This window comes from Somniosus microcephalus, chromosome 21 (genome assembly GCF_052327205.1).
Source record: "Somniosus microcephalus isolate GS21.2 chromosome 21, FLI_Smic_1.0, whole genome shotgun sequence".
Taxonomy (NCBI): Eukaryota; Metazoa; Chordata; class Chondrichthyes; order Squaliformes; family Somniosidae; genus Somniosus; species Somniosus microcephalus.
This window is the reverse complement of record NC_141007.1, coordinates 23416901-23482654: the sequence shown is the minus strand read 5'-3', so window position 1 is coordinate 23482654 and position 65754 is coordinate 23416901. Positions and strand designations below refer to the sequence as shown.

The 65754-nt window shown below is 44.5% G+C and overlaps 1 protein-coding gene across 3 annotated transcripts; it reads right to left on the bottom strand.

Annotated features, from left to right (window-relative positions):
- Positions 1-22964: 22964 nt before the first annotated feature.
- Positions 22965-63698, bottom strand: LOC147102650 (uncharacterized). Of its 3 annotated transcripts, XM_085963334.1 has the most exons (7): positions 63428-63698; positions 63013-63175; positions 53029-56786; positions 37757-37850; positions 35094-35143; positions 31653-31725; positions 22965-28754 (listed from the first exon to the last, which is right to left on the bottom strand). In XM_085963334.1, exons 3-6 carry the CDS (start codon positions 56758-56760, stop codon positions 31684-31686), a joined length of 3918 nt encoding a protein of 1305 aa, XP_085819460.1. In that variant the 5' UTR covers positions 56761-56786; positions 63013-63175; positions 63428-63698; the 3' UTR covers positions 22965-28754; positions 31653-31683. The 3 variants fall into 3 exon arrangements, with proteins under 3 accessions (XP_085819460.1, XP_085819459.1, XP_085819458.1); XM_085963333.1 differs by having other exon boundaries at positions 53029-56789; positions 63013-63698; XM_085963332.1 differs by having other exon boundaries at positions 63013-63698.
- Positions 63699-65754: the final 2056 nt, after the last annotated feature.

The following is a 65754-nucleotide window of genomic DNA, read 5'->3' as shown; positions in this document are numbered from 1 at the left end:
TGAAGGACATAACTACCAGTCTGGGCCTGCAACAGGTGGTGAGAGAACCAACATGAGGGAGAAACCTACTTGACCTCGTCCTCACCAATCTACCTGCCGCAGATGCATCTGTCCATGACAGTATTGGTAGCAGTGACCACCGCACAGTCATTGTGGAGACGAAGTTCCGCCTTCACACTGAGGACACCCTTCATCGTGTTGTGTGGCACTACCACTGTGCTAAATGGGATAGATTCAGAACAGATCTAGCAGCTCAAAACTGGGCATCCATGAGGCGCTGTGGGCCATCAGCAGCAGCAGAATTGTATTCCACCACAATCTGTAACCTCATGGCCCAGCATATCCCTCACTCTACCATTACCGTCAAGCCAGGGGACCAAATCTGGTTCAATAAGGAGTGTAGAACAGCATGCCAGGAGCAGCACCAGGCGTACCTAAAAATGAGGTGCCAACCTGGGGAAGCTGCAACACAGGACTACATGCATGCTAAAAAGTGGAAGCAGCATGCTATTGACAGGGCTAAGCAATCCCACAATCAACGGATCAGATCAAAGCTCTGCAGTCCTGCCACATCCAGTCGTGAATGGTGGTGGACCATTAAAAAATTAGCAGGAGGAGGAGGCTCCATCAATATCCCCATCCTCAATGATGGTGGAGCCCAGCACGTGAGTGTAAAAGACAAGGCTGAAGCGTTTGCAACCATCTTCAGCCAGAAATGCCAAGCGGATGATCCATGTCAGCCTACTCCTGAGGTCCCCACCATCACAGAGGCCAGTCTTCAGCCAATTCGATTCACTCCACATGATATCAAGAAACAGCTGAGCGCACTGGATACAGCAAAGGCTATGGGCCCTGACAACATCCTGGTTATCATGCTGAAAACTTGTGCTCCAGAACTAGCCGCGCCTCTAGCCAAGCTGTTCCAGTACAGCTACAACACTGGCATTTATCCAACAATGTGGAAAACTGCCCAGTTATGGCCTGTCCACAAAATGCAGGACAAATCCAACCCGGCCAATTAATGCCCCATCAGCCTACTCTCAATCATCAGAAAAGTGATGGAAGGTGTCAATGAAAGTGCTATCAAGCGGCACTTACTCACCAATAACCTGCTCACTGATGCCCAGTTTGGGTTCCGCCAAGACCACTCGGCTCCCGAACACATTACAGCCTTGGTCCAAACATGGACAAAGGAGCTGAATTCCAGAGGTGAGGTGAGAGTGACTGCCCTTGACATCAAGGCAGCATTTGACCGAGTGTGGCATCAAGGAGCCCCAGTAAAACTGAAGTCAATGGGAATCAGGGGGTGAGGGGGTGAAAACGCTCCACTGGCTGGAGTCATACCGAGCACAAAAGGAAGATGGTTGTGGTGGTTGAAGGTCAATCATCACAGCCCCAGGACATCGCTGCAGGAGTTCCTCAGGGCAGTGTGCTAGGCCCAACCATCTTCAGCTGCTTCATCAATGACCTTCCCTCCAACATAATGACTGCACAGTGTTCAGCGCCATTCACAACTCCTCAGATAATGAAGCAGTCCAAGCCCGCGAGCAACAAGACCTGGACGACGTTCAGGCTTGGGCTGATAAGTGGCAGGTAACATTCGCGCCACAGAAGTGCCAGGCAATAACTATCTCCAATAAGTGAGAGTCTAACCACCGCCCCTTGACATTCAACGGTATCACCATCGCCGAATCTCCCACCATCGACATCCTGGGGGGTCAACATTGACCATAAACTTAACTGGACCAGTCACATAAATACTGTGGCAACAAGAGCAGGTCAGAGGCTAGGTATTCTGCGGCGAGTGTCTCACTTTTAGCGCCCTGAAAAAATAAGCGCCCCCACAGCCGAAATTCACTGGTAGCGCCCCAAGAGGGAAGCGGGGTGCTATTGGAAGCTTCTTAAAGGGGAGGGGCCTAGCGCAGCGTGACCCGGGGCCCAGCTGGTCCACTAGGGATTGGAGTGCCGGCAAAACAGCCCGGCACTCGAGAAGTGCCGGGCTCACGGAGCGCAGCTGGCACTCCACGGGGGGGCTGCAGAGGAGGACAGGGTCGTCAATGGGGGCAGGTGCTGGCAGGCAGCCAGCAACAAAAATGGCCGCCCGGCACCTCCCCTTTAATTTGCGCCGCCCCGGCCGCAGGTAGGCCACCCTGCCCCTGTCAGACATAGCGTCTGGCAGTAAGTCAGGGGGGCGCTACCGAAGATCGCGGCCGGGGTGCGAGCGGGGTGCTGTGCACGGCGATGGCGTCATCGGCGGCGGTGCAGCGCCGCGGGGCGCTATCAGTTACCACTGCCGCTAACCTCCCACTGAATTTCATGAGAGGTGTTGGCGGCGCCGCGCCCAGGCGCTCATTGCTTTGTGCCCCGTTTGTAATGATCAGTAACCTATCATTCTAGAATGGTACACTAGGTGGAGCTGTATGTATATAAGAGTGGATGTGGGGAGAAGGCAGGGACAGGGTACTGAATTTGGATGATCAGCCATGATCTCATTGAATGGCGGAGCAGGCTCGAAGGGCCGAATGGCCTACTCCTGCTCCTATCTTCTATGTTTCTATGTTTCTTACGTCTGCTTTTTTAATGTGTAAAAAGTGGAGGCCTTCACGCACGGGCAAACCTGTAAAAAAAAAGAAAGTTCAACACGCTCGCGCTGCCTCATACGTCGCACGCGTTTCACCTCTTAACCCCTGCTTTCAGGGGACCGGAAGTGCCGTTTTCCCACGCATGCGCTGTGCATGCAAGAAACCGGCACTTCCATCGGGTCCACGCGTGAGTACTCCGTGCGTACTCACGCGTTGGGACCCGAATTACTGGGCCAATGTGATTGAGGACACTGATTTAAGTGAGACATTTTCTGTAGGAATGGTGTCATGTGACAATATCAAAAAGGATACAGAAAATGTGCAGCCCTCAGGAATGGACAATGCTGAACATAAAGTTAATGCAGTAAAAGAGGACAAATGGATAATGTCACTGCAGGTAAATGGAGCATTAGTTACATTGAAACTAGACACTGGGGCAAAAGCAAACTTAATCAGTATGAGTGACATTAAAAACATGAAAGAAAAGCCCAAAATACAGAAAAAGTCAGTACTACTGATGAACTATAATGGACAGAAAATAGATAGCTTAGGTGTATGCAGACTTAAAGTGACAGTCAAAGACAAAGTGCATCATTTCATGTTTTCTGTTGTGGCTGAAGGACTTGATTCAATACTAGGTGACAAAGCTTGTGAGGACTTAGAACTGGTCAAGAGAGTCTACCGTATAAACTGTGCCATAAGCAGACCAGATGACTCAGTGGATTCTGTAGTGAGTAATTTCCAGGATGTGTTCAAAGGATTTGGAGTTCTACCATTCACTTACAAGATCCAGCTAAAGGAGGATGCTCACCCAGTGGTACATGCTCCACGGAGAGTTCCAGCACCCCTGTGTGACCGGCTCAAGAAAGAACTGGACAGAATGACCACACTAGGAGTCGTCAGGAAAGTCGAAGAGCCAACAGACTGGGTTAACTCCATGGTATGTGTAAAGAAAAAGAACAATGATCTAAGAATATGCATGGATCCAAAGGACTTAAATGCAAACATAAAACGTGAACACTACCAGATTCCCAAGCGAGAAGAAATCACCAGTGAAATGTCAGGTGCCAGATACTTCACAAAGCTCGATGCCTCACAAGGATTTTGGCAACTAAAACTAGATGAAGAGAGCACCAAACACTGTACCTTCAACACACCATTTGGCAGGTATTGTTTCCTCAGAATGCCTTTCGGGATAATATCTGCATCTGAAATCTTTCATAGAGCGATGGAACACATAATTGAAGGTCTGGAAGGAGTTCGGGTTTATGTTGATGACATCATCATCTGGGGCTCCACACTGAAAGAACACAATGAGAGACTGACTAAAGTGCTACAGAGCATACGCCAGAATGGACTGAAGCTCAACAAAGCCAAGTGTCAGTTTGGTGTCCAGGAAGTCACTTTCCTAGGAGATAATCTATCTGGTAAAGGAATAGAGCCAGATATGGAAAAAGTAAATGCCATACTCAACATGCCCCGACCCACTGACAAAAAAGGAGTGCTACGCATCATGGGGATGATAAACTTCATTGGAAAGTTTATTCCTAACTTGTCAGCCAAGACAGCCTGTCTGCGAGAACTGCTACATAAAACAAATGAGTTCGCATGGACAGAAAGACATGAACAAGAGTGGATGAACCTCAAAACAGTGCTGACAACCACACCTGTACTCACCTTCTTTGACCCAACAAAGAGAATCAAAGTGTCAACGGATGCATCAAAAGATGGCCTAGGTGCGGTCTTGCTACAAGCAGAGGGTGAAGATTGGAAGCCTGTTGCCTATGCCTCCAGGTCTATGACTGATTCTGAGTGTCGATACACCCAGATTGAAAAGGAATGTCTAGGCTTGGTAGTTGGACTAGAAAAGTTTCATGGTTACATATATGGACTTCCCACCTTCACAGTTGAGACAGACCACAGCCCACTGGTTGCCATCATTAAAAAAAATCATACTATGACAAGTCATCCAAAACTCTGAAACCATTGACAAGGGATGATGTTGTCAGGATTGAGGATCCAGATGCATGGAACAGGAAAGCTACAGTTCTTGAGGAAGTAGGACCAAGGTCATACACTGTTAGAACTGAGGAAGGACAGATTCTCAGGAGGAACCGCCGTTCCCTCCTAAAAACACAAGAGACTATCGAAGAGCAAATTGATGACAATGCCACAACTGAATCTTGTCACTCACCACCAGAACAATCTAACACAAACACACATACAGGCTCTCATAAAAACACATCAGACTTACCTGAAGTAAAAAAGCCTGATAGACTTAATCTTTGAGTACAAAGAAAATTATATTGAAAATGTATTGACTGTTGTGAAGATGTTTATGTCGTTATGATTGATTGATATTGATTTTGTTTAACCTCAAAGGGGGATGTAAAGATCAGTAACCTGTCATTCTAGAATGGTACACTAGGTGGAGCTGTATGTATATAAGAGTGGGCTACCCACGATGCACTAGGCTACCCAGAAGGCAGTAGTCAAGATGGATGCCGTAGAAGTCCACATGGCATGAATAAAGTGACTAGCTAGAAGCTAGCTGTTCATAATGAAAATGACTAGTTATTAATGAACATAACACCGTTAGCGCCCTTTTAGGGCGGTAACAGGAGGCGCAAAGCAACTGAAATTTTAGGCCCTAATGTCTAAGAGGAGACTTACAATAGATTTAAGGTCAGTAATACATAAGAAAGCAAAAAGGACAGAAGAGAATCAAAAGGGGAGATTAGATGAGCTGAGAGAGAAAATGTGAAAATACTAGCAGTCAACATGAGGGTTTTGGCAAAGAATGTTATAAGTTCATCAAAATGAAAAGGATAGTTAAAGAAAGGATGAGGTGACTAAGGTACGATGAAGGCAATCTTATTGTAGAGGACAAGAGAATGACAGAGATGCCCAACAAATGTTTAGATTTTGTACTTACACTGGACAGTGAAAGAAGATTGCAGGAAATTAGGTCAAAATTATTGAAATTTTGACAACCGAGATCGGCAGATTTTTATTAGGTAAGGGATATGGATTCAAAGCCGGTTAAGTGGAGTTGAGATACAGATCAGCCATTATGTAATTGAATGGTGGAACAGGCTCGAGGGGCTGAATGGCCTACTCCCCTTGCAGGAGTACAAGAGGAAGACGTGGATATGTAAATATTGATAAGGAAATAATATTAGAAAGGTTAAGGGGACTTAAAGCCAATAAATCATCAGGCCCAGCTGTCTAACCTTAGCTGCTTCTCCCACTGTTTGGCCTCATTCATGCTCCATCTTGCTGTCTCTCATTTTGAAGCTGTTTTGCTCATCTTTTGTCTCTTTTGTGCCTTTTTCACAGTCTAAGATATTCTCTGTACAGCAACCAACACATTTCACCCCTTTCCAGCTTTTTATGAAGAATCTATTCACAGGCTATTTAATTCCATTGAATGTTTCTGTACACTGGTATTTACTATATTCAGCTGGTTGCCTGAAGCTGCTGTTCTCCTGCCTTCCCCTCTCCTCCTTCCTTTGGTCAGTCCTATAAAGAGACTCGCCTACCTTCCTTTTCAGTTCCAGTGAAAGGTCTCTACCTGAAATATTAACTCATTTGTTTCTCTTGTTAGACACTGATTGACATGTATTTCCAGTGTCTTTATTCCAGATTTCCAAAATTTGCAGTGTTTTTTCTATTCTTTGACCCTGTCCATCTGTGCCTTCGGATGTGAAGACCCATTTTTGACAGTCCATCAGCTCCAATAAATGGTTTCCAAACAGGCTGTTAATATCCTGTAACAACTTGCTGCGTAAAAAAATGTTGCTGCTATCACTCCTCCTATGCCCATGTTCGGATCATTTACATATTTGGGAAACAAGAGGCCCCAACACATTGCAGGTGCACACAATGAACAGTATTTTGTCAACTGAAAAATACCAATTTACTTCCACTGTCTGCTTTTGGTCCCTCTCTATCCATTCCACTACTTTACCTTTAATTCCATGGGTTCTAATCTCGGATAAAAGGCACATTACAAATAGTTTTTGGAAGTTCAAACATACCATACGAATTGCATTCTCTATGTCATACACTCAGTAATTTCATTTAAGAATTCAAATAAAGTAGTCAAGCATCACCTGCCCATTACAGTGCCGAGTTGAATCCATGATAACTTCTATCTTTCTAAGTGTTCATTAATGCTACCCCTCATTATGGCATCTACAGTTTACCTACTGCTATTGTGAGGCTAAGGTCTCTGTAGATACCTGGGTCTAACCCTTCCCTCTATTTTTGAAGAGAAGGGAATTCCGTTTGTGATGCCGGAGTGGAATAACTCCTCAGGTATAGAAATTAAATCAATTGTCTGCTTGTCTTCGATCAGTTGTTAACATTAAAGGATTTAGCCAGGTGGCATACCAGATCTGATCAGATTTTGCTGGGTTGGTGCTCTGCTTTCCCCGCCCCCCCCAATATGCTCATTTACTTTTGAACATATTTGACTTCACTTGTCTTCAAGCCTCGGGGGGTTAATGTTACCAGTAGCGGAGCCGAGCTCGTGTTCCCCAGCATGTGAGCACCAGCTAAGGAATCGGGTCATGCTCCAAAGGGCTGTTGACAGCAGAAAAAAGCAAGCCAGCGAGAGAAACTGCGGCTGAACTGTTCAGAGAGACTGTCACGTGGGAGTGGATTGCCCAACTGGTTGTGTAACGATTAAAATTAATTGCTGTTTCCTGCGTTTAGTGTACCACAGTAATAGATGAAAGGAAGCTGTTATAGTGCAGGAGCTGGAAGACTATCAATGGAGAGCAGGATTTGGGGAAGTAAAAGAGTATATTTTATTGATGGGACCAATTAAAAAACACAAGAAAAAGACCAGATGACAAAAGGCCTTTTTACCCATTGAGCTCGACTCTTTAATACTCCCAACTCCCCCAGCCTACTAGTACGATAGCAAAAAACCCGAAACGTCAACTCAAATTTCTCTCCACGGATGTTGCCTGACTTGCTGAGTTTTTCCAGCATTTTCTGTTGTTATTCCCCCAGCCTACTGTTCAACTGCTTTTTGAATGCCCCAGTGTCTTTTACTTTACCATCTTGCATGGGCGATTATACCAAATGTTTTATCACCCTTTGCTTTTTCTATTTTAAGTGTATGTGCTCAGGTCCTGCTGCCTGATTTACCTTGAAGTGATCTCAGGGTTCACCTCATCTGTAACATTTAATACTTGATATATCTAAATCAACCCCAACCTTAATCTTCTTTCGAGACACGAAGGTCTGTAAGATACCCTCACAGCTTGTCTTCTTTTTCCTTGGGATTATTTTTACTTTTCCCTGCTTACTCTCCAAAACTTATACGTCCCTTTTCAAGCTCAATGCCCAAACTTGTAGGTAGCGCTCCAAGTTAATTTGAACCAATCCATTCTAAAGGTTCAGCATAATTTACGTAGGACATTCATAACTGTTCTGGTTATAGATCCCAACATTCTATTCTTTTTTAAATTGTGCCTTTCAACACTGAAAATAGTAACTTTCAAAGTCTCCTCTTTTAATTTCATTCACTTCATTGTGTACCTAGTGTTCATTTATTTGCCCGGTGTGAACTACTTCACATTTATCAATGTTAAATGTAATTTGCCATTTGTCTACCCCAATTGCAGAACTGATCCAAATGCTTGTGAAAAATCATTAAAGCAAAGAAACAACTTGCATTTGACATCCCCAGGATGTCCCAAAGCACTTCACAACCAATTAACTTTATTGCTTTGTAAGCAAACTCCTTTAAGTTATTTGCTTACAAAGTGGCCTGAGCTTTAAGTGGCCCGAGGGTGCGCCGCTTCTTCCTTGAACAGAGGCCCAAACAGGCCCCATCCAACACCACTCTCCTCCGCCTGGCTGAACTTGTTCTCACATTGAACAACTTCTCCCTTGACTCCACTCACTTCCTCCAAATTAAAGGTGTTGCTATGGGAACCCACATGGGTCCCAGCTATGCCTGCCTTTTCGTGAGATATGTGGAACACTCTTTGTTCCAGTCCTACTCAGGTCCCCTCCCTCACCTCTTTTTCCGGTACATTGATGACTGTATCAGTGCTGTTTCCTGCTCTCGCCTTGAACTAGAAAATTTCATTCAACTTTGCTTCCAATTTCCACCCTTCCCTCACCTTCACATGGTCCATCTCCGACTCTTCCCATAGATACATAGAAGATAGGAGCAGGAGTAGGCCATTCAGTCCCTCGAGCCTGCTCCGCCATTCAATGAGATCATGGCTGATCATCCAAATTCAGTACCCTGTCCCTGCTTTCTCCCCAAATCCCTTGATCCCTTTATCCTTAAGAAATATATCTAATTCCTTCTTGAATATATTTAATGAATTGGCCTCTACTGCCTTCTGTGGTAGAGAATTCCACAGGTTCACCACTCTCTGGGTGAAGAAATTCCTCCTCATCTCTGTCCTAAATGGCTTACCCCTTATCCTTAGACTGTGACCCCCTGGTTCTGGACTCCCCGGCCATCGGGAACATCCTTCCTGCATCTAGTCTGTCTAGTCCTGTTAGAATTTTATAAGTTTCAATGAGATCCCCTCTCATTTTTCTAAACTCCAGCGAGTATAAACCCAATCGACACAATCTCTCCTCATACGTCATTCCCGCCATCCCAGGTATCAGTCTGGTGAATCTTCGCTGCAATCCCTCCATGACAAGAACATCCTTCCTCAGATAAGGCGACCAAAACTGCACACAATACTCAAGATGTGGTCTCACCAAGGCCCTGTACAACTGCAGCAAGACATCCTTGTTCCTGTACTCGAACCCTCTCGCTATGAAGGCCAACATACCATTTGCCTTCTTAACCGCCTGCTGCACCTGCATGCTTACCTTCAGCGACTGGTGCACAAGGACACCCAGGTCTCGTTGCACTTCCCCTTCTCCCAATCTATTGCCATTCAGATAATAATCTGCCTTCCTGTTTTTGACACCAAGTGTGGATAACCTCACATTTATCCACGTTATATTGTATCTGCCATGCTTCTGCCCAATCACCAAACCTGTCCAAATCATACTGGAGTTTCTCGGCATCCTCCTCACAGCACACACGCCCACCCAGCTTAGTGTCGTCTGCAAATTTGGAGATATTACATCTAGTTCCCTCGTCTAGATCATTAATATATATTGTGAATAGCTGGGGTCCTAGGACCGATCCCTGCGGTACCCCACTGGTCACTGCCTGCCACTCGGAAAAAGACCCGTTTACTCCAACTCTTTGCTTCCTGTCTGCCAACCAGTCCTCTATCCAAGTCAATACCTTGCCCCCAATCCCATGTGCCTTAACTTTACACACTAATCTCTTATGCGGGACCTTATCGAAAGCCTTCTGAAAGTCCAAATACACCACATCCACTGGTTCTCCCTTATCTATTTTACCAGTTACATCCTCAAAAAATTCCAGTAGATTAGACAATCACAATTTACCTTTTGTAAATCCATGTTGACTTTGTCCAATCCTGTCACTGTTTTCCAAGTGCTCTGCTATTACATCTTTTATAATGGACTCTAGCATTTTCCCCACTACCGATGTCAGGCTTACCGGTCTATAATTCCCTGTTTTCTCTCTGCCACCTTTTTTGAATAGTGGGGTAACATTAGCTACCCTCCAATCCATGGGTACTGTTCCAGAGTCTACCGAATTTTGGAAGATGACCAGCAATGCATCTACTATTTCTAGGGCCACTTCCTTAAGTACCCTAGGATGTAGATTATCAGGCCCTGGGGATTTATCGGCCTTCAATCCCGTCAATTTCCCCAACACCATTTCCCTACAAATACTGATTTCTTTCAGTTCCTCCCTCTCATTAGACCCTATGTTCCCTGACATATCTGGGAGGTTATTTGTGTCCTCCTTTGTGAAGACAGAACCAAAGTATGTATTTAATTGGTCTGCCATTTCTTTGTTCCCCATTATAAATTCCCCTGATTCTGACTGCAAGGGACCTACGCTTGACTTCACCAATCTTTTTCTCTTCACATATCTATAAAAGCTTTTACAGTCAGTTTTTATGTTCCCAGCAAGCTTACTCTCATACTCTATTTCCCCCTCCTTAATTAATCCCTTTGTCCTCCTTTGTTGAATCCTAAACAGCTCCCAATCCTCAGGTTTACTGCTTTTTCTGGCCAATTTATATGTCCTCTCCTTGGATCTTATGCTATCCCTAATTTCCCTTGTTAGTCATGGTTGAGTCACCTTTTTTGTTTTATTTTTATGCCAAACTGGGATGAACAAATTCTGTAGTTCATCCATGCGATCTTTGAATGTTTGCCATTGCCTATCCACCGTCAACCCTTTGAGTGACATTCCCCAATCAATCCTACCCAACTCGCGCCTCATACCATCGCAGAACAAACGGGAAACTGTTCAACCTCCGTCGCCTCCAGTCCAGATCCAAGGTCGTCCCATCCTCCGTCATCGAATTACAGTATGCAGATGATGCTTGCATCTGCGCTCACTCGGAGGTCGAACTCCAAACCATCGTAAATACCTTCACCGAAGCATACGAGAGCATGGGCCTTACACTAAATATCTGAAAGACAAAGGTCCTCTACCAACCTGCCCCCGCCACACAGTGCTGCCCCCCCGATTATCAAAATCCACGACAAGGCCTTGGACAACGTGGACCACTTTCCATATCTCGGGAGCCTACTGTCAACAAGGGCAGACTTCGACGACGAAGTCCAGCACTGCCTTCAGTGTGCCAGTGCAGCCTTCGGTCGCCTGAGGAAGAGAGTGTTTGAAGACCAGGACCTCAAACCCGGCACTAAGCTCATGGTCTACAGGGCAGCAGTGATACCTGCCCTGCTGTATGCCTCAGAGACATGGACCATGTACAGCAGGCACCTTAAAACACTGGAGAGGTACCGCCAACGCTGCCTCCGCAAGATCCTGCAAATCCATTGGCAGGATAGGCGCACCAACGTCAGTGTTCTTGCTCAGGCCAACATCCCCAGCATCGAAGCTCTGACCACGCTCAATCAGCTCCGATGGACGGGTCACATTGTCCGCATGCCCAATACGAGACTTCCAAAACAAGCGCTCTATTCGGAGCTCCGGCACGGCAAGAGAGCTCCAAGTGGGCAGAGGAAACGCTTCAAGGATACCCTCAAAGCCTCCTTGAAAAAGTGTAACATCCCCACCGACACCTGGGAATCCCTGGCCCAAGACCGCACAAAGTGGAGGAGAAGCATCTGGGAAGGCGCCGAACACCTCGAGTCTCTTCGCCGGGAGCAAGCGGAAGCCAAACGCAGGCAGCGCAAGGAGCGCACGTCAACCCAAGCACCCCACCCAACTGCCCCTTCAACCACCATCTGCCCCACCTGTGACAGAGACTGTAGGTCCCGCATTGGAATCAGTCACCTGCAAACTCATTTTTAATGTGGAAGCAAGTCATCCTCAGTTCCAAGGGACTGCCTAAGAAGAAGAGTTTCCTTTATTTAAATTCAGGACCCTAGTCCCTTCCCTTCCTTGACTTCTCTGTCTCCATCTCTGGGGATAGGCTATTGACAAACATTCACTACAAGACCACTGACTCCCACAGCTATCTGGACTACACTTCCTCCCACCCCGCTTCCTGTAAGGACTTTATTCCATTCTTCCAGTTTCTCCGTCTCCGCCGCATCTGCTCCGACGATGCCACCTTCCATACTAGTGCTTCCGACATGTCTTCCTTTTTCCTCAACCGAGGATTCCCCTCTACCGTGGTTGATGCGGCCCTTGACCATGTCCATTCTATTTCCCACACTTCTACTCTCACTCCTTCCCCTCCCTCCCGGAACCACGATAGGGTTCCCCTTATCCTCACCTTTCACCCCACCAGCCTCCACATTCAATGGGTCATCCTCCGCCATTTCCGCCACCTCCAGCGTGATCCCACCACCAAACACATCTTCCCCTCACCTCCCCTTTCAGCATTCCGAAGGGACCGCTCCCTCCACGACACCCTGGTCTACTCCTCTATCACCCCCAACACCTCTTCCCCTTCGCCCGGCACCTTCCTGTGCAAGCACAGGAGATGCAACATATGCCCTTTTACCTCCTCCCTTCCCACTGTCCAGGGCCCCAAACACTCCTTCCAAGTGAAACAATGGTTTACTTGAACTTTAATTTAGTATACTGCATTCGCTGCTCATGATGCGGTCTCCTCTACACTGGGGAGACCAAACACAGATTGGGTGACCGTTTTGCGGAACACCTCCGTTCAGTCCGTAAGGGTGGCCCCGAGCTTCCGGTCGCCTGTCACTTTAATTCTCCACTCCACTCCCACTTAGACCTCACCATCCTTGGCCTCTTACACTGCTAATGAAGCTCAATGTAAGCTCGACGAACAGCACCTCATCTTTCGATTAGGCATTTTACAGCCTTCTGGACTCAACATAGAGTTCAACAATTTCAGACCATAACCTCTGCCCCTAGTCTTTTTTTTCCTCTCTCCCACATGGCAGCTGTCTTTCATTCTGCCAGCGCCATTTACACTTCATCTAGAGCCATCTTTTGTTTAACTTGTCCCGTTACCATCTCCTTTTGCCTTGCACCATCATCCCTTTTGTCTCTTAATCTCTCCTGCCTTCCATCCTATCACAGACCTTCCCTTTTGTTCTTTCCTCCCCTCCTCCCTTTCCCTGCCCCTACACTTGCTTAAAAACCTGTTCCATCTCCAGCTTTTTCCAGTTCTGACGAAGGGTCATTGACCTGAAACGTTAACTCTGTTTCTCTCTCCACAGATGCTGCCTGACCTGCTGAGTATTTCCAGCATTTTCTGTTTTTATTTCTGCTTAAAGTACATCCTTTGTCTGTTACTCTGTTTGTAGTGTTGTCTACAAAATAACAAGCTTGGAATTGGTTTCTGCACCAGGGCATTTATGGTAATGATAAACTACAGGGACCCAAGCACTGATTCCTTCGATATTCCACTCAGCACCGCCCCTCCCCAATTACACACTCCACCTCTCTCGTGCCATCTGTTTCCTATTTTTAAATCCAACTTCTTACCCAGTTCCATGTTTTACCCTGGGTTCTCATTGATTTTTAAACTATTAGGAATGTTTCATGTGTATTTGCTTCTATACTCTGTCTCACAATACACCAGGAGTTAAAAACCAGCTCAACTCACATAAAAGAAAATGTTCAATCTTATTTTGATACAATCAGTTGAAGAGGGGCTTATCAATTCAAATACAAACATCTTATGGGACAGATTTGAACATACATTTCTTTTGGACTTTAGCTGTTTTAATTTACAATTTGCTTGGTCCCAGTTGTTTTTGCAAAGTATTTCTTAGTTTGTCAAATTGAGAAATTTGAGAAATCAATATGAAGCTTTTGGAGAGATAATCCAGAGAACCTGTGTGATGGTGAGAAAGGGGGAAAAAATCCCCCACATCAGAATATTATGTATAGTTATAGTGACTAATTCTTATTTACTTACTTAAATTAAGCTTAATATCAACAATATGTAATTGCTACTTATATTTTTACTGTTTAGTAAATTTGTTTGGCAGTTAAAGTCTAAGTCACAGTCTAGTGTAGTGTTACTCTGCTGCCTAGTGAACTCAAAGAAGGTCACGAGGGCATGTGATAAAACTAGTAAACCGAAATATAGTGGTGTGTGATCCCTGGGCACACAACAAATCTATCTGTTTATCCTGAGATGTGAAAGTACTTTTTTGGGACATAGGGAGTGAAGGGATCGGAATTCCCTCCCCCCCCGCCCAAAAAAAGTAACTGAGGCCAGACTTTTGCTCATTTTTGGGTGTTCTTGGGGCATAAAATGAAGGTAGCAGGAGTGGGGAGGGTGAATCCCCACCCCAAACAACTGCTTGAAACTGGGCTGGCTCATGGTGGTGTAATATTAATTAATCATTAATCCTACTACTTTTCCTTCTTCAATTATTTTACCTTTTTTAAAAAATTCTTCAGAGTTCTAACTTCCTCCCTAATGACTCTCTTGCTGTTATGAACTGAAAGTGGTTTTATTATTTGGTTAACATTTTTCACAATGTTGCTCTCTACTCTTCTCTGCACTTTTTTTTAGTCCAGTTAACATATTTCTTCTACACACCTCAAAATTATCTGTAGGCTCTGCATAGATTGTTTTTCTTTCTTATTTCCATTTTAATTGATCGATTCATTCATTAAATCGATACGATAATCACATACTTAACTAAAATGATAATTATGCTACGTTAAGTGGAGCGAGCTACAAATTAGCTTTAAAGTAACTGATTTAACCTCCATTTTCAGCCTCCAGTAATGTTAGGCTTAAGCTATCTATTCGAGCAGACGGTGGGTTCTCTTTCCAACTCCCTGGTGGCCCAGTCTGGCCGGGGGGGGGCGATCTGCGAATATGAAGACAATGCCTTCTGCTCTCGGCACAGCAGACTGACGCCACCAATCTTATCCGGGTATGGTCAGGCCACAAGGCAACTTATTGTGTAAGTTTCCACATCCTGCCACTCAATCTCATTCCTTCTGATGCAATAGAGAAAACCATTTCACAGTTGCATCAATGCCCAAGAGTAACAAAAAAATTAGTAAAGTTATAGAATGAACAGGATACATTAGAAAATGGTTAAAAGTAATATTAAAATAAAGGTATAAGAAACAAGGGGAAAGAAACCAAAGGGCGAAATTTTAATTTGATTCACTTTCTGATTAGTTGATGGAACTCCAGTGACACAGTTACAGAGCTGCACCATTAATCCCCCAGTACTGATAGTGTTTGAGGTGTCAGTCCACGGGCTCTACCAGTCCACCAGTACCTCAACATTATTGATGTGTGACCACAGACAGTGTCTTGGAGAGGGCATCACCCAATCCTAGCCTCAGCGGAGGTCCATAAACACTTCCCAGCAAGCGTCATTGAAATGGGAATGCCTGCCGATTTTTTCCCCTCCCCGGCCCAGGAGCTTCTATTTACAGTGTGAGTGCTTTATTACGTCTCAGAAACATCTGAAAACATTTTCCATACAATTAATTATTTTGAAGCACAGTGACTGTTCTGTAGGCAAATGAGGTAGTCCATTGTGCACAGCAAGATCCCACATACAGTTACAAGATGAATGAGTAGTTAAGCTGTTTTTGGTGGAATTACTCGAGGTAGGAATTTTATCCAAGACAGCAGCTGCTCTTCGAATAGTGTAATGGGATCTTTAATGTTCCTCTAAACCACCAGAACAGGCAAAAGGGGCATCGGTTTACTGTCTCATCAGAAGTCCATAATTCTGAAATGGGCATAACTTTTAAGTATTGGTACATACAACACAGATGAAAGTTTTATTTGTGAAACATCCTTGTTTCTTGTACATGCGCCAGCTTATCAATAACAATAAAACAACAGTGTATGGACAGTAGCAAGCACTAAAGCACAGGACTGTACAAGTAGAGGCCATTGCTTTTGTAACAAAAAAAATGAAGTCTCTCAGTTTGTGAGATGCAAGTGTGTCCTGTAACCTAAATCCTTTCATTCACAAAACAAATTGATCATAAACAGTTCTTCAACCATAATGCCGAGGCAGGGGGAAACAGAAGATAATATGCCACATGGTGAGTGTCAGATCTGAGCGCATGATTTGGCACAGCTGCCAGATACTGCTCCACCAGGGAAAGATTCACTGGCGTTACAAAACCACTGAAGAGGAGCATGAAACACAAGGTCTTTCTTCCCGGGCAGCCTCTGGCCAGTATGAAACACAAAGTAAAAATGGTAAAGGTGCAGATCACTTCCGTTATAACACTTAGGAGCATGTGACAATATAACCCAATAACTTCTCTGCTAACCAAGGATCCTAATTTACCAATTGGTTAGAAAATAGTTCAAATCTGAATACATCTCATGTGTAGGCAGACACTTTAAAAAAAACCAAGAACACCATTTAATTTGAATAAGTTGATTCAGGAATTGTCCCCTTGGATTGGAAAATTGCCAACATCACTCCAGTATTTAAGAAGGGCAGGAGAGATAAATTAGAAAATTACAGGCCCATTAGTCTAACATCTGTTGTGGGGAAGTCATTAGAATCTGTTATTAGGAACAGAATGACTAAGCACTTGGATAAATGTGAACTGATGAGAGAGAGCGCCAGCATAGATTTGTAAAGGGCAAGTCATGTCTAACAAACCTAGTTTAGTTTTTTGAGGATGTAACTAACGTGGTGTGGCAAAACCACTAAGAGACTCTTATAGTGACTTACATAATTGTCTGTAACCAATGTTATTACCTCTAGCATTAATTGTCTGTAACCAATGTTATTACCTCTAGCATTAATTGTCTGTAACCAATGTTATTACCTTTCAAGTTGGCTCTGGTTAAACAGAGCTAGATCGACAACATCGCGATCTGACGCGATGACGTCATCACGTGGGTCACGTGACGTCTCCTTCGGCGGGAAACATGATGATGTCAGAGGTAGAGGGCGGGGCCAGCCTGTCCTCATGTGGATTGAAAGAGAAAAGACCTGTTTTGAGCTTCTCCTGTAGTTTCTTGTTTTGTAAAGTTCTTAGACAATAAATTCAGTTTGTTAACTTCCAGTAAGTTATAGATTCTTTGTTAGGAGTGCAGAGACTCCTACATTGGTGACCCTGATTCCTCGCGATCGTTTTTTGCGGTGAACGCCGAACACAGGACAGTGATGGAGGCCAATGCAGTGGCCTTGAAGCTCCCCCAATTCTGGGAACAACAGGCAGCCTCTTGGTTTGTGCAAGCCGAGGCGCAATTTGAGCTCCGCAACATCGTTCAGGATCAGACCAGATATCTCCACGTGGTCTCCGCCCTCGAGAGCTCGACGGCGTCGAAAATCATCAGCCTGCTAGAGAGTCCTCCGACTGCTGACAAGTATGTCGCCATCAAGACACGATTGCTGCAGGTATTTGGTCTCACCAAAGCGGAGCGCGCTCGCCGTTTACTGGCTCTACCAGGGTTAGGAGACTCCAAACCCTCGGAAATGATGAGTCATATGCTGACTCTCCTGGGGTCCGAGCCCCAGTGCTTTCTGTTTCGCGAACTGTTCCTTACTCAACTTCCTGAGCAAGTACAGGCGTCCCTCGCCCGAGCAGAAACCGCAGACTGCGTCGCGCTCGCCGAAGAGGCGGATAAGATTTACGCGGTCCGGCAACAATACTGCGCCCTCGCGCAACGCCCCGCCACGAAGAGCCCGGCCCCGACAAAGGCGCCTCCGACGACCGGTTTCTCCTACTACCACGCCCGTTTCGGCCCGAAGGCCCGCTGCTGCCGCTCGCCGTGCAGTTTCATTACCAGACCGTCGAATAGACCGCCGCGAGTCAAGCACGCCGGTCCCAGTACTTCCCCCGCGGCCGCGATGGCGATCGGTGCTTCCGGGAATCTCACCTACGTAACCGACTCCATCTCCGGCCGTCGTTTTCTATGCGACACGGGGGCGCAATGCAGCATACTGCCCGCCTCGGTCATAGACCTTCGCTCCGGCAGCCGTGGTCCCCCTATGCAAGCGGCCAACAGGGGTTCGATCCGCACTTGCGGGAAGCGCCTCGTCCGAGTATGTTTCGGTGGACAGTTTTTCAGCTGGAATTTCATCACCGCTCAAATCTCACAGGCCCTGTTGGGTGCTGACTTTTTAGGCGCCAACGGCCTGTTGGTGGACGTGAAAAATCGACGCCTCGTTCGCGCCGCCACGCTCGACGATATTTCGGGGGCGCGCAGCACGGCTGCGTCACACACGCTTTCATGTGCGCGGCCGCAGCCCGACGATTTCGCCCATCTCCTCGAGGATTTCCCCGAGCTGACGAAGCCCAACTTTTCGGCTCCGACCATCAAGCATAGGGTGGAGCACCATATTTTGACTACCGGCTCGCCCGTTTACGCCAGGGCGCGACGTTTAGAGCCCAGCAAGCTAGCGGCAGCAAAGGCGGAGTTCACGTGATGGAAAAAATGGGGATCATCCGTCGGTCCAGTAGCCCCGGTCCTCCCCTCTCCACATCGTCCCCAAGCCTGGCGGGGGATGGCGGCCCAGTGGGGATTATCGCCGCCTCAATGACATAACGACGCCCGACCGCTACCCAATTCCCCATATACAGGACTTCTCAGCACATTTGGCGGGGACGTCCATCTTCTCCAAAATTGACCTCGTCCGTGGTTATCATCAGGTGCCGGTGCACCCTCAGGATGTCGAAAAGACAGCGGTAATTGCCCCCTTTGGACTCTTTGAATTCCTGCGAATGCCCTTTGGGCTTAAGAACGCGGCACAGGCGTTTCAGCGCCTCATGGATTCAGTCCTGCGGGACCTTGACTTTCTGTTTGTTTATTTGGACGATATTCTGGTTGCCAGCACCTCCAAGGAGGAACACCTCAAGCACCTTCGGGTCCTTTTCAGACGGCTTCAGCAGCATGGCCTCATCGTTAACTCGGACAAATGCCGTTTCGGCCTATCGCAACTGGATTTCCTGGGCCACCGCATAACCCCCACGGGGGCAACGCCACTTTGGGTCAAGGTGGAAGCAATTGCGGCGTTCCCGAAACCGAAATCCGTGAAAGCTTTACAGGAGTTCCTGGGGATGGTTAACTTCTATCATCGTTTCATCCCCAGGGCTGCACAGCTCATGCGTCCTCTATATGAGGCCCTCAGAGGCTCGACGGGAAAGGACCCTGTGGTATGGTCACAGGACATGGATCGTGTTTTCGAGGAGACGAAAGCCGCACTCGCCAATGCGACCATGTTAGCACACCCCCGGGAGCCACCATCGCTCTCACGACGGACGCGTCAGACTACGCGGTGGGGGCCGTCCAGGAGCAGTGGGTCGACGGCGCGTGGCAACCCCTGGCCTTTTTTAGCCGCCAGCTACAACGGCATGAACGCCGGTACAGTACTTTCGGTTGAGAGCTGTTGGCTTTGTTTTTGGCCATCCGCCATTTCCGTTTCCTCCTCGAAGGACGACGCTTCATCGCGTTTGTCGACCACAAGCCATTGCTGTTTGCAATGGCCAAGTCTGCGGAACCATGGTCGGCTCGGCAGCAACGGCAGCTGACGTACATATCGAAGTTCACCACCGACATCCGACATGTGGCCGGTAAGGACAACGTCGTCGCCGATTGCCTATCCCGCGCCGCCGTCCAGGCCGTCCAATTGGGCATTGACTACGCACAGATGGCGGTTGACCAAGCGGACGACCCGGAGACCCAAGGTTTTCGTTCGGTTCCAAACAGCCTCCAGCCGAGGGATGTGCCTTTCCATTCCGCAGGTACCACTCTGCTCTGCGACGTTCGCTGGGTGCACCCCGTCCGATCGTCCCGTCTAAATGGCGTCGTACGATTTTCGATGCCTTACATGGCCTATCACACCCTGGAGTGCGGGCATCGCAAAAACTGCTGGTCTCCAAATTCGTATGGAGGGGAATACGCAAAGACGTCAGGGACTGGGCGAACACTTGTGTTGTTTGCCAATGGTCCAAGGTGCAGCGCCATGTCAGAGCCCCGCTCGCCACCTTCGAGGTCCCAGAATGGCGATTTGATGATATTCACATCGACTTAGTGGGACCACTCCCACCTTCCCGGGGCTTTACGTACCTTTTGACGATGGTGGATCGCACCATGAGGTGGCCGGAGGCAGTTCCCCTGACGTCCACCACATCTGCGGACGTTGCTCGAGCTTTCGTTTCATCCTGGGTAGCCCGTTTTGGTGTCCCTGCGGATATTTCGTCGGATCGGGGGCCGCAATTTTCGTCCGAACTGTGGAACGAGGTGATTTCCGTGTTGGGCGTTAAACTCCACCGCACTACGGCCCATCACCCCCAAGCGAACGGCTTGTGCGAGCGGTTCCACCGCTCCTCGAAGGCGTCGCTCAGGGCCAGCCTACTGGATGCATCCTGGGTCGACAAACTACCGTGGGTAATGTTAGGACTCCGCACGGCGCCGAAGGAGGATCTCCAGTCGTCGGCGGCGGAGATGGTTTACGGGCAACCGCTTCGAGTCCCAGGTGAATTCCTGCCATTACCTACGCGACCATGGTCCGCGGCCACACAAAAAGAGACCCTCCGGGCTGCGGCCCGCTGTTTCCGCCCAGTTCCGACCTCACGGCACGGTTTGCTTTCGTCCAACGTCCCGGGGGAGTTGTCGAAAGCCAAGTTCATGTTTGTGCGCCAGGACGGCCATCGTACCCCACTCGCACCGCCGTATGCCGGACCCTTCAAGGTTTTGCAGGCAGGGGACAAGAGTTTCATGATTGACGTTGGGGGCAAACCGGATCCCATCTCTGTCGATCGCCTCAAGCCTGCGCACCTGGACCTCGAACGACCGATCGAGCTGGCGCAGCCGCCGCGCCGCCGGCCACTACCACACCTGACAACGCTATGCTGCCTACCAGTTCGCCGCCTGCTCAGCGTTTTCCCCTCCAGGAATTTCGGAGTCGGTCCAACAGACTTGTCCGACCTCCTCAGCGATTGACTCTTTTCGTTAAAGACAATTCTGGGGGGGCGTATGTGGCAAAACCACGAAGAGACTCTTACAGTGACTTACATAATTGTCTGTAACCAATGTTATTACCTTTCAAGTTGGCTCTGGTTAAACAGAGCTAGATCGACAACATCGCGATCTGACGCGATGACGTCATCACGTGGGTCACGTGACGTCCCCTTCGGCGGGAAACGTGATGACGTCAGAGGTAGAGGGCGGGGCCAGCCAGTCCTCGTGTGGATTGAAAGAGAAAAGACCTGTTTTGAGCTTCTCCTGTAGTTTCTTGTTTTGTAAAGTTCTTAAGACAATAAATTCAGTTTGTTAACTTCCAGTAAGTTATTGATTCTTTGTTAGGAGTGCAGAGACTCCTACAGTAGTAGACAAGGGAGTGTCAATGGATGTGATTTATATGGACTTCCAGAAGGCATACGATAAGCTCATGGTTTACAGAGCAGTAGTGACTCCCGCCCTCCTGTATGCTTAGCGACATGGACCATGTACAGCAGGCATCTCAAAGCATTGGAGAGGTACCACCAACGCTGCCTCCGCAAGATCCTGCAAATCCATTGGCAGCATAGGCGCACCAACATCAGCATTCTCGCTCAGGCCAACATCCCCAGCATCGAAGCTTTGACCACGCTCGATCAGCTCCGATGGACGGGCCACATTGTCCGCATGCCCGATATGAGATTCCCAAAACAAGCGCTCTACTTGGAGCTCCGACATGGCAAGAGAGTCCCAGGTGGGCAGAGGAAATGCTTCAAGGACACCCTCAAAGCCTCCTTGAAAAAGTACAACATCCCCACCGACACCTGGGAATCCCTGGCCCAAGACCACATAAAGTGGAGAAGCATCCAGGAAGGCGTTGAACACCTCGAGTCTCTTCGTCGGGAACAGGCAGAAGCCAAGCACAAACAGCTGAAGGAGCACACGTCAACCCAAGCACCCCACCCGCCCGCTCCTTCAACCACCGTCTGCTCCACCTGTGACAGAGACTGTAGGTCCCGCATTGGACTCATCAGTCGCCTGAGAACTCATTTTTAGTGTGGAAGCAAGTCATCCTCGGTTCTGAGGGACTGCCTAAGAAGAGACTTAACCAATTGGCTTGGATAGGGAATTGGTTAGGAGGTAGGACACAAAGTTTGGATAATCAGTATGTACTCAAATTGACAGGATGTAACTAGTGGTGTCCCCCAGGGTCTGTACTGGGGACTCAGCTTTTCAGTATATATTTATAAATGACTTGGCTAAAAAGGAATAGAGAGCCCCACATCCAAGGTTGCTGACAACACCAAGTTAGCTGGCACAGTGTAGTTGGGAGCAGAAAGTTGCAAATGGATATTGATAGAATAAGTGAGTGGGAAAAACTGTAGCAGATAAACTTCAATGTAGGGTAGTGTGAAGTCATCCACTTTGGACCCAAGCACGATAGATCAGGGTATTTTCTAAATGGTGAGAAGCTGGGAACTATGAAGGAGCAGAGATTTAGGGGTCCAAGTGCAAAAATCACTAAAAGCGAATACAAAAATAATTAAAAATGCTAGTGGAATGTTGGTCTTTAGAAAGAGATAAACTATGTCCTTTGTTGGGGCAGTCCAGAACAAGGGGCATAACCTTAAGTTACAGCTAGGCCGTTCAGGGGTGATGTCAGAAAGCACCACTTCACACAAAGGGTAGTGGAAATCTGGAACTCACATAACGCTGTTGAGGCTGGGGGTCAATTGAAAATTTCAAAGCTGAGATTGATAGATTGTCAGGCAAGGGTGTGAAGGGTTACGGAACCAAGGTGGATAGATGAAGTCAGGATATAGATCAGCCATGATCTAACTGAATGGCGAACAGGTTCGAGGGGCTGAATGGCCTCCTGTGTAGTGCAGCTACTGAATGCATACATACATGCGCATTACACACAAATAATTCCCCCACAAACTGATTATTTCCAAAACTTGTTCATCTTTATTTATGGAAAGAAATGTACAGAAATGACATGAGATACCACTTGAATTTAAGGCTGAATTTAAAAATAAAATACAACAAGCACATAAAACTCTTGCAGCCTAATTTAAAAGAAAGGTTATTTTATACATATATAACCTAAATCTCAGTCAGCGGGAAACCAGTGGCCGGTACAAAGAAACACAAATAATGAAAAAGCAATAAATCGCAGCCCACAAGCCGAGCACTTTTCACCGAGCTTCTGTATAACAACCGCGGGGTGACATATCCGTCCAATTTGAAGTGAACACTGGTATTAGGAGAGCAATCCCTACCATGAAGTTCTTGGTGCTAATTAGTGCCTCAGCCTGCTGAGCTCAGACTTGATGTGCAGCTACTTCTGCCCTTTCTGGTCATGGTGCAGCGATATCCAGTTTTATTACATAAAGGCTGCTCGCAGAATCAGTACATTTTCATTCGTGGTTTTACCCAACGCCACCCTCCATCAATATAGGAACCTATCCACACTTAGCTGGGAATAGGCTCCTATAAAGCATCCCCATCCAACAACCTTGCAAAGAACCCGCCCCAAACAATAAGCACGACAGAGTAATTGCAATACTGGCAGCATAGGAGTAATCTGAAGCAAGCATCTGTACTGTTACAGTAATGGGCCACCACGTCTCGAAGTTTTAAAACTAGTAACGAGTGGAGGGAGGGGATAGAAATGACGCAGACACAGTTTCAGATTCAGCCTCATTTTGGGGCAATGTGACAGACGAGCACTTTCTGCATTGTTTTCTAGTCGGAGAGCAAAATGGGAAAAACAGTGGAAAATCAATCTGTGGTGATTTGGTTGACAGCATCTTGTACCCTGTAGGATGGCTCTACCAACACCATCACAGTGACGCTGGTTAAAGACAGATGACAAACATTCAGAGATTCTGTCAGAATGAAAAAGGTTCAAAACTGAAATCTGTAACCGGCCTCTAAAGAGAGTTCTAAAACACGTTTGTTTTTGCATCATGCACAGGTTTGTTTCAAGCCCATTCAAAAGGAGCTGCTGGTCAGTTTTGGAATTAGGTTCGCTAGAAAATAAGAACTGCAAGATTGTACAAGCTGGAAGTGGCTCAAACTACAGCTGCCTCGATATCCATTAAAATAAAACATTTGTCCAAAATCTATTCTTGCAGGGCTATCCCACAGTCTTTCATAGCTGACATTAAGAAATGTGGCCTGTTATTTGCATAGCTAACGTTTGCCAGAATGCAGTGTGCAAGGAGAGAATGCTACATTTCCTGGTTGGGCCTGTCTCATTTCTGCCCAATTCAATACTCTACCTCCACACTTGACTTGCACAGGTTATTGTGAAGTAGGAGAGGCCCTTATTCTCTATGGTATGTATTGTTCTGTTACTAATCACACAGCCCCAAATATATGAGAATTATAAATAAAACAGGACAGCCAGTGGCGTGGCAAGGTTTATCCGGTGAGAAGCTGAGCCACAGACCCCATTCGGTGCTATGCCAGTTGATCTCCGCAGGAGAGCAATCAGCTCCCCTTGGCTTGGGGAAGAGGAAAACTTGACGGGATTCTTACTCCTGATCACTGTCCAGACACCCCTGCTGGAAAGTGTGGCGGTGGAATGAGAAGAGGATCAGGCTCAAGCGGGATTCAGAACAGTCCCTGCAACATGTCTTCCACTGTAGATCATTCAAAGCATAAACTTACCGCACAGTAATAATTATGTAACGCTAGGGCCAAGAAGGTGGAAGCTATAAGTAAACGAAAGTGTGACACTATCTGTTGCACAATTTAACACGAGTTTTCAGGTCCATGGACAGGAAGCCGCACTTTACCAATTTGAAAATAGGGAAGAAGCAAAGCAAGGGTGTGGCAGAGATTTAACAGGGCTTTGGTACATAGCAAATTCAAATTCTTCCACCTTAATATTCCTCATAGAAATATCAGTAAGCAGCAAACTGCTAATGTCCCGCGCTGGAGGGCCGCCTCACTGGGAAGGGCCTGGGATCGGGTCACCTGCCCTCTTGTTTATCTGCGGAATGATTTGGGCAAGCAGGAACAGAAGGGGAGTGGGTGGGAAAGAGGAGAAAATATAAAAATACCAGGCAAAAACAGTACCACTGTAAAAAATATTTACAGCTGGGGATGTGTCATGAAACAGGAGGGTGAAGAGTGACTGCTGTAATTCGCAACATGGTGCATCACAATGCTGGGCGGTGCCACTGTTGTGAGGTGCCAAGTAAAGGGCCGGCACCTTCCAAATACCACACCTGCTGGCGAGTCATACAGCAGCATTGGCACAGGACTCGGAGCAGAGCACAGGGAGGACTCGGAGCAGAGCACAGGGAGGACACAGAGGATGGGAGAAATAGCAATGAAAACCTTTATAAAAATACAAAATAAAAATGTTTGAACTAAATTAGATACTCCTTTTTAATTTTTGTCCTTTACATTTAATCGGTTGCTTAGGAACAACTAAATTACATCAGCTCGCTTCTGATGTTCAACCTTCTCAATACTTAACCATCAAAGATATAATTCGAACGAAGCTACAGAAAGATAACCATAATCATCTTTTCAGTTGACCAATGAAACTTACAAACCACAATAATCCAACCTGTTGCAATAATCTAAATGCGCTGGAAATACATTTAATCAAAGAAAATGGCGGACTCCGTGTACATGCAGCCCTCTGAATGATTATACTGCTGCTGAGTACTTCCGAGTTTTTGCAGAAAAGCTGTTCAAGTTTAGCATTAGGCATGTGTTCTCCTCTCGGCTTTTTCATTACACATTATTGAGCATAAATGCCCGTTTGCCCAGCTGTCCAATTAGGCACATTAGGCCATGTGACATTTCACCTTCCCCTGCAAAATGCTCCCCTACTGTACATAGTGACCTGGCCCATAACTTGGCAAGCTCATCGTGTGACTGGTAAAAACCACTGGTGAAGACTGGGAGTCAAACCCATGAGCAAGGAATTGAGTGTTGGAATCACTGCATTACTCCCCATCTCTTAAACTGTGTCTTCCTTTTGTTCCTGAAGTGACCAATGCTGGACTACTTGCCCTCTGGTACCACACCCAGTAGACATTCTTCATGTGAGCCAAGACAGTAGAGGTCAGCTGGCTAATGGACAACTGAACATGATACAGTCAGCAGTCCACGTGCACATTCCCAACTGGACAGTGATCAGGAGTGAGAACCATGACAAATTTATTTCCCCTCCTTAGCCTGGGGGCATCAAGTGCCTCGGCTCAGATCAACTAACTCAGCATAAAACGGGGATCCAACCATGGACCTTCCAGTTCTGACGAAAGGTCACCGACCTGTAACGTTAACTCCGTTTCTCTCTTTACAGATGTTGCCTGGCCTGCTGAGTATTTCCAGCATTTTCTGTTTTTATTTCAGGATCCTTCCTGGCCTTGTATGGCTCATGTTGCAGACACATTAAAAAGGAGAAAAAAAAATAGAAGTGTATTTTAGGTAAACTAAAACTCTGCAGCAGACAAATAATCCAAGGGTTCAACAATACCTGTCCTTGCTCCGTCAGGTTCTCTTATTTTTGGAGACAGTATGAACCTCGAGAGTCGAGCAACGTACACAGCAGGGATAGCTCTTCCAAACTTACCTCAACCCTGCTTTCCACAACTACAGCAGCTGCAGTTCATTATGCGAACAGCAACTTTTCAAGTAACACGTGAATTTAATGGGATGTTTTAGAAGAGGAAACTGAAATTTGAGAGAAGTTTAGGCAAAAATGTAAAAGTTAGCAGACTGCTCATTTGCTTTAAAAACAAAAACATTATCAGACAAGATAGGAAAATGTAAGCACTCTGCATGACCATCATTACTTGGCAAGATATGGGGAGTGCCCTTTAACTCTTAAAGCACCCGTCACTGCATTTGTGACGACTGTATGGCTGCCTAGTTTAATCAGCACACTAAGGGTTTCTAGACCACCGATCATGACCTGACTGGTTTCATGCATCTGAATTATGGATTTCTGAGAAGGCAGCAGTAGTAACTGCTGCAAGATGGCTCTCACTATTGAGCCACGTTTGTGCTGTATAAGTCACTGAATGATGCAAAAGGATAGTACATGGAACTTAAGGGAGTTAAAAAAATTCTTAGCATGATTAATTTTAAAAATAAATATATTTATATATATAATATATATAATAAAAGTGGTATTTGCACTGCAGTATCCCTCTTGGCTGGCCTATACCTTTATATAAAAAAAACACAAACAAGACTACATAACAACTCTCCTCTAACCTAGAGCCATTAAATATAACAAAACCTGCCTTACATTGCTCCTTCAGGGATCAGCAAAACTAGGGGCTTAAGGCAGGAGCGCAAAACTGAAAGTTTGTTGTCGTAACTCAAGCCACAGTGACGGCTTTAAATTGTACTTTTTACTGTTTTGAGACTGTTATGGCCATCTTTACCCAGAGTCAGGCCCACTGGCCCTTACACAACGCAGTGGGATAAAGTGGTGGTTTAATCCAGCTACAATAGTTAATTTGAACAAGAAATGCAGTTAGGATTTTATTTTTGTTTAAAAAAAAACGCAGAACAATTATACGCTTTAAAAGAACCGTAGCTCCGTAAATGATCATCAAAGCCAATCGATTCAAAAAGCATTGAAACAATCTAGGTATGAAAAAATAGGAGCAGTATAACCTATCTCACCCTTTACAAAAGGAGAAAATAGTGAGGCTGTCATTTACAGCAGGTTTTCAAAAATACTGTAAAACAAGTAAACTTATGTGGGGTAACTGCGGGAGTGACGGGGCAATTTTGTATGCTTTAATATTTCAGCCTATAACACTATTAACTTCTGTGGCAAATGCCAAACTGAAACCCATGAATAACCCATTTTATGGCAGCCAACTGTAACTACAGAGCGAGAGGATTACAGTAAGCAAATCAATTCTGACTCTTTTCATTTGACGGGTGTAAAATAGGATCTTCTTTGTTTCCAATCAGCATTTCCAAAAGATTTTAATGTGTGGCTGCAGTTTGCTTCTGTCCTGGCTGCACTGGGTCCAGCAACATTCCCCTGATGTGCACACCCAACTGAAGACTGGCTGTTTCAGCAGGAGGACAGCGCCACTATACTACGAGGATAATCACAGCTTTCAAAGGGCCCAAAGAAATTCAGGTGCTGCAGTTTAGAGTTAAGTGCAGTCCACTACAGCATCACCATGCATGTCTGAGAATGACGCCATTATGCACAAAATGTGCACAGAGCTAATGACTAGAAACAGAACCAATGGTGTTTTTAACCCTGCTAATGCACATGGAAGAACCATCGAGATAATTATGGTATCATACTGGGGGGGTCTAGATCGCTTTCTTTTCTCGTGCCTGCTCTGAATGCACAGCCTAGTCATTGCTATGAATACGAGGTTTGTCTTTGCCATACGTACACAAACCTGTCGCAGCTCGTTCTGAAAAATGTAGTGGATGTATTGAGCTCTGGTGTAAAGTTTACAGACAATGCAGAGAAACACCCCACCCCACATAACAGCCTTGTTAACATTCGGGGGGAAATAATCTTCTTAATAATGATGCATCGTCTTGGAAGTACCATGAACATTAACTCATTCAACTTAACCAACAGCTGCAATAAAGGGCAGGGGAGACCACAGTGCTTTCTTTCAGGATCTTCAGTCCGCCTCATTGTGAAGGCAATAAGTAGCAGCTGAAGTGAAGCCTGAGTCTCTCTCTCAAAACAGCATGTCCATCTCCAGGCAATCTGTGAAGAAGAGGAACCCAAGTGTATGTAAATACAAAATTTTACACGGGAAAATAGTGACAACTGTAGCAAGTTTCTTTTAACTTTGTACCTACATTACAACAGTGACTACACTTCAAAAGTACTTCATTGGCTGTAAAGCGCTTTGGGACATCCCAAGGTCGTGAAAGGCGTTATATAAATACAAGTCTTTCTTTCTGACCTCTCCTCCACTCCTTTCCTTCCAAGCCACAAATTGAAATCCTTTTACATTTGGCTCATTGCCTACAGAATATTACAGCGGTTACACAAGAATGACCAATGTCATTTCATTCACAAACATCATAACCAGGGTGGTGCAGTGTCTGTACACGTACATTGCTATTTATTTAAAATGAGATGCGCCACAGGACTGGAAATGGACTGAAACGGTTCACAACACGGAAACCTTTAATGCAGTTGGCACGGGGACTGGATCAGTTTCCCCCCTCAACTGCACTGCCTCACGTCACGCCCATTTCTATAAGCTTTGAATTATATTTAAATATAACCACTGTTTACTGACAGGGTTTTGGATCATGGGGCATGAACCATCTGCTGTCTATACAACAAGATGGTGTTGAAGGTTTTTGCAGGTTTTGAGAAATGATAACATGACAGTATTTTATTTAAGGGATAGTGAGACACTGTGTATATGAATATGACTAATCCACCAAACACGCAAGGTTTTCCATCATGCCCGACACGTTTATTTAATTGCAGCATACATACAAGATTCGGTGCTGAATTAATGCTGATTAGTGCAGCTTGACAATTGAATTAATATTCATTAGTTATCCAAGTCAAGCATATACCACAACGGCTCAGCGAAATGGTGTCATGGTGGATTTATGACTTTACCCCTCACTTACTTTCTTCCTCTGTGTTATGCACACTCCTGAACCCGTAGAATAGGGAGGTAGGTGATCGGCTCCCAATCCCATCGTCAAAAGCTGCTTTTATAGCAGCAACATTTTAATTTGGATTCCCAGAGAATGGCCTCCTTAAGTGTTTAAGTTCCCAAACCTGGCTCCCTTGGCCCAGCAGTAGAGTTCCAGCTGACCAACACCCGTCTTTTAGAATCCGAATTACAACAGCACCAATGCAAAAGCAGCTTTGCTTCATATATAAGCTGCCATAAAAAGGGGGGGGGGGACAAGAATTGCTGGAGGTTCCTCTTGCTCTGCTCGCTGACCTACACTGGCTCCCAGTCCGGCAGCGATAAAGTTTTACTATGTTAAAGGTGCTATATAAATGCAAAGTAGTTGTTGTTGTATTCTCCATGCTGCACAAATATGGATGTGAACCCGAACCTCTGTCCCATCATTCAACACCTGGGGCTTTTAAGCGGATCTATTCCTCCTGAAATGAAGGCGCTCGGTGCAGTGAGCACCTCCCAAACCATATAGCTCCAATGTTAACTGAGCAGAAATTAAAGTACCAGGAGTTCCATTTATCATATCTTCGCTGTTGACCAAAGCCACCAATGCCTAAAACTCTATTCATTAAGCAACCACTTTCAGATTTCATTTTTCCTGCATCACTTTGTTCAAGTAAAAAAAAAACCCAGAATGTTTGTAATCAGAATTAGGCTTATTTCTGCAACAACAAAAAAGATTTGCATTTACATAGCACCTTTCACGACCTCAGGACATCCCAAAGTGTTTTACAGCCAACGAGATACTATTGAAGTGGAGTCACTGTTGTAATGTAGGAAACACGGTAGCCAATTTGCGCACAGCAAGCTCCCACAAACAGCAATACAATAAATGACTAGATACAGGAAACTTTCCGGTATCCGGCACGGACGGGACCGACGTGTTGCCGGTTCATCAACAATTCCGGATAACCGAACGCTATAGTAAAAGATACGGAGCTCAGAGCTCCGTCTAAAGCAACAAACCCTGTGCTTCAAAACAATGGGCACAAGTTGCAAGCGTCTCTGTAGCTTAGCAACAGCTGCAGCTACACCCTTGCACAGCAACAAATCAATTAAAAAAAGTAACTAAAAGTAAAAAAAAGTTACCTGAACCAACTCCTGAATTTTGCCGGTGGATAGAGCGTTCCGGTTATTTAGGGGCCGGTTAATCGAAAGTTTCCTGTAATCTGTTTTAGTGGTGTTGGTTGAGTAATAAATATTGGCAAGGACACTGGGGAGAACTCCCCTGCTCTTTTTCGAATAGCTCCATGGGATCTTTCATGTTCACTCGAGAGGGTAGACAGGGCCTCGGTTTAACGTCTCATCCGACAAGTGCAGCACTCCCTCAGTACTGCACTTAAGTGTCAGCCAAGATTGTGTGCTCAAGTCTTTGGAGTAGGCCTTGAACCCATGACTTTCTGACTCGGAGGCGAGAGTGCTTCCACTGAGCCACAGCTGATATACAAATTTGTAAGAAAGAAATAAAACATTAAGTAAATAATAAAATCTACCAACTATCTTCCCAAAAAAGATAGTGTTAAAGCACACTGGCTGCATCATTAGCACCTCCTCCCCCATGGAACTTCGCCCACCTGCCTGTATGTGACGCAGGTGACTGAAGATGTCTTCTATTTCGATGAGGTGCTCCCTGGGCTAAACAGACCACCCCAGAAGTGCTGCAGGCTGAGGTCTCCAGGTTTTGCCCTAGATTTAAGATTCCTCTTTAGAGGGGTTAATTATCAGGTTAATTGCAGAAATCTGTAGGTTTTTTGGCAAGAGTCTGAGAAAATAATAGCTTCATTAACTGCCAACAACCATGCCACAGACTGGCTGCATGAAGTGTAACAGACAAGCATGGGTTACAAGCCACAAATGTTGCATTTCCAAGTCAGCACTGCTGCTACAATATAAGAAACAGCATGTTGTGCGAAATGAATTCAGGTACGACTGAATCTACTTACAGTTCAGCAGACTCGAGCCTCAGTATCACTGTCACCTGCTTTCCCCCTTTGCTGAAATTTTCAGAGCTTTGTCCTAGTAAGTGAGCAAACAAAATGGTTACAGGAGATATGACAGCAAGCAAGGCAAATACAGCCCATAACCTTCTCCCAAAAGAATACTCTTCAGACTCAGATATTAATCTCAGTTTAATTACAGAAACCACTCTTTCCCCAGTGGGCAGAATCAGGATGTTCCCAGAATAAACTCATTTCACAACAATAAGTTAGAAGGCAATAACTTCACCAATTTTGAAAACAAATTACTTTTTTTGAGAGAGTTTTGTGGTTTTACTGGGGGATGGGACACTCTGGGCACACAGTACACCATGGTCAGATGCAGAATATATAGATTGACAATGGCAGGTAGTGATGGAATGATGGGTTTGCCCAAGACCAGTGCAATTTATTTTTAATTCATTCATTCTCAAGATATGGGCGTCGCTGGCAAGGCCGGCATTTATTGTCCATCCTAGTTGCCCTCCATGTGAAGGTGCTCCCACAGTGCTGTTAGGGAGGGAGTTCCAGGATTTTGACCCAGCGACGATGAATCATAATTTTTTCCACATATGCCACCCGTTGCTTTTGAGTGAGATTGCCAATTAGTCCTGAGGTAGAGATGATTTTGCGCTGTGGGCTCATCCGCACCAGGAACTAAAGACTGCCCAAACACATTTCATATCGAACCCTTGCAATCAATAAGCACAGGAGACTTTCATCCCATCAGTTTGTGCTGGATTCGAACCCAGGGCCCAGGGCTAAAAGGCCACTGCACCAACCAGTCCCCTGAATAGTCCATTAACAGAAATTATAATGCATTGTTAACTGTACATTTCCTGAGGCTTCATTACTCTTGGCTATCTGAAATCCTTACACATGTGACAGCATAGTGTTAGATTACTGGTGCCTCGTAAAAGAACAGTACAATGGTCCTTTGGATTAAATTCCACAAGGTATATCTGTTATAAACTGCAATGCTGGAGGAGTAGAGAATTCTCATTGATCACATCTTCCTGCTGCGACGTTAACGGTTATATTTCTATACTATTTAGTTTCTGCAAGTCACAGAGCAAAAAAAACTGTGACGAATGATCAAAATATCTTTAGAGCTGCAAGTACAGATTGTGATGGCTGAAGAGCTGCCCAATAGGAAAATAATTGCACCACCCACACCTCAATAAATTAAGAATAATAAAAATGTGCTTATACATCATATGAAGCACAACAACTCAAACAACAGGATTAAAATGCATCCTGCATCTGTGGAGAGAGAAACAGAGTTAACAGTTCAGGTTGATGACCTTTCATCAGAAGATGTTAAGAGGACATTCCTGCTGCTTGACCTGCTGTGTGTTTCCAGCGTTTTTTTAAATTTTATTTCAGATTTCCCACATCTGCAGTATTTTGCTTTTGTTAAAATGCATCCTACTGTTTGAGGAATCCTGAAAACTACGGGACATGGGATGAGATCCTTTTATTGTCACTCCCAACTTGCTAGACCCCACCCATTAAAAAGCAGTAAGAAAGGATCACATAAACTCTCTCTAATGTAGATTTTTGTTCAGAGAAATACTGAACACTGTAAAGCATTTCAGATCTGTGTTTTTGGAGGGAGATGTCCAGAGGTGCTGAAACCAAATTTTTTAAATGTTGGGACCTACAAAGTGAATTGAATGATACAGTACTTATCTACTACGAGAAAAATCTTGCCAATTATACGTGAATGTTTTGACACCATCATGTTCTTGGACTATTGGATCCATTAAAAAAAAAATCACAAATTATGAAATAATTTCTGCAATTTTTAATTTTAATAAAACATTTTAATAAACATTGTGGTTTTTTTTTTAAATAAGGCAAACACTAACCCCTCTCAGAGCTCCACAAATTGCTGTGTTTCTGGGACATTAAGCTGCAGGGAGTACTTGTATAAAAATCAGTACAATAACTGACTAATCACTGGACTAATTGCACAATATCACAACAAATGCCTTCTGGTGATAGAAAGAAGTTGCAGATAAATAGCACCTTTCGTGTCCTCGGGACATCCCAAAGCACTTTACTTTTGGAGTGCAGCCACTGTTGTTAGGCAGGCAAGAGCCACACAGCAAGCTCCCATAAACAATAAATAAATGAATCACTAGATAATCTGTTTTTGGTGTTGTTACTGGAGGGAGGAATGTTGGCCATGATAATGGGAGATCTCCCTGCTCTTCTCCAGTCTGATCGTTTATGTCCACCTAAGAATGGCGGACAGGGCATTGGGTTAACCTGTCATCGGAGAGATGGCACCTTCAACAATGTAGCACTCCTGCACTGAATTGTCAGCCTATCATTATATATCATAAAATTGTGGCAGGTCAACAGGAACAGGAGGCAAATCAGTTACTTTTCCAAGAAATGGGAGAATTCATTGTCACATTAACCTTAAAATTGTGGCAACTCAATTCCACTGTGGAAGCATTTCTGCATCCGCTGCCCATGTAATAGTTTGAATCTGTTTGCAGTGATTTTTCCAGTTTTTAAAATTGTAACCAGTAAATTCTGTGCCAAGTTTCTCCTTTAACAAAGATTAAATGTCTTGTGTTAGGGCAACATTAGGATAATCATTGAGAAACAAAGTTAAAAATTTAAGGGAGTGGCAGAACATAGTTTGCATTCTAAACAAAGGTACCAAGCACAGATTTCTCTCCTCTCCCTAAAACAAAATCCCACAAGGCCAGGGAAGTGTATCCCAGCACATGCACAGACAGGATTTGCAGCGAGACTATATATTAAGTTAACAATGCACGTTTCACAGCAACAATTCAACACGTCTGCTGACTGGATCAAGATATCAGCAGAAATGGAATTCCAATTAAAACTGAGGTCACACTGCTGTTGATTTTAAAACTTATCGAAATAATCACCGCCAATTTCATGCCATCAGTTACAGACTGACTTTCCGATGACTAGATGTTCAATGTTTGTGTTGTCGATAATGTTGGGAGGTGTTACTGCTGCACGGAGAAATCATCTCAGTAAACGGTTCAAATGACATCGTAAACCAACAAGAGCAATTTATCACCGGAATCAGGAGATGAGATTTTCACTAAGCATTTCTACCTATTTACTTGTTTTTAATATTTAGATAGCAGTGTTACTTATTAAAAATATAATTAAGCCTGGCATACTGTAAATTGGTCATAACTTCTACATATATTTTCCATGACAGGGAATCCTTGAACATGGCAGCGAATCAGAACGGCAAAGATGTCTAACAGTGATCTTTACCATACGCAAAAAAAGAAATGAAACAAATGTGTGAAAAGCATTAAGGTTTTATCTCTGAAAATAGGTAAAATGAATGCACAACTTGTACATGGTGAAAGATTAAGGAAATATAAAGATGTACTATTGCCGTACCTTATGTTTTGTACATTTCATTGAGAAATTATCTTCATTTAGGAAACATTCTGGAATAAAGAGCAAATGCAGGTCAACCAGGATTCCTCACTTTTAGTGACACATTCAGACAGCAGAAATCAATTTAGACCCAATTAACAAAGACTCAAAAAACATAGACTGCGAGACCACTAGTAGTGGATAGCAATCACTGCTCCACCATTGGGTGTGCAAGCACTGTTAACTCCGACCCCAGCACTGCAAACACAACATCCAACCTCATTTATTTTTGAAAAGTAGTTTGCCACAATCTTTAATTAATACCCAAGAATTGGGACTAATTGGACTGCTCTTTCAAAGAGCCGGCACAGGCACGACGGGCCGAGTGGCCTCCTTCTGTGCTGGAAGATTCTATGGGGGAAAAATTCGGTTGGTTAGCACCTCCCATTAGCGCCCCCCGGAGGCGCTAATGGGGCGCTAGGAAGTTAGCGCCCAAGCACGACGATTTTAGCGCCGCTCGTGAAACTGACCAGTCGTTTTGCGGCGGCACTAAACACTACTGCTACGATCTCCTGCGCCCACAGATTGTGACGCCAGTCAAGCGTGCAACACCCCGGTGGTGCCCCAGACCGGATATTGAGTCTCGCCCCCCTGCCTTTGCGCCTGCCACTAGGAACGACAGGTAGAGGGGAACGTTTTCAAGTCGAGAAGGAGCTCCATTTAAAAGGTGGGCACTTTCTGCCTTTTTTTGTCGGCAAAATTTTTGGTTTTAACGCTGTCCTAAGGAGTTTTGGCCCTCAGCACCACTTTTGAGGTTCCCAAGCACCGAGCTCTTTCCCTGGGCCTATCCATTAGTGCTTCCAACACAATTGCTTTTAAGGTCTCTCCAGGCCGAGATTCAAGACTGCAATGAGCAGGGAGTGGCTGACCAGCAAGATGGCCCCTTCCCTTTAAGAACTGGATGGCGCCAGTGTGTCTGGCTTCCATAACTGACATCGCCTGAATTCGGAAGCGTTCTGAGGTAGCGCCTCTCTCCACGACGTTTGTGCCTTGAGAGGTGTGTAGCGCCTGATTTAGCACTCGAATCACCTCCAGGGGCGATAGAGGCGAATTTTGCAGTCGGAGGCGATAATTAGCGCCGGCCACTAAACTTTGCGCCCGGCCGATATTAGCGCCCCAAAATGGGCGATACCGAATTTTTCCCCCGCTGATTCTATAACCTGGAACCAACAGCAAGTGACAATGGCTATAACAATCAGCATTATGTCAGAATTCCATTTAAAGGGGAATGACAACCCAAGAAATAAACACACTTTGCCACATAAATGTCCCATCATTATTAGCTTTGGTGCTGCCATTTAATTTGGCGACACCATAGTTATGGTGATGCTTATTATGAGAAGGCAACTGAAGTTTTCCTCCCTAAACTGCTGGCGATCATCTGTCAGTGCTGCTGGTTATAACAGATGATTTTTAGTGCATTAATGTGGTGATGCGCTCGATTACTATGCTTTCCTTCCCTTTTTAAAAGAGGAGGGGGAAAAAAAGCAATGACACCACAGTTTTTCGTAACACAAGAAGTCTTCAATACATAAAAGGTCAATAGCAGGATAATGGATCCATCAGCCAATGCATCAAACACTATCGGCTGACAGATCCCATTAACCATTCACCGGCCTACTGGGACAATGCAGAGCCTTTCAGTACAGGACCAAGCTCTCTGGCTGTGCTTTAATTGCTTTTTCCTCTGTGTCACTGAAGAGAATTCCACCACCCGTGATCCTTTGCCCTTTCTATTCTTCTCCTAACCCATCCCCTCCCCAAAAAATAATTAATTCATCCAGTGAATTAAAAATACATTTTAGCAGCATTGTCACCGAGATTTCAGCACAGTGCAATGGGAGTATGAAATCATACTGAGATCACTGTAGCCAGCCGTACAACTGCAAGTTTTGTTCTTCTAAATTGGAGCTGCGTCTGGAGAGAGCATTTTGAGCTGTCGAACACTAGGGTGAAGTATTGGCTTGTCATTACTGATGGGGCAATTGTGAGAGCAAAGAGGGGATGAATTAACAGCATCACACAAGAACATATCGCACAACATGAAAGTACATTGGCTTAAGTACAATTCTGCCTGAAGCATATTAGTGCCGATACACTAAACAAGGCAGCAATGGCCCAGTACTTAAAACTAGTGTTAAGCAGCTCAATGGGCTCCAGCAAATACTGACTCAGCTCTGCACCAGTTTCATCAAATCAAATCTGAATGTTATAATTTATTCCATCATTTTAAATACACAGCCCATTCCTGTTAATTTGAAAATTTGAGTTACGCTAAAGGCCATTTTAATACAATTGCTTAATTTGAATTTCTGGATAATTCAAATTTGTGGGAGTGCAAAATAAATGAATTATCAGGGGTCTGTAGTATCAGAATAGAATTGGGTAATTACTTTTACTGGCTCACATAGCACTAGTGTTCATCAAATTTAAATCACCAGTGTCCTTTCTAATGCAGAAAGCATTACCACGGCGAGACCCATTATTTGTAGAGAACAAAATGGTTGTATTCAGCTCTCCATATTTAGTTATGTAATAATTAACGTAAAGCAAAGATTGGGGCACAACTCCACAAACATTTTACCTTCTTGATCATAACCAAAAATAACTGAAGAGATACTCACTACTATCTACAGCACAGGCATAGTGGTACTTAAGAGGGCAGCCTTTAATGTAGCAGCCTAGAGTGGCACCAGTTCTCTGACACATGGAACAGAGCTGTAGAAACAAGGTCAGCATCAGAAAGGCTTTTGCAAAACAAAAAAGCGTTTCACAGAAATCAAATTACAAGTTAGGTCAAATCTTACAGGACAATACAATTAGATTTCACAATTCTTCATCTGGAGCACCCACTGTACCGATTCTCTGAAACCTCACAGGAAGGCACAGCAGGGCTTGTTCGTCACCATACCTGATGCTGCCGAAAGGGGAAAAAAAACAGCTGTGCTGGGAGGACCTATAAAATCACCCTGGATAGGATGTATTTTCTAAAATGTGACTTTAGCCGTTATTTCACCTGATTGAGGGACTTCTGGAAAACAATGCAAGTTACATGACCTGTTGAGCAGATGCAACTCTTTTCAAACTAGCCTGCCCCCCACCCACCCTCCCCCCATGACAAAAAGATACTTCATCCCGAGGCACCACCAAAAGGGGAGATGTATAAATCAGGAAGTAAACACCCCTTCTGAATTACTCTGCGGAGTTAACTCTTCTCATAAGCAATCATCTGATTTTGTTTTGCGACATCTTAACAACACGTCACATTGCAGCAATCCTCTAAATGCAACAAAGCTGCCACGGCATCAATCATCTCATCAACCCGATGGGCATGTAATGTGATCAGTGACACACTCAACCAAAAGAAAACCTTGTGTCTCATGTTTAGAATGTAGAAATCAATTAATTAAATTCTTAAAAATCACAGATTAAAATGTGGTTTCCCTTCCATTCCCCTTTATCAGTTTCTCAGACACAAGATAGTCCTCCAGTTCTGTGTGTTGGCAGTTTAGTCAGACAGGTCTAACAAGTTGAAACATCAGTTCTCTGCTAATTGTTAAAGCATCACAGCAGCTGCACTACCGCAAGTCGATCAGGTTTGGTAAACGAGGAATATACATGAACTTGTTTAATAATGTGCTTTATTAAAAGACTTGGAGCAGTGGTGAAAAATAAAAGGAATCAGCTGCAGGTGGACAAAAAACATTCTAGCCCAGTTTCCATGTATTTAAGAAACATAAATCCAATGTTACAAATGCAGCTTTCCGTCAGTTTGCTAACTTGTTTTCCCCCAGAAATGGTTCTTTTGACATTTACAAATATTTCGCATTGTTTCTACAGTTTGGAGAAGACAGAACAGTAACAATTGCAACAGTTATCCCCGTTTCTGTGGGACAAAGTACTGATGGAAAAATTCTCATTACAGTAAACATAAGCCACTTACTGTATTTTCTCAGTTCGGAGTCTGCTTCAGCTTTCAGTGAACGATGCCCTTAGAATAACAGCACAGAAGGCGACCATTTGCCCCATTGGATCATTACCAACTCTTGCTACATCAATCCAAACCAATTCCGCCCTTCTCCCCTCCCACAGTCCTCTATCTTCCTCTGCTTCAACTTTTTTCTTTTAAAGATGCAATGGTCCCGGTCTTAACTAGCAATCTCATAGTAAAGGATCCTCTGGGGCAGAGTGATCATAATATGATAGGCAAGTCATTCTCAGAATTTCACATTAATTTTAAGTCCGAAACTAGAGTCTTAAACTTAAATAAAGCCAATTACATAGGTATGAGGGGCGAGTTGGCTCAGGCAGATTGGAAAAATAGATTAAAAGGTATGGTGATAGATAAGCAGTGGCTAGCACTTAAAGAAATATTTCATAATTCTCAACAAAAATACATTCCATTGAGAAACAAAAACTCCACAGGAAAAGTGATCCAACCGTGGCTAACTAAAGAAGGATAGCATTAGATTGAAAGAAGAAGCTTATAATGTTGCAAAGAATAATAGTAAGCCTGAGGATTGGGAGAGTTTCAGAAACCAGCAAAGGTTGACCAAAAAATTGATAAAGGGAAAAAATAGAATGAGAGAAAACTAGCAAGAAATATAAAAGCAGATTGTAAGAGTTTCGACAAGTATGTAAAAAGGAAAAGAGTAGCAAAAGTAAACGTTGGTACCTTAGAGGCTGAGACAGGAGAAATTATTATGGGGAATAAGAAAATGGCAGAAATGTTAAACAAATATTTTGTATCTGTCTTCACAGTAGAAGACACAAAAAGCATACCAAAAATGGTGGGGAACCAAGGGTGTAATGAGGGTGAGGAACTTAATGTAATTAATATAAGTAGAGAAAAAGTACTAGAGAAACTAATGGGATTAAAAGCCGACAAATCCCCTGGACCCGACGGCCTACATCCTAGGGTTCTAAAAGAGGTGGTTGAAGAGATATGGATGCATTGGTTTTCATCTTCCAAAATTCCCTAGATTCTGGAATAGTCCCAGCGGATTGGAAAGTCGCAAATGTAACACTGCTATTCAAGAAAGGAGGGAGAGAAAATACAGGGAGCTACAGGCCAGTTAGCCTGACATCAGTCGTCGGGTAAATGCTGGAATCCATTGTTAAGGAAGTGGTATCAAGTCTCTTAGAAAATCATAACATGATTAGGTAGAGTCAACATGGTTTTATGAAAGAGAAATCACGTCTGACAAATTTATTAGAGTTTTGAGGATGTAACTAGCAGGGTAGATAAAGGGGAACCAATGGGTGTAGTATATTTGGATTTCCAAAAGGCATTTGATAAGGTGCCACATTAAAGGTTATTACACAAGATTAGGGCTCATGGGGTTGGGGGTAATATGGTAGCATGGGTAGAGGATTGGTTAACGGATAGAAAACAGAGAGTAGGGATAAACGGATCTTTTTCAGGTTGGCAGGCTGTAACTAGTGGAGTGCCGCAAGGATCAGTGTTGGGGCCTCAGCTATTTACAATCTATATTAATGACCTAGATGAAGGGACCGAGTGTAATGTATCCAAGTTTGCTGATGATACAAAGCTAGGTGGGACAGTAAGTTGTGAGGAGAACACAAAGAGTCTGCAAAGGGATATAGATAGACTAAACGAGTGGGCAGTAAGGTGCCAGATGGAGTATAATGTAGGGAAATGTGAGGTTATTCACTTTGGTAGGAAGAATAGAAAAACAGAATTTTTTTAAATGGTGAGAAACTTTCAAATGTTGGTGTTGAGAGAGATTTGGGTGTCCTTGTGCAAGAAACACAGAAAGCTAGCATGCAGGTACAGCAAGCAATAAGGAAGGCAAATGGCATGTTGGCCTTTATTGCAAGGGGATTGGAGTAGAAGAGTAAGGAAGTCTTGCTACAATTGCACAGGGCCTTGGTGAGACCACACCTGGAGTACTGTGCACAATTTTGGTCTCCTTATCTAAAGAAGGATATACTTGCCTTGGAGGCGGTGTAACGAGCGTTCACTAGATTGATTCCTGGGATGAGAGGGCTGTCCTATGATGAGATTGTGTAGAATGGGCCTATACTCTCTGGAGTTTAGAAGAATGAGAGCTGATCTCATGAAACATACAAGATTCTGAAGGGGATTGACAGGCTAGATGCTGAGAGGTTGTTACCCCTGGCTGGAGTGTCTAGAACTAGGGGGCATAGTCTCAGGATAAGGGGTAGGCCATTTAAGACTGAAATGAGGAGGAATTTCTTCACTCAGAGGGTTGTGAATCTTTGGAAAATTCTGCCCCAGAGGGCTGTGAATGCTGAGTCTTTGAGTATATTCAAGGCTGAGGTAGATAGATTCTTGGACTCTAGGGGAATCAAGGGATATGGAGATCGGGCAGGAAAGTGGAGTTGAGGTTGATGATCAGCCATGATCTTATTGAATGGCGGAGCAGGCTCGAGGGGCCGTATGGCCTACTCCTGCTCTTATTTCTTACGTTCTTATGTACTCAGTGGCCCATGTGAGTGATTAGGATGGATGAAAACTTTAATCAAGCTAGAACAGATTCCAATAAATCAGACTAGTATTTTGTGTTTATAGAGCTGTAGAAAAATGGGATCCAGTAACTGTGTTCACTAGCTGTAAAGAAGGCATCTGATTAAGCAGAACACAAGCACCGATTGTACTCTGCCTTCTTCAGGTGGATAGACTCTTTACGCCACTCACAGTAGCGTAATGCCCTTCTCTTGCCCCTTTAAGAGTGCCAAGGGTACTACACAGGCAAGCCCTTTGGCACCAATTTTCTTCTGGCCGTCGAGTCACTTAGAGGAGTGCCTAGAACGGACCCCAGAATACAAGGCCTTTGATCAAGGGAAGGATTCTACAGGCCAACTCCTTATGCAGATGACCTAACATTTTCACAGAAGGCAGAAACGTATACTCTCAGTGTACGAGAGACTTTTAGGAGTAAGGAAAATAGCATGACACAGGGTTAAGGGTCAAACCGGAGGCTCTGTGTTTATGCGACTAGCGTTACGAGATGCAAACCTTCACCCCTCACCCATTTAAATGGAGAGGAAGGGGCAGACGTACAAGAGCATGGTAATATCAGCCGCAATGCATTGCACGTTGGAGTACAATTTTCTCCTTTTGACTTCTAGGATCAAGACAAGTATGGAAAAGTTGCCTCTCTTCAATGGTACAACCTACATTAAATACGATCACGCCCATGTTCAGCTATTTGTTCGCTAGGATCCTGTTGATCATTTTGAATAGATTCATCACAAAAACTAGAGGGGAATTGTTTTACTGGGAGGTAGCTGGGTAAGAGGGCTAAAAGTCGAGGGGTCAATGAAAGGGAGCAGTGTGTTTGCCAAATCCTAGAACCCAGTCTGCCATTCAATTTGCACCATTTAACTCGATAGGTATTTCCTCCTAGATTAAAACACCCAATATGGTTTGGAAGGAGAAAGAAATTGCCATTAGACAGTCTGCTTGGATAATCTAATTACATTGATTTCCTGCCCATTACCTTCCTCAGATTCAGAAAATGGAGTAACATGGATTTGATTATCACTGAATCTATTATTGTGGGATAATCCATGAATGATTCAAAAAGATAATAACATTTATGGATGGAAAGCAAGGAGCAATGCTGGGACTGGAAGATTGGGACATGAAAACATGAGAGATTAGCACCCAATTCCATTTTTTGTACTGGTAAATAATGCCCACACTGAGTGAGTACACAGTTAAATTGGAGGGCTGCGATGTAAGGAAAAACTCGATGAGCAGAAAGCTTGTTCTTTGCTCCTTCCACAAGTGACTTTTCTACTTTTGAGTGCTGCCAACCTTTTTAAGTACCTCCTCTATTTTATCGTATCCAATTTCTCTACCCCCCTCCTTTACGGTGATATTGGCAGCGTCCTCTTCTTTTGTGAAAGTGCTCATTTAGTACCTCAGTCATTCCCTCTGCCTCCCCAAGACCGTCTCTAATCAGCCTCACCCTTCCTTTGACTATGTTACCCACTTATACACTCGGTTATCCCCTCTACTTCCTTTTTCAGTTCCCCCCTACACTTTCTGTATTCTGCTCGCTTTTCTACCATATTATGAACCTGACATTTAACATAAGCCTCCTTTTTCAGTTTCATTTTAATCTCAATGGGAGAACATCTCAGCCAGGTATGGTGGACTATACTATGATCCAATATGAGTGACTTCACTCTCAGTAGCAGCCCCAAGGGCATTACAACTGAAAATTCTGCATCGTTCTTGTACAAAAACACAACAGTTCAATCATATGGGACTGCAAATGTCGCATGACCACTCGCAATGTGGGACAGGAGATACTTGGGTCCCCTTCTCATGGGACTGACCAAATATTGAAAGACAAATTTTTACTTGAAAATAAAAAGAAACCACAGACTAGGTGGACAGAAATTGCAAACATTTCTGTACTGAGAAATGCAAGTCTGGAGGGGGGAAATGGATAGGACATATTTTTTTTTATTAGTTCCTAGGATGTGAGCATCGCTGGCAAAGCCAGCATTTATTGCCCATCCCTGGTGGTGAGCCGCCTTCTTGAACCACTGCAGTCCGAGTGGTGAAGGTACTCCCACAGTGCTGTTAGGTAGGGAGTTCCAGGATTTTGTCCCAATGACGATGAAGGAACGGCGATATACTTCCAAGTCAGGATGGTGTGTGACTTGGAGGGCAACTTGGAGGTGGTGGTGTTCCCATGCACCTGCTGCCCTTGTCCTTCTAGGTGGTAGAGGTCGCGGGTTTGGGAGGTGCTGCCGAAGAAGCCTTGGCGAGTTGCTGCAGTGCATCTTGTAAATAGTACACATTGCAGCCACGGTACGCTGGTGGTGGAGGGAGTGAATGTTTAAGGTGGTGGATGGGGAGCCAATCAAGCGGGCTGCTTTGTCCTGGATGGTGTCGAGCTTCTTGGGTGTTCAGTTGGAGCTGGGCAAGTGGAGAGTATTCCATCACACTCCTTACGTGTGCCTTGTGGTGGTGCCTTGTGATGGTGGAAAGGCTTTAGGGGTCAGGAGGTGAGACACTCGCCCCAGAATACCTAACCTCTGACCTGCTCTTGTTGCCGCAGTATTTATGTGGCTGGTCCAGTTAAGTTTCTGGTCAATGGTGGCCCCCACGATATTGATGGTGGGGGATTCGGCGATGGTAATGCCATTGAATGTCAAGGGGCGGTGGTTAGACTCTTGCTTGTTGGAGATAGTCATTGCCTGGCACTTGTGTGGCGCGATTGTTACATGCCACTTATCAGCCCAAGCCTGAATGTCGTCCAGGTCTTATTGCATGCAGGCATAGACTGCTTCATTATCTGAGGAGTTGCGAATGGCACTGAACACTGTGCAGTCATCGGCGAACATCCCCATTTCTGGCCTTATGTTGGAGGGAAGGTCATTGATGAAGCAGCTGAAGATGGTTGGACCTAGGACACTGCCCTGAGGAACTCCTGCAGTGATTGACCGCCAACCACCACAACCATCTTACTTTGTGCTAGGTATGTCTCTAGCCCGTGGAGAGTTTTCCCCCCTGATTCCCATTGACTTCAGTTTTACTAGGGCTCCTTGATGCCACACTTGGTCAAATGCTGTGTTGACGTCAAGGGCAGTCACTCTCACCTCAATTATTATTAATTAATTAATTATTTTTAAACACCAAATTGGCATCATCAGGGAATAAGTGAGTGATTATTTGCTACTGCCTATGCGATTCGGTCTCAGACACTGATGAATAGGTCACATTGGTGGATACAACAAATATTTCCTACTGCTGTCAGGGATAAGCCAATGCTTTCAGACAAAGAGAGAGAAAGTTTGTGTAGTTCCTTATCTCAAGGGGACAAAAAATACTGGCATCCCTTTCATACCTAATCCCCTAAGTTACAAACCATAAAAATCTGCAGTCAAATTGAGCAAAGGACACATGTACAGGGAGATGCAAAGAATGTCTACATGCACAGTGTGGTTTACAGCGCCTTGTTTCGTGGGCTGCTTGGGTACATGGAGTCTCAAAGTTTCAAACAATGTTCCTATAAATTTGCATTTATCTCAAGCTGGAGATACTGACAGACAATTGATATTCTGATTTAGGATTTCGCCAACAATGGTGCAACCCTTTTCAAACCAGCAAGCACATAACATTCAAACAGCGAGTAACAGAATTGCAGCACAAATAGAAGGAAGTTGCTTGGGCTACGTGGGACAGATTGCCAGGGCACATGGCCTCACACTCTATTCATATGAAAGATCCTGGTAGCAGTATGATGCGACACTGGTTGGCTGGAGTTCCTGTCAATCACACCATGCTCCTCCTTTCAGTAGGACACCCACATTATGTTTGTATCAGGAATATTGGGTAATAGATGAGATACCAGCAGCAAGCGGGCCTGAGGAAGGGCACATGTATGACTTTTAAAGCCACTCCTGTCTCAGAGGATTTATAGGACGTTCTTTGTTTAGAGTAGTGAGTAAAGGAGCAGCTTCTTCTTTCAAGTCTTCACTACCAACTCTGCCTATTCAGAAGGCTTCCTCCCCCTAGCCCTGCCCCACCTCCATAGGCTCCCCACATGACAGTACAAATACTGCAGGAAATGAGAAGAGAAAGTATGCAGAGACAAACAGGACAGTGGTAAAAGCAGAGGAGTGAGAAGATGGAAAAAAGAGTAGAGAAAGAAAGAAGGCCCTCTACTTAAAATAATTTACAAGCGTTTGTTTTCGCAACATTGAAATCAAAAATTACTGGAGATCTGTGATCCCCACTATAAGAATTATTATTGACCTCCTGGTCACTGGTGCTCAGGGGTCTGGAGCACAGAAGTGTTTAGCTGCTAACCTGGCTGGCTCCGTCAAATCCAAGTACTCAGTGTGAGGAACTGGTATAAAAAGGCAAACCCAGAATATTGTAGTGCCTTGTAAACTCAGAGATCAATTAGTGGGCAATTGTGGCTGCTGGTAACTTTCAGGCTCCGGGTCAGACGGGCCTACTGTGAAATGATTTGCTTGATATTTTTTGTGATGAAAAAATATGTAAGACTTTTAATTTATCATAATTTAAATGGCCTATGTAAACTTCTCGTTGTAATTAACCCACCCACCCTTTGTTGGCGGTGCCGAGATACTACCACTGGAGGATGGGTGTAATTACAGCGTGAAAAGCGTACATTGGCAGTTTCCATTGTAAATGTGGACATCAGAATTTATAGTGAAAGTACAAAAATCAGAACAAGGTGTAGGACTTCAAAATGGGGGCTCCAAAGTGGGGATGGAACAGAGTCCGTACGTCCTGCCCCAATTACCCCCCACCCTCTCACCAATGTTCCCCCTAAGGTGCACGGCCACGCATCAATCGAGAGGTCCTGCGCAGGGCGCTCACATGCTGCTACCACTGGAAGGGATACTGTGCAGCAAATTGTAAGGGTCCACGGAGGAAAAAAATTAGAGGGAACATTGCCTCTAACTGCAACATAATACTACACTTGGTCTTAACTGCCAGAGGAGATTGACTGTTATGTGGCACAAGACAGACATGCATGCATTTGGTACTCGTACTGATAATTATGGGAAGAGTGTTTTGTACATATGAGGATACACAAATGGTTAACAGGGGAATACCCAACTCACAACTAAAGACATCAAGGTTGAAGAGAGTAGGAAGGAAGCCGAGGTAAATCACATAGTAGGGGTTAGGTGAGCCCCAAGCTTGAATTTTAAAAGCCTGCAGATTATAGGATGGGAAAACCACAACCTCTCCATCCAGGAAAATCCACAAACTATAAAAAGGTTTTCCTTGCGAGCGGCAACATCGAACGCTCCCAGATCAGGTACAGAGCAAGATAGATGCAGAGTAAAAGTCTGCTGCGTTCCCCACAAATGCACCGTAACCCAAAATATTCAAACCAAAAACTAAGGCTTTAAAAAGAGATACACACTGTAAACAATCCTATATGTCCCATTTTATGTCAAGGGGACATTAAAGTGTCATGTTAAACTAAACTCTCCTGTCAAATTACTGGGAATATGTGGTTGCCAAGAACAAGGCACACAGGAAACAGAGATAAGTTGACTATTTTGCTTACTTGAATAAGAGACAGAAAGAATGTCTCTCACCCATCCAGCTCTGTGCATCAAACAAAGTCACTGTATTTATATTTAAATAGAAGATTGAGTTTTTAGAAATCTGGTGAAGTCAGTGCAAAATACACACGATACAGAATGTGCCTCATGCACAACAGCAGAAGCTGTAATGTAAAAAAAATCAATTCAGATAAACATAGCTGGGGAAAACAAAGAAGTGAGTTCACAAAAGAATGATGAATGAATGCTAGAAAGCATTGGGAAGTGGCAGCCTGTGGCAGCAGGCCTGATACTAAGACTGCTTATGTTCATGAATTATGTTTAGTCTGCAAACTTCAAGGGACACCACCTTCAAGCAAAAGTGCTCGATAAACATTTTTGTTTCCCAACCACATGATATACTGAATTAATCACTTCACAAAAACATCAGGTCAATTACACAAGACACCACTGCAATGAAATAAGCACATACTGGTCAAAGAAATGCTCAGGATGCTGGCATTTCATCTTTATATGTATATTTAAATTTGTGTCTGTAGGTGACATATTGTAAGATTTGAGATCAAGAAATCATAATAGTGGTTCAATGTTCCAATACTATGCCAAGGATTGTTAACAGGCAGTTTCAAATCCACAATTCCTAAAACAATGAGCTTTGCCGCATTGTCATTGATAGGCACTGAACAAAGGCCAGAATTCTCCAGGGGAGGGAAGGCACCACACAAGGGAGGGAGGGAGGGAGGGAGGGAGGGAGGGAGGGAGGGAGGGAGGGAGGGAGGGAGGGAGGGAGGGAGGGAGGGAGGGAGGGAGGGAGGGGGGAGGAGGGGGGAGGGGTGGAAATACACCAGACAGCTTTCACAAAACGTCTGGCAGCAACTAAAAACATCTTCGACAGAGGCCCACAACAGGTCGAGTGCCCAGGCAGTCGACTGGGAGAACCGTACATGCTAAAGAGAAGTGAGAAAAAATTACTTTAAATCTTCTCAAAGATAAAAAAGGGATAAATGCAGCCATTGTCCAACTAGAATATTACTGTTGGGGTAAAGAGCAATACGCTCCCAGGTAGCTTAATTTTCTTTTAAATCAATTGCTCTCTAAATAATTCAACTGGCTTCAGGCCCTGTGCACTCTCAATGCTGGGGCAGATAACCTGGGAATAATGTAATCCCCTTGAAGTGCAGCCACATTGGCGTCAATGTATCTGATTTTCAGGTTCATTTTGCAATTTAAAAAGAAAATGTAATTTTGCCTAAAAAGCAAATCAAAAACTCCAGGCTATATCAGTCAGCCTTCTTCAGAAAGACTAAATTATTTCATTACAACGTCCCTCAATATAAACATCCAATGCGCTTGTTTAAAAAAAAATGAAGCGGCAATTCCAGGAGGCAGCGAGGTGACACGAAGCAATTGAAGGGCCTGCCACAACAAGCTCCCAAGCTACGAATGCAGTAGTTAATGCTGCTGATGGTTTGGAGCACTGCGTACAGCAATAGTCCTTGCTGGGCTGGTGTGGCGGTTTGCTATAAACCACATCATGTGTATCTGAAAGATGCAACAGTTAAACACACTCTGGCTGGGCTCTTTTGTCTCTGCAGGTTTTATGCTCTGGTTCCTTCCTACAGATAAGGAAACATTTTCTTGTCAGATCCATTTCTTGAGTTTACCTTTAATCCTGCATTAGGATCAAAAAAAAATTATCTTTCAGGGACCAAAATGATTACGTAATTGCAACTAAAAAAGTTGCTGATCCTTAATGAAAACTGATAGAAAATATAATCCAAATCTTTAAAATGCTGGGAAGAATGAATAATGTAGATGTAGGTAGGCTATTTAACTTGGACATGGGTATAAAATTAACAAGCCTCAAGCAAGATTTAAGATCAGGAAGAATTATTTTCCCCATCCCAGAGTAATGGATATGTGGAATGGAACAGCAGCTAAAGCAGGTTCCAGGATTAGGACCTTAGAGGAATAAAAAAGGTTGGTTGACTATCTGGTTAGGAATGGGATTGAGGGTTGGAAGAATGCAATCAAATGCTACATAGAGCATGATAGCTCCTGAATTGTTGGCATGGAAGGGAACTGGCCAAGGATTAAATAACGTAGGATGGAAGTTGAGACTGCTCTTCTGAAGTACTGTTCAACTGTTTGGGAAACAAGAAACCAAAGTGTGTTTTTACAGGACATTCAGCAGATTGAGTATATTGCACATGGTCTGTGCAACAGCCTCAATATACTAAATGGCATGTGCTTCTTTGCATACCTCCACACTCCCGAGTCACAAGCGCTCGGTCATCCACCCTGACGGCTTACCTAGTTAGCATAGTAAGCATTGAGCCATACAGATGATGAAGGAGCCAGGCTCATTCCTTTGTTCGTGCTGCGTTAACGGAGCTCTGATGGGATAGTGGTAGTAGGCACACCACAGTTCAGGCTTCAGGACCCAGGTTTAGGAAAGGCGAAAAGAAAAAGAATGGCTGCGGTTCCCATTCACCGTTATCGGGAAGAGTACATCTGCAGCTCTTGGGTGAAGGATCAAACTCAAGACGTGAAGCCCTCCACACTTCAATTGCCTGCTGACACTCACTGACGGGGCTCACATAGGCAGAATGACCATTTGGGCGAGACACCAAAGAGCTGCCAGTATCTACAGAGCCCTGCCTCAGCAAGGAGTCACTGCCTTCAGGTCAGCAGAGGTCAGAGAGAGAAAAATGGCAGGAAGAGGGGCTAAAATGTCTCTACCAGTCAGCACGGGATTGCAATGATAAAGCTTGGCTGTGTTCACTTTGATGTGACTCAACTGGTTTTACTCTGCATTTTAAGTTATAGCTACCTGATACATTAGAATTATTAGCCACATATATTTTTAAATAGAAGTAAAACAACTTGCATTTATATTGTGCCTTTAACGTAGAAAGAACATTCCAAGGCGCTTCACAGAGGCTTAAGGAAAAAAAATAAAATCTATAAAATTGTACATTAATACATGGCACGGTGGCATAGTGGTTAGCACTGTTGCCTCACAGCGCCAGGGACCCGGGTTCGAATCCGGCCTCGGGTGACTGTCTGTGTGGAGTTTGCACATTCTCCCCGTGTTTGCGTGGGTTTTCTCCGGGTGCTCCGGTTTCCTCCCACAGTCCAAAGATGTGCAGGTTAGGTTGATTGGCTATGATAAATTGACCCTTAGTGTTAGGGGGATTAAATACGTGGGGTTACGGGGATAGGGTGGGATATGTGTTGGTGCAGGGGTTACGGGGATCAGGTGGAATATGTGTCGGTGCAGGCTCGATGGGCCAAAATGGCCTCTATCTGCACTGTGGGGTTTCTGTGATTCTGTGAATACATCTGGTTTCGTTTTCTATTTGAATTAATATGGCAAACTGCTTCAGAGTTTGAGAAGAGGCCATTTTGCTAAAACAAAATCACCAAATGCAATGTAACCCGTTACCAAGATAGCATCAATGGTGGATGTGGTGCGACAGGGCAGCAGATTCATCTTAAATTATGTGATGCATAAAAATTAATTACAGTACAGTTAAATTGAGAAGAGTAAACATACATCATTTCTCAGCAAGTGGAAACAGAACCGAGGTTTCCCTGGACATTGTGTGTATTGCATTAATATAGGGCACTGGAACCCAGAGTAAAAATTACCATGAGAAACTAAAAGGAGGCTCCGCTGAGAAAGTGAAAAAGCTCAACTCTGCAGCAAGGGATTTCGGAGGAGCTTAATAGAGAAAGCAAGAGATTCTAAAAACATGCAGGGAGAAACTGGAAAGAGCAAAAGGGGCAGCAGAGAATAGTGTGAAATGTGCAGAAGCCAAATCAAGTGGAAGAGATCATCAACTGGAGAGGGTGTGACTCACCACACACTGGAGCAAATCTCTGGCTTAGTGGGAGCAAGGTTCAAACCGCAGTCCAGACAGTCCCTGCGAGTCGAGACTCCGGCTCATAATTCTGGGTTAACTTCCAGCAGGATACACGCGTCCGGTGAGCGAGTGACCCCCCCCCTCACCGTATGGGATGTGGGAGCCCATAAAGCCCTCCCGCCATTTAGGACTAACCACTCTATGGGCTGGTATAAAGATGGCTACCACCATGACAGGAGCATTCACGTGGCAGACTGCTAGACTGTCGATCAGCCCGAGAATGTGAAGATACAAAAAACAATCACACACTAAAAAGGAAATATTAAAAGCATATACTGATAGAACACGGGGGAATAAAACATCCGAAATATCCAAGGGCAGATCAGTGAAACAGCTTTTTGGAAGGCAGGTTAGCGCTGTAGGCACAAAATACATTTTGCTACTGGTCCATTAGGGTAAGCCTGATGTACTGCCCTCGTCATATGTGGGTCATAGAAATCAAACTCTTTGTTGCCCATATGAAATGCAAGTCCTCAGAATGATGAATAAGAAATTCAGCAATCCAAATTAAAGGATGGCAAGAGTCACAGGATTTCTTTTGTTAACTAATATAAAATGTAAGTGTTAAAAAAATGTATCTAACTTAACCTCTGGACTGCTGAAAATGCACTTCAGTAATCCTATAATGGAGATAAATTTGATCTAGTGGCTGTGTTTAATTACAATGCCACAGAAGTGAATACAGTCAAGCCTCATTATAACAACCTATTGGGACTGCCAAAGTCTAATCACGTGTCCCTCGTATCAGGTTTTGAGCTCCTGCACTAACTATAATCAAATTCCCACTAGAACCAGGAGCAACTGTTCTAACAAAATCTTAAAATAAGGTTTGTAACGACACGGTTCCACTCTATTAAACTAGAAGCTGCATTGCAAAATTGTACAGTGTGATGCAAGATAAGCTTTGTCCTAAAACGCAGCGCCTACATGCACCTCTTGGCAATAATCTCGCCTTAAATGAGCATTCAAGTTTGTGTATTTCAGCAGTCCCAAACACTGTCCATTTTAGGCTTTCAAAGAATAAATTTATTCATTTTAAGTTAATATTTAAAGCTTCTGACAGTCAGCAGCAGTAGATTGAAACAGGAAGGCATCAATTTTAAACAACGTCAGATCTGTCAAGGAGTAATGGGCAGGGGTGTGGAAGTGAGAATCACCCAGCCTGTTCTTGTGCATTTCCATGCGGCAAATTATGGAGGAGATGGCTGGAATCAGCTGGGCATGGGACGTAATACTGGAGAAATCATAGGAGCAAACAAATGGGAGTTGAACTGGGTAATGCAATGGGTCAGCATGGGTCGGGGCATTCAGAATCAGGAACAGCAAGAAATGGAGTGTTAAACAAACGTACAGTGCCTGTCCCTGTACAATGCGCAGCCAGGGGTCAGGCTGTAAGGAACTGGGAATACAACTGCACCTCTTTTCATTTGCTCCATTAGAATGGGCAAAGAGATTTCAAAAAGGAAGTTTCCCCGCCCCAAACTGAAACCACGGTTTCCCTAAAACTGCACTACCGTGTTGTTGAACATGGGTTAGCCAATTTTAGGTGTACACGCGAAACTCAGATTTTATCCACAGGAAAAGGCTCCCTTTACTTTTCCTAAGCTTCCTTACTGGAATTGCAAACCACACTGTGCAGTTTACTGGACCTCTGCAGCACACCTCCGTCGAACTTATGACGCAAGGCGATTAAAGGTTCTGAGATCTGGGATCAACTCTACTTGTTAACCAAAACTAACTTTAAAAAAAAACTACCTTTATTTCCACCTGCTTTGTTGAAATTATTCATTAAAGTTAAAATAAAAGATCACATAATTTTCCTCTTTGTTCATTTTTGAATATTCTGAAATCCTAGAATGAAAATGTGGTTAATGCGTGTACAATATGCTACAATTCGTTTTACTTACCGTCTCCTGTGCAACATTGATAGCCTCCAGCAAACCATATAGCTTTCCTCTTACAAGAAATACACCAGCACACCATGTCACACAGTCTTCATGCATCCAGTATTCATTAGTGTCCATTGGGACCAATGGGGGCTGGTACCACTCTTCTAAAGATGGCTCACTCTTAATCTTCTTACTATCAGAACATTTTGTGGCCTCTTCAACACCGTCCAAACTTCTGCGTTTCTGGCCACGGGTTGTCGCCCCTTCCCTCGTTCTCAACTCCTGATTTTGTCCTGGAGTTTTATTTACTGCATTCCTAATGGAAGTACAACTAGGGCTAGAGACAACTGCACTAGCTGGCTCGGTCTTGGGCTCTTTCGACCGGGCAGTTTGGTTACTCGAAGGTGTATATCCTCCAGGATAGAAAGGTCCAAAAAGATCACCTTGCTCCATAGCATTTGCAGATTGGCCACAAAGACAGCAGACTAGAAAGCTTTTGTGAGTGGCCTCATTAATTGTAGGGCCCAATGTCAAGCAAGATGATTTTGGAACGGCACCGTGCGACTGCTGCTGGGAATGTTTCTTTTGTTTGAGACTGTTATTATCCTCCTCGGAATAGTTTACTACAGTACACAGTGAATAACCCTTTGCCTCTACCCGAACGTAAGGTGAAAAACTATCGTATCTATCTCGTCGGTCCTCGGCCTTAAGAGTCAATGCTCTTAGCTTTATTTCTGGCTCTGCGGGTGCAAAGAATGAGGAGGCCTGTCCCCGCTGTGTCTGGCGCTTTTTACCTGCCGGTTTGCGTATTCTCTTCCTTGCTGTGCCCCCCCTGCTTGGCGGGGAAGACCGTTGCCGGGACGATACACAGTTCTTCGGCTGCGTGGCATTCCTAGTGTTTGCCGCCTGCTTCCTTCGGTTCCCATTTAGACATTTAAGGTCAGGGTTGCCGAATGCTTGCTTACTGCCCGAAGTAGGCACCTCCCGGGAGATCTCGGTCGACTGCTTTGAAGACGAAGAGGCACCGCAGAAAGACATGGCAGGGGGAACAGGAGTGCTCAGTTTTGTTGCATGTTCGTGGCACGAGCCTGGAATTGAGGTAGATTTATTCGTATTCGGTTTCTCTGCAGCTATTGAGCCCGTTTCTTTCTGTTCTTGCATTTTACATTCTGAAGTAATTGTTTTTTGTGAGGAATCCCAGATACAAGGAGAGAGCTCAGCACCGCCCTTGGACTTCTGTTCTGCAGCAGAGCTGGATGATTTGCGCCTTGGTGGTTGAAACCTGGTGGGAGTAGGAGTCGGTGTGTCCCTGCTTCTTCTCAATCTCTCACCGAGGCTGCTGGAAGTTCTTGACTTGGGCTGAGTTACAATATTTTGCACGATCTGCTCCAGCTTCATTCCCCTTTGCCTTGGCGGAAGAATCTTCCTTTCAAAATGCTTGGGCTCAGCGCTGCCATCATTTTGGAGAGGTCGATCTTCAAACTTCTTCTGATTCGCATGCTGTTGACATGGCGTCCTCCGTTTCTTATTATCCTGAGCTTGAGCCCGATCCTGATGTGCATCAGTTTTTGCGACCGGACAGCTAACATTCTCCTCATCAGAGATGCAGACTACCTCACTGTCCTCATACTTGGCCACCAAGGTCTGCTTTCTCCGGTTAGGGATTTGTGAGCCTGCCTGGACAGACAAGACTTCGCATACATCGTCACTACTGGGGCTCTGGCCACCTTTTCCATCACAGTTCTCACCAAGCTCTGCCTCCTCTCCACAATCAACGCTTTTGCCAGACTTGGCTAAAGACAGACTCATAGAAATGCTGCAAGACATTGATGCAACATTATTCCTTTTCAGGTCTAATACATATCCTCGAACGTCGCACTTCCCCTCCGTTTCAAGAACGTTTAGTTTATGCAATTCAAGAGAGCAAGGCTTTATCCTGGGATGGTTACTCTCTGAAGCTGATGGCTTCTGCAAGGAAGGAAATGTTTGATTGCTGAATGAAACTGAACTTCTGCTGTTCTCACACACATCGTTAACTACCTGCACCGAGTCAGGGATCTCCTTCAAATTCGGTTTGGCTGCAGAGAGGCCGTCATTTGCATCACTAGTAGAAATTTGTTTTTGGGCTTCCTTGCAGCTATATTCATTACTCAGAGACTGTCCAGTTACTTCAATATTTGGTGTCGGATCTCCACTGCATGGAGAAACCATACTATCTGCCGAGTTACAACTGACCTGCATTGAGCTGTTATTTTGGGTGCCTTTGGCATCCTTCCCTGAACAATGCATTTTCTCATCCTTTAGGTCAGATGTTAAAATTATTTCTACGTCATGTGGCCACTCTTCAGTTTCTGTACCCTGCAGTGATAAGATCTCAGTTTTTTGCATATGTTGAAGGGCAGCGATGTTACTTGGAGTAGGTCTCCCTTTTTCTGAATCCTGCAGCATGTCACATGCATTGGGTGCTACTTTGTAACTTGATGACATGTTGGTCCCGACACTTTCCGTGTACGCCCTCTCGTAACCATCTGGATTTATTAAACTTTGTGACGGTTGTATGGAATTTGAAGATACTCTGCTTCCATCACAATCTGGTGAAACATTCTGCTCCCCTTCTGTGAAGTCTTTTGGGCATAATTCACCAAAAGTGTCCTCACTCAGGCTTTCTTCAGATTCAGCTGGTACTGCTGCCTCTAAAAATTCAATGGTATTTTCTGTTTTTATTGTCATTGTGGCCTGGTCTTTGTAATTCCTGTTTAAGTCACACACAGACTGAAGCTTCCTCTCCGTATACTGGCTATTTAAGATTTTAACCCCAGTGAAAACACCAGTACCATTTTGCGTTTCACAGTGGTCCATCCTGCCCAGCAGGTTTTTGCTTTCACACTGTTCCTTGTTGTTTGGCCTGCTCTCTGGCGTTGAAGACCCAGTCAGTTTTATTACAAGCACTTCAGAGCTCTGAACTACAGTTTCAGCAGGACTTACAGTATCACTCCACTCATTTTCCTGATGCATTACTCCAGAAAACTGGCACACAGAGTCATGCGTTTCCATGTCAGACGAAGAACTAGATTGTTCATACAAGGTTTCCTCCTCTGCAGTGTCTAATGTATGTTCGAGTGGCATACCTGGCATACCACATGATCCAGGTTCATGGACAGTAGAAGAAGTTATTGGTAAATCTAAGTCCAGCGCCTTCAATCTGTGCTGGCTCACAATGCTACAGTCGATTCCATTTTCAAAGCCTCTTCTAATGGATTCCAGATCACCAGACTGTGCCAACACGGAGTTCTCAAATGATGCGTCAACAAAATCGGCAGGTATGGATGAATCAAATGAGGCTGGCAACATCTGCTGTGACTGCACACAAACAGATGGAATAAAGAGCGATGGCAATGGTTGCTCATGCAAGGAATGCTGCAATATCCGTTGGGAAGAGAACAGGTGGGGCCGATTGACATAAGAGACAGTGACTGTGGTACTTGAGATGGCATCGTCCAGGTGTACCTTGTCAAGCTGAGGTACAGTAGACCCAGTGTTGGTCTCCAAGTCACCAGCTGTGTTTTTAGTACACAAACTGTACTGGGGATCCATGGTCCCACTATGCAATAGTTCTAAAGGGTCATTTGCCTGCAGCTCTTCTCTTGCATTTCTTGTGCAATCAATGGAATAATCCACAGGGATGCTGAAATTAATTAAGTCATCCTTTCTGTTATGTAGCCCATCAGCCTGGTCCTGTCCTGGCTCCATTACAGGACATTCGCTGCTTCACTCTGCTTCTTGGGGAAAGAAAACAAGCATTTATAACTATTTATACTAGTATCAATAAATTTGCATCAACATTGTGCTTACATAAAGTTAGAAAATCTACTTCACAAAAACGGTGTAGTCTCATACATGAGCAGATGTCCCTAGAAAACGACTTGAATTGATATAACACTATCACGTCTCAAAAACACCTTAAAGCACTTCACATACAATTAACTATTTTGAAATAGTTATTAAAATAGGAAACTTCTGCAGCTATTGAGAGCACAGCAGGATCCCACAAACAGTAATGAGAGAAAAGACAAGTTCATTGTTTTTTCATGGTGTTGCTCAAGAGGAATGTTGGCCAGTACACTGGGAGAATGTCCTGCTGTTTTGAAAAGTGTCGTGGTATTGTTCAACATCCATCTGAATTTTGGAACAGGGAAACAAGAGCCTCTTTGGACAGGAGCAACTTTTGACAATGCAACACTCCCTCAGTACTGGCCTGGATTGTCAGCCTACTTTATGTGCTCAAGTCCTGGAGTAGGGCTTTAAATAAATATTTTGCTCAGAAGAAATTGAGCCAAGCTATCACTTTCCTTGAGGGCGAAGAACTTTTCTGTGGCTTTGCACCAAGTGTGGAATATATTATGAAGTGAGGCTGGTGACCTTTAGAATGGGACATGATTTTTTTTTTTTTTAAAGTGAGGGTAATCTAGATGATCTGACTTCATTCATTGTATCGAAATACCATTATTAACTAGTCATACATTCCATTTATGTGCAATGCAACTTTTTTTCCTTCCCCCATTTTCCTTCAGATTTTCTACTATTACCATTCCTCTTAAGACAGGCCTTGTACTGAGGCACAGTTTCATGGGCAATTATTAAACCATCAGTAGCATCCCAGATTTTTAGCTTTTAAAACACAAAAAAGTGAACCAGTAACTTCTATCAAATACCAGTTTGCTGTCTGTTAGTTCCCTCATTTCAAGCCTCATCATAAAATTGCCCTTGCAGAAACAAACGGGACGGTCTGCACCTGGGCCGGGCCGGGACTGATGTCCTAGGGGGAGTGTTTGCTAGAGCTCTGGGGGAGGGTTTAAACTAAAATGGCAGGGGGTTGGGAACCTGAGCAGGGAGACACAGGAAAGGGAAACAGGGATAGAAGCAAAAGACAGGAAGAAGAAAAACAAAGGTGGCAGTCAGAGAAATCAAGGGTTTAAATCAAATATGGCCACAGTAAATAATTCTAAAAGGTCTAAGAGCATTAAAAAAACAAGCCTGAAGGCTTTGTGTCTTAATGCGAGGAGCATTCGGAATAAGGTGGATGAATTAGCAGCACAAATAGAGGTAAATGAATATGATATGATTGGGATTACGGAAACATGGCTCCAGGGTGACCAAGGCTGGGAACTCAACATACAGGGGTATTCAATATTCAGGAAAGATAGGCGAAAAGGAGGTGGGGTAGCATTGCTGGTTAAAGAAGGGATTAACACAATTGTAAGGAAAGATATTGGCTCTGATGATGTGGAATCTGTATGGGTAGAACTGAGAAATACCAAGGGGCAGAAAACGTTAGTGGGAGTGGTGTATAGACACCCAAACAGTAATGCAGAGGTTGGGGATGGCATTAAAAAGGGAAATTAGAGAAGCGTGCAATAAGGGCACAGCAGTCATCATGGGTGACTTTAATCTACATATAGATTGGGCTAGCCAAATTAGTAACAATACTGTGGAGGAGGAATTCCTGGAGTGTATACGGGATGGTTTCCTGGACCAATATGTCGAGGAACCAACTAGGGATCAGGCCATCTTAGACTGGGTATTATGCAATGAGAAAGGATTAATTAGCAATCTTGTTGTGCGAGGCCCCTTGGGTCAGAGCAATCATAATATGATCGAATTCTTCATCATTAAGATGGAGAGTGAAGTAGTTGACTCAGAGGCTAAGGTCCTGAATTTAAATAAAGGGAACTATGATGGTATGAGACGCGAGTTGGGTAGGATTGATTGGGTAATGTCACTCAAAGGGTTGACGGTGGATAGGCAATGGCAAATATTCAAAGACCGAATGGATGAACTACAGAATTTGTTTAACCCAGTCTGGCATAAAAATAAAACAAAAAAGGTGACTCAACCGTGGCTAACAAGGGAAATTAGGGATAACATAAGATCCAAAGAGAGGACATATAAATTGGCCAAAAAAAGCAGCAAACCTGAGGATTGGGAGCAGTTTAGGATTCAGCAAAGGAGGACAAAGGGATTAATTAAGAGAGGGAAAATAGATTATGAAAGTAAGCTGGCTGGGAACATAAAAACTGACTGTAAAAGCTTTTATAGATATGTGAAGAGAAAAAGATTGGTGAAGTCAAGCGTAGGTCCCTTACAGTCAGAATCAGGGGAATTTATAATGGGGGACAAAGAAATGGCAGACCAATTAAATACATATTTTGGTTCTGTCTTCACAAAGGAGGACACAAATAACCTCCCAGAGATGTTGGGGAACATAGGGCCTAATGAGAGGGAGGAACTGAAAGAAATCAGTATTTGTAGGGAAATGGTGTTGGGGAAGTTGACTGGATTGAAGGCCAATAAATCCCCAGGGCCTGATAATCAACATCCTAGGGTACTTAAGGAAGTGGCCCTAGAAATAGCAGATGCATTGCTGGTCATCTTCCAGAACTCGATAGACTCTGGAACAGTACCCATGGATTGGAGGGTAGCTAATGTTACCCCACTATTCAAAAAAGGTGGTAGAGAAAAAGCAGGGAATTATAGACTGGTAAGCCTGACATCAGTGGTGGGGAAAATGCTAGAGTCCATTATAAAAGATGTAATAGCAGAGCACTTGGAAAGCAGTGACAGGATCGGACAAAGTCAACATGGATTTACAAAGGGTGAATCGTGCTTGACTAATCTACTAGAATTTTTTGAGGATGTAACTGGTAAAATAGATAAGGGAGAACCAGTGGATGTGGTGTATTTGGACTTTCAGAAGGCTTTTTGATAAGGTCCCGCATAAGAGATTAGCGTGCAAAATTAAGGCACATGGGATTGGGGGCAAGGTATTGACTTGGATAGAGAACTGGTTGGCGGATAGAGAACTGGTTGGCAGATAGAAAGCAAAGAGTTGGAATAAACGGGTCGTTTTCCGAGAGGCAGGCAGTGACTAGTGGGGTACCGCAGGGATCGGTCCTAGGGCCCCAGCTGTTCGCGATATATATTAATGATCTGGACGAGGGAATTGGATGTAATATCTCCAAATTTGCAGACGACACAAAGCTGGGTGGGAGGGTGTGCTGTGAGGAGGATGTCGTGAAACTCCAGTACGATTTGGACAGGTTGGGTGATTGGGCAGAAACATGGTAAATGCACTATAATGTGGATAAATGTGAAGTTATCCACTTTGGTGGCAAAAACAGGAAGGCAGATTATTATTTGAATGGCAATAGATTGGGAGAAGGGGAAGTGCAAAGAGACCTGGGTGTTCTTGTGCAACTGTCGCTGAAGGTAAGCATGCAGGTGCAGCAGGCGGTTAAGGCGGCAAATGGTATGTTGGCCTTTGTAGCGAGAGGGTTCGAGTACAGGAACAAGGAGGTCTTGCTGCAGTTGTACAGGGCCTTGGTGAGACCACATCTTGAGTATTGTGTGCAGTTTTGGTCGCCTTATCTGAGGAAGGATGTTCTTGCCATGGAAGGAGTGCAGCGAAGATTCACCAGGCTGATACCTGGGATGGCAGGAATGACGTACGAGGAGAGATTGTGTCGATTGGGCTTATGCTCACTGGAGTTTAGAAGAATGAGAGGGGATCTCATCGAAACCTATAAAATTCTGTCAGGCCTTGACAGACTAGATGCAGGAAGGATGTTCCCGATGGCCGGGGAGTCCAGAACTAGGGGTCATAATCTAAGGATAAGGGGTAAGCCATTTAGGACTGAGATGAGGAGGAATTTCTTCACCCAGAGAGTGGTGAACCTGTGGAATTCTCTGCCACAGAGGGCAGTGGAGGCCAGTTTATTAAATATATTCAAGAAAGAGTTAGATATATTTCTTAAGGCTAAAGGGATCAAGGGATATGGGGAGAAGGCAGGGACAGGGTACTGAATTTGGATGATCAGCCATGATCTCATTGAATGGCGGAGCAGGCTCGAGGGGCCGAATGGCCTACTCCTGCTCCTATCGTCTATGTTTCTATGTTATGAGTGTCCCATAATATACAACAAAATGCATCATGAAAATGTCTGGAGTGAAGACACAGCGGACTTATAAAAATGCACCGAGATTTCAAAAGAAAAAAACGAATCAACTTTTAAAAAAAATGTTTTTAAAAAACGGTGACATATGGAAGTTGTAAATTGATTTTCAAGCAACACGAATATTGTGCAAGATTATTGCAAAATTTCTTCTACAATTTATCAACTACTCAGCTTCCAAACATAATTTGTTTACTTTAATTTTGGAAAACACTCCAATTACATGCATGCTCTTATTGGAAATATAATCAGTAAAAATGAATAAAATTCAATAAAAAAATTCCTGGTCCAACTGCAGATCCCCAAATAACCTTTACACTAACACTTGATCGAAGCTAATAATATTATTCAGTGTTACACACCACATTGTTCCCCATCAATACCGAAAGCATAACATAATACCAGACAAAGACAGAACGTCAAAAGACAGTGATCTGCACAGTTAAGACTCAAAGTTTAGCATCCGATTTTTAGAATATATAGAGATTGCTAATGTTTAAATAGCAGGACTGTGAAACAAAAACACACCGCTAAGGCGTTATCCTTTGTCTTTAGAAAGAGCTTCATAAGACACAAAGGCCGTCGCTTCAGTTAGGGCTGCATGCAGTCTCATTCATTTCTGCTAATTATCATAGCACACTGAAGAACCGCAGCCTAAGTGGATGGAACAAGGCAGCACACGTGATCTCACAGCAGACATTGAAGTACATGTGCGGCACTGCGAGCAGGAAATGAAACTGCATCTGTAGATAAGGGAGTTGGGCTGGCGTGAGGTGCCTTGTGAGGGAGATTTCTCACACTTTTTGACCCAATTTATATTTTAATTTGGCAATAGAGATTTTTGTTAAATGCTCTATTGCAATAAATAGGATGGATGGGGGACCAAAATATAATTGTAAAACTTATGAGGCTGACAAATGCTATTCCTTGGACAATCAAATCAAATCAAATCAACTTTTATTGTCATTGTTAGTGCACAAGTGCAGTACAACGAAATGTAGGCTTGCGGCTCCCGAGAGTGTACAATTTGGATTAGGACACAAACATTTCAACATACATTTGTACATATATATTAGTATAAATATGACCATAATAAAGTGCATCGGCAGATGTGCAGGCTTTAGTGTTTATTTGTGAAGTTCAGTAGGATGACAGCCCTGGGAAAGAAGCTGTTCCTAAATCTGGTCGTACGGGTGCGAATGCATCTGTAGCGTCTTCCAGATGGTAGGAGGGCGAACAGACTGGCTGGGGTGGGTAGGGTCTTTGATGATGGACCGTGCCCTCCGTAGGCAGCGTTTCTGATATATATGTTCTATGGTCGGTATAAACCTATTCAATTCCTCTTGTAACAGATAACAGCCTTCAACTAATTTATTATTCCGTTATTGTTAGTGAAACTAAAACTACTAATGTGCTCCCTACCAAAGTACATTGTGACAATAGTGAATCAGCGATTTAGTTATAAACTGAGGGCCTGAATCCTTCTGGTGTTGTTTTATTTATATATCTCTCTCACTGTAGTAGAGACAACTTTTCATTAATACATCTGTGGTACTATACTCAAGCTGATAGGATGCGATTCTTTTATGACTGTAGCCGTGATGCAGTCAAAGCAAACTTATTTTTTTTTTTAGAAAAAAGGTATTTCAGCTCTGAAATCAGATACACCAGCAAGAGTTCCAAGCGAAACAAGTCACATCGCACACAGAACAAGACTGAGGGACGGTTGACATAAATGCAGGATTATGACAAAATGCACAAGTCACCACTTCTCAGCCCAGCACACAGTAACTCACAGCAATCCAGTCTGAAAGCAGGGGCCGTGATCTAGAACAAAGAGTTGGTGATTGAACAGAAGTATATTTAGTTAGACAGCTTTTCATTAATACATCCATATATAGAGAGATCACTTCGAATTTAAATATAGAGAAAGAGCATTTTAAACTCTTGTATACAAAATAACCAAAGTGCCAAAATCTTGAACGAGATTTACCTCTCACAAGGCTCATCGATGAAGGCTGGAGGAGGATCAGACTTTAACTTCAAATTCTCGGTGGAAGAAATGTGACCATGACACCGCGGCCTAGGTCGGTGTGGAATGAAGTGGAGTGGATCAGCGAGGGCAGGACTCCGCCTGGCCCCCTTTGTACGTCCGGCTGCAATGGTTTAAAATAAACATCGCGGCGATAAATGGCCAGTCCACATGGAAGGGGGTTTGTTCCAAACAAAGGGAAGCGCCGCCCGTCACCTCTCCTCGCACACCCCCACCTCACTGGCTCCCTGCCCCCACCCACCGTAAACGCAGCGTTTAAAAAAAAATAAACACCTCCCCTCTCCGCACACGCACTCACTCCCAGCGTCGGGCCGCAATCGCCAAGGCGCACCCACGGGCTCGCTGACTCACTCACTCCAGTCCCAGGCTGTGTAGGCCGCCACTAGGCCTCGCGGTGTTTGGAAACAAAGGACGGGAAGTGCTGAGCGGGGAGGCTGGGCCGACGTGTCCGTGTCCGTCTCCCCTCACTATTGGGCAGGGTTTTTCTTTCTTTCGCCCAAACCCGCCTTTTACCTGAAGCCACCCTTGTGTACGCCGGGCCGGGCGGTGCGACTTGTCACTCAGGCGGCGGTCTCCACGGCAACGGCAAGTGCGGCTGTCACTCAGGCGGCGGTCGTCACGGCGACGGCAAGTGCGGCTGTCACTCAAGCGGCGGTCTCCATGGCAGCGACAGGTTCTGCCTGCTGCTGCTGTTGGTGACAATGACAACGTGCAGTCAGAATTGCAGAGTTTCAAACTTCTACACAATCAGCCGCTGTTTTTTTCTTCCCTCCAGTTGCAGAGTTTCAAACTTCTGCACAGTCAGCCGCTTGTTTTTTTTTTGCCCTCACCACAGACACTTAGCAAATTGTTTAATACTGTGTTTTATATCATCAAACCGAATAAACGAAAGGCTTGTGACAAACCAGACCCACCTAACTCCAGTCAGACTCCATCCTCAAATGTTCCACTCCGTTGCATATTCTACAAATGAAAGGGAAATGGTTCCATCAAATAGGACAAGGAAGTCTTACTACAATTGTACAGGGCCTTGGTAAGACCACTGTGCACAGTTTTGGTCTCCTTATCTAAGGAAGGATATACTTGCCTTGGAGGCGGTGCAACAAAGGTTCACTAGATTGATTCCTGAGATGAGAGGGCTGTCCTACGAGGAGAGATTGAGTAGAATGGGCCTATACTCTCTGGAGTTTAGAAGAATGAAGAGGTGATCTCATTGAAACATACAAGATTCTGAAGGGGATTGACAAGGTAGATGCTGAGAGATTGGAGTGGAGTGTCTACTCGGAGCTCCGGCACGGCAAGAGAGCCCCAGGTGGGCAGAGGAAACGCTTCAAGGACACCATCAAAGCCTCCTTGAAAAAGTGTAACATCCCCACCGACACCTGGGAATCCCTGGCCCAAGACCGCACAAAGTGGAGGAGAAGCATCCGGGAAAGCGCCAAACACCTCGAGTCTCTTCGCCGGGAGCAAGCAGAAGCCAAGCACAGGCAGCGCAAGGAGCGCACGTCAACCCAAGCACTCCACCCACCCGCCTCTTCAACCACCGTCTGCCCCACCTGTGACAGAGGCTGTAGGTCCTGCATTGGACTCATCAGTCTCCTGAGAACTCATTTTTAATGTGGAAGCAAGTCATCCTCGGTTCCGAGGGACTGCCTAAGAAGAAGAACGGGCAGCACGGTGGCATAGTGGTTAGCACTGTTGCCTCACAGCGCCAGGGACCCGGGTTCGAATCCGGTTTCGGGTGACTGTGTGGAGTTTGCGTGGGTTTTCTCCGGGTGCTCCGGTTTCCTCCCACAGTCCAAAGATGTGCAGGTTAGGTTGATTGGCTATGATAAATTGACCCTTAGTGTTAGGGGGATTAAATACGTGGGGTTACGGGGATAGGGTGAGATATGTGTTGGTGTAGGGGTTACGGGGATCGGGTGGGATATGTGTCGGTGCAGGCTCGATGGGCCGAAATGGCCTCTATCTGCACTGTGGGGTTTCTGTGATTCTGTGAAGAAGGAGTGGAGTGTCTAGAACTAGGGGGCGTAGTCTCAGGATAAGGGATAGGCCATTTAAACCGAGATGAAGAAGAATTTCTTCACTCAGAGTGTTGTGAATCTTTGGAATTCTCTGCCCCAGAGGGCTGTGAATGCCGAGTCTTTGAGTATATTCAAGGCTGACATAGATTTTTGGACTCTAGGGGAATCAAGGGATATGGAGATCGGGCGGGAAAGTGGAGTTGAGGTTGATGATCAGCCATGATCTTATTGAATGGCGGAGCAGGCTCGAGGGGCCGTACGGCCTACTCCTCCTATTTATAATGTTCTTATGTTCTTAAAGTGGACTCCATCCCACCCCTAGTTTGTATGGAACAAGGTGGAACTGACAGCCCTGCAAAAAAAGTTTAAATATTACTGATAGCATGTTTTGTTTAGTTACTTTATATGTTAATAAAACATTTCTTCCAACAGCATGTGTTAGATTAATGATAAATCTTGAGATTAAAAATGTTAAGTCTGTGTGTTCTAGTTGTAATTACTAACACAGACTACAAGATTAAAGTTCAACAGGTCTTTACTGGTTGGAGGTCCTCTTTTTATTTGAACCAAAATTTAAACCAGATCAACTGTAAATAAACAAAAGTTCAACTAAACCTTAATAAATCAAATTAAAATTTGGTGTTCCAAATTGACGATG

Bases quoted from the DNA above. Each gene is read 5' to 3' on its own strand.
- LOC147102650 (XM_085963333.1), bottom strand. From the start codon at position 56,760: ATGGAGCCAGGACAGGACCAGGCTGATGGGCTACATAACAGAAAGGAT. The intron at 37,851-53,028 runs GTAAGTAAAACG...TTGTTTCTACAG, and splicing joins TCAATGTTGCACAGGAGACG to CTCTGTTCCATGTGTCAGAG. The intron at 31,726-35,093 runs GTACGGCAATAG...CTCACTTACTAG, and splicing joins TGAAATGTACAAAACATAAG to GACAAAGCTCTGAAAATTTC.